General features: G+C 41.4%; 2 protein-coding genes and 2 long non-coding RNA genes across 5 annotated transcripts; 2 read left to right on the forward strand and 2 right to left on the reverse strand.

The window, feature by feature from the left end:
• Positions 1-2,197: 2,197 nt before the first annotated feature.
• On the reverse strand, positions 2,198-14,688 carry PGRMC2 (progesterone receptor membrane component 2). Its single transcript, XM_061360441.1, has 3 exons — positions 14,315-14,688; positions 4,106-4,261; positions 2,198-3,408 (listed from the first exon to the last, which is right to left on the reverse strand). The coding sequence occupies exons 1-3, from the start codon at positions 14,670-14,672 to the stop codon at positions 3,311-3,313; spliced, it is 612 nt and encodes a 203-aa protein (XP_061216425.1). The 5' UTR covers positions 14,673-14,688; the 3' UTR covers positions 2,198-3,310.
• Positions 14,689-14,969: 281 nt separating this feature from the next.
• Positions 14,970-38,079, forward strand: LOC133214125 (uncharacterized). Of its 2 annotated transcripts, none has more exons than XR_009726003.1 (3): positions 14,970-15,159; positions 21,590-21,809; positions 37,903-38,079. It is a non-coding gene; the product is annotated as an uncharacterized LOC133214125 (long non-coding RNA). The 2 variants fall into 2 exon arrangements; XR_009726002.1 differs by lacking the exon at positions 37,903-38,079 and adding an exon at positions 22,525-22,975.
• LOC133214131 (uncharacterized) lies at positions 23,035-34,675 on the reverse strand. Its single transcript, XR_009726009.1, has 3 exons — positions 34,086-34,675; positions 23,633-23,758; positions 23,035-23,120 (listed from the first exon to the last, which is right to left on the reverse strand). It is a non-coding gene; the product is annotated as an uncharacterized LOC133214131 (long non-coding RNA).
• Positions 38,080-49,358: 11,279 nt separating the features above from the next.
• Positions 49,359-60,110, forward strand: LOC133216038 (deoxycytidine kinase-like). Its single transcript, XM_061360449.1, has 7 exons — positions 49,359-49,446; positions 50,719-50,837; positions 52,689-52,882; positions 53,444-53,591; positions 54,665-54,780; positions 55,257-55,356; positions 58,842-60,110. The coding sequence occupies exons 1-7, from the start codon at positions 49,377-49,379 to the stop codon at positions 58,866-58,868; spliced, it is 774 nt and encodes a 257-aa protein (XP_061216433.1). The 5' UTR covers positions 49,359-49,376; the 3' UTR covers positions 58,869-60,110.
• The last annotated feature ends 838 nt before the right edge of the window (positions 60,111-60,948 follow it).

The raw sequence follows: 60,948 nt of genomic DNA on the forward strand, positions 1-60,948 counted from the left end.
ATGGCAGGGGCAGGGTTTTCCCCACAGTCTATGTTGCAGTGTTAACATGGGAGAGAACCAAGGCCTTCATCACAGAAGTGCTCTGAGCATAATACATGAACTTCAGCAACACAAGCAGCCCTGAGTGGCTAAACCAGTGAGTTACATGTGACAAAAACCTATACAGGCTGTCCTAAAAACCAAAACCAACCCAAAGCAGAGCTATGATACCCATTCTGTTCAAAGTACAAGGTCTTGGTTAGTATTTTGTACTATTCTACCCAACAATGCCTCTATTTCCTGGGGGAAATAAAATCCCATAAACTTTTATTGTAAAGTTACCGGAGAGACTCAAAGCAAGCATAAATGACTTTAACTATTCCTTATCCTTCACAATGAAATTAAAACTGATTTTGCAGGAAAAAGTTAGAAAATCACTTAGAACTAAGATAGTTGGAGCAAAGACAGACCAGAAAAAGAGTGCCAAACTGCTGCTGCAAGTTGTGTCCAACTCTGAAGGATACAAACTTTTAACTTTAGCCAAGGAGAAGTAGACCTAACTCAATAAAAAGACAGAAACAAGCTTCTAAAATGTGGTAACTCTCTAGTTCTTTGTGGAAATTTAAGATATTCCCGTCACGTTAACACCATGGTACAACTTTTTTAAAATCAAGGTTTAAAAATAGATTTCCTGTCACATTAAAGGATTTTTGGGAAGCGGTGTACAAATCAGAAGTGTCAAAACGAGTGCCTATTCAAACCAGTTCAATGCTAAGTCTAGCCTAGGAAAACAAGTTGGATATTAAACTGGAAGTGTGTTCCGTTTCCAATGATAAGAAATAGTCCCTTCAACTCCCTTACGTTGCTACAACACAATTTAACACATGGTCAGTATCAAGCTGTCAGTTTAGTTAATAGTGGATTTTGACCGGGTGACTGACACAAATGTTGCAAGGATGAACGCCTCCATACCACCGTTACATTAATTGTACTGACGGATCTGACGGTACTCAAAATTATTCTGTGTGTCAATTCTTTTATAAAAATGACATCTTATCATGTGCTTTAAAGCAATTTTTTTTCTAGGTTGCCAGCTTTAAATCACTACTGACATTGGATGTAGGGTGAATGAGGTTAATTTAGATCCGCTAAACATCAACATACAGGACCAAGTCTATGCAACATACTGCTGTCATAGGATATTTTGTATTCTTCTCTGGTACTATTAAGTTACTTCAGAACAGAACACCTGCTTACCTGTTCTGCTGTTCAACCAAGCCTAAACCATAGAAAATAGTAGTGTTGCAATAATACAAAACTTCATGTATCTGCACTACAATTAAGCATCACTACATTTCTTTCAGCGAGAAAGGAACAGGCTGCACGTGGGTCAGGAAGTCACAGCATTGGGTAAATGCCTCTTCTAACTCCACAGATATTCACATCTTGGTGCTGTGAGGAAGTGCAACAGCTGGCACAAAAGCTAAAAGTGAATGTAGTACTTCATGCTGTGAATGAAGTGGAGGGTAATACCTTTTATAGCAAGATTTAGCTAAAAAAGCACCCTCGTGAAGCACCCAGATAAAGAACTGGGATGTAAGTACTCCTAGCTCCTGGCTGGAGGAGTTTTGTTTATTTGTTTCATTTACATCAATGTATGTTTATTTTCAAATAGTAATAAATAAAAAAAAGAAGTGTTGCTTGGAATTTCAGAGTTTACAGCTCAGTAGAATGGGTCTGTAGGTTACCCGTTACTGCAGACCTGTCAGAGGTGAGCGCTGCAAGCAGAGGTACAGATGCAAGACATAAACCTGCAAGTCATGAACTTAATAGTGTCCCTGTTCCAAACTCAGCAGAACAGATGGTGAAACTTCTGCAACAGGTTGAGTGAGACCCGTGTACAGATCTCCAGTGTCCTCCTATCAGTGCCACATAACATACTCCTTTTGCTGTAGATCACATGATTTCCTAAAATCGTTCTCCTTTAGTGACTTAGTTTTTCCCCACCAAAAATGCATTGGTATAGGCTTATTAACTACAGCTTACCCCAGTTAAGTCAAGATTCTTCAAAAGCTGCTACTTGAAAGGGAAAAAATAACACCCTGAGGACAAGGAACAGCATGAACAGGGGTTCCATGCTTCATGTTCAAGACGTTTTTCCCCCTCCTTTGTGTTCCAGCTCTACTCAGGAGCTTCTATACACAGCCTGACAGCATGGTTGGTATTGTACATGCTTTATTAAAATGGTACTCGTATTTACAATATCTGCAGAAACAATCCCTCCCCAGTCTTACATTCAGACAGACACACACACATCCACACGCGCACATGCCCCTTACACTCTACAGGGGTGTGAAGGCTACGCTCCCAAAAGTTAGGCAGCTTCTGGAAGAGGAGGAAGGGTGACATTTTGTGTTTGTAATTACTTAAAAAGAAGCATGGGAGTATGCATTTGGCCATCACAATGCTAATTTAAGTGTATGTAGTATTAACATATGGCAGTAACACTGAGTGTTCCTCTTTTACATTCTATACACAGAATGACATCAAGGTTTTCCAGTCAACAGAACATTCTAACTTCAGTCTCGATGCTGCTTGTAGTGACTATGAAACCACAATTTTGGGGCCGTCCCTTAAAACAATTCAAGTCTATGTTAGCGAAATAAGGCACAATTAATACGCAATTTCACTTAGAGGATGGGAAAAGGTAGGGAGAGGCAGACTTCAGATAACAGTTGTTGCGGAGGACATGGTTTTACCCAGTCCTTTTGAGAAAAGGATGAATTTTACACCCCCATCCTAATCTACATGGACTTCTCTTAGAGAACTGAAGTATTCTGCCAGGGCTACAAATGCCCACATACAAAATAAAATTGGAAATTCACATTTTAACACCAGTTTCGGTAGTGTAACCTACTGATACTGATGTACACAAGCACTTTAATGCTGAAGGAGGAGACACACATGAAACAAGACTCAAATCTTCCACTGAGCATGAAGACTCAGGTCTTTTAGATAGCTTCTAGAACATACTATTTGAAGGCTTCAGCTTACTGATAAAAAGGAATAGCGTTTTTGCCTTTAAACCCCTGGCTCCTCTTCACTAACAAAGCCTAACCAGACATTACAAATAAACTGCAACAAAAAGTCTGGCAGCACAAACAATGTTTAGTATTCAAATCTTCCTTTGTGAGTATATTATTTTCCTTGTACAAAACCTGTTGAATGTTTTTCGCAGCAGATGAACTGTACCCAAAGATGCAGGACATTCTGTGATGGGGAATAAGAGGTTGCAGTTCTGAAGGCCCCTGACTTTGGTTGTTTACAAAGTTCATTCCTGTTTAGTGTGATCCTTGGTATCTTCCTCATCTGTGTACTCTGATGGTTCTTCCCCTGGTTTTAGGAGTCTACCAACGTAGTCATATTTTTCTGAAAAAGATCGATGATTCCATTATAATCAAAGGCAGCTGCATTTGCTACTCAGCCTGCACTACCACAAATTCACTTTAACCTGTTCATAAGCCGGAATCACTGAAATTGGCAAAGTATCAGCAAGCTTAGCTCCTAAAACAATCTTGCTGTCACCACTGCTCACTACCTTCTCTACTGCGAGTACTTGGTTTCAATTCTCCATAGCTAATGAGGCAAGCTGTATCACACAGGGACTCAAAATGCTGCTATTAAAACCAGCACAGGTTTCTGCAGCCTGTTTTGATTTCAATTCATGTGAAAAAATTACTTCCCCTCCCTCCAGTGGCATACTTCATGCTTTTGAGAAATTATTTCAAGACAAACGTGTTCAACCCTTAATGCCAAAGCAGTTCTTAGTCCTAATTAGAACTCCATCAGCTAAGGTACGCTGAGCTTTGATAGTGAAATTCTGAGCTGAAGAGCAAACAATTCTCTGATACAGAACTAAAAGGTTGAAAAAGCTATAGTGGGATACAGTGGAATCCTCTCCATTAGAATAAGGCCTGAAATCCCTGGTCTTTTCCCAAGAATTTTACATTACATTACAAACATTACTGTAAATGTCTCTTTAAAAGCTGCCCCAAACCCAAATCAGTCATTTTTTATTAAACGCATTTCCTTAAACTGAAGATGTGCTGCTAATTTGAGATTTTACCTTTAAATTGCATTTCCCACTCTCTCACACTTTCCATCTGTACAGCATTTAAGTCCGATAGGTCATCATATTCATCTCTGAGTGCATCTTTATCTAGACGGAAAGTTGCTAGTCCCCTGGAGGCATCTCTGCCAGCAAATATTCCATACGGACCATCTGAAAACAAAAAGACAAAATCGACACCTTCAAGACCTTGTTTATGGCGACCAATCTCAGTTCTTTATATAGTCTGCCCAAGCCACACATTAAACTTCTGCAGTGATGGGAACAGCAGTAGATCAAACACCATGGCTGCTTGACATTCAACAGCACTGCAAGTCAATCGTAAGTATCATTAACAGACAAAGTCTGCCGAGAGAAGCAGAAAGAGGAAAATAGCTTTGAAGGGATAGCTGGAAAAATCCCTTTCATTTGATGCAAGTCAGTGGAGGTGAATTCCAAAGGGACTGGAGGCTGGAATTAAAAAGAAGCACACCTCTATTAAGCAAAACATATTTACAAGTCAGGCATGAATAGAAGCACACTGTACAGACATCTTAATTAGAAATCCAGTGATTTTTATCAATAAATACAACTTGAGTGATAATTAATAATTCACTTATGGAACCACCACAACTTTCTAGCTACTTGGCAGGCAGTGTGTCTTTTGACACATTTCTGTGGAATAACCTCACATATTTTGGGCAGCAGATCATCCATGCACCTATCCTGGACTGCTCTGGAAAACTGCACAAATCGTATTCAGAATGTAAAGCAACTGCTTCCTTTGTGCTTTCTCACTGAAGCAAAGCAGCATAAATATGCTCATAAAATATTGAGCAATGACTGTTTAATCAATATTATTACAAAGGGGAAGATTTACAAACCACCAACTTTCAGGATGAGGTCTGTAACTTTCACAAAAGTCTACTTAATCTAAAGAACTTCAAGCATCTTGTTTTCTTTGATTTTCTTGACCTAATACCAAACAACTTAATTTAGCTTGATTAAGAAATCAAAACAAAACTTGACCATATTCTGCACTAAGTTACACTGCAGCAGCTAAGCAATAGGGAAATGCCTGAGGCATTCTAAAGAGTAGTCACTACTCCAATAGGCCAGAACCCTTCTCTGGCTTACCTCTCAGAAGATGACAGTGGCTGTCAGCCTGAAGAAAAGGCAGCACCCATGGGCAAGAATGAACACAAGCAAGTGGTAACACACAGTCCTTCACCCCCTCTATTGCCTCCTGTAGCACCTCAGACCTCTTCTGCACCAGGACAAATCACAGGGAATGATTCCAAGAGGCTGGTTTCCTCCCAGGCCGCTTGCTCCAGCCACCACACCTATCTGCTCTTGCCGGACATTGACTTCAGGGATGAGACAGAGGCTGAACGCAGCGGGAAGAACTCCTGAGGCATAGAACCTAAGTACCATATGGATTAACAGCAACTGTCTCCTTACCACACCAGCTATTGTCTCTCCACCCCAGAGTGCTTGGCATTCTAAGTTGCTTACAGTCGAATCCAAGAACGGAGGCATATCTCGTGTGCAAAAGACAATTCCCTTGTCTCTCTGGAAATAAACCAACCGATTTAAAAGCAAACTTTCACAAGCAGTAGATATCCAAGAAAGAATGATCAACTGGAAGCCTGCACTGTACAAATCTGGCATTAAGAGATGACAATAATAACTATCGGGATCCCTATGCTTGTCCTTTTGGATATTTAGCTCTAGGAATAGCATTCACTTCCTCTGGGATCAGGGACTACATGTACAGCACTAACAGAACCAAAGTCAAGAGAGCTTGTGAACTCTTTCCTATTTGTAGCCCGAATGAAATGTTTATTTTAAAACCAGTATTCGTGGGCTGAATCAATCCTATACCTACATGATATGGTTTAGTGTGAGGTGTCCCTGCCCATGACAGGGGGGTTGGAACTTAATGATCTTGAGGTCCTTTCCAACCCTAACTATTCTATGATTCTATGTATGATCTATGCATTTTGCATGCTCAGTCACTTCCCATAAAGAAGGGTAAGCGCTAGCAGTGGCCACCATTTGCAACATAACATAGAACCTTCCAACATTCACTCCGAAATAGCTATGAGTCAAATGAGCTGTTTTTTGATATTTTGAATGAATAAGACAGGAGCTATAAACAGCTCTCATAAAGACCACACACGAAACAGTAAATCCCAAAGAGCAATTACAAATTGCTACTTAACCTCCTTACCATCAGTATTCTGTCCCCCCAGCTTGATTCTAATTATTTCTGTTAAAAAGAATTACATTATATTTACTGGTATTAAGCCCTGAACATCCTTATATCTCAATGATGTGTTTAGTTGAAAGTGGAGTGCTTTTACAATGTATCACTTTGCATTTAAATTAAATAAATAAATTTAAAAATTCCTGTAAATATATTGTAATGCCAGATGCTATTATATCAGCATTTATTTTTCTTTTCTAAAATTGAATTTAAATGTTAACATTCCAGCGAACTTACTACAGAAGTATTCAAGAGTCACAGAGACAACATCAAGCCAGGCCCAAGCACTCACAGAATGCTAACTAGTGAAAACCAGCCTTTTAGACTTGGTAGATAGCACCTCAAATTCCAGTTCCGCAAATGTATCTTAGAAATGGGACCTATTCTTTAATCCTTTCCTAAGAGGCAAATATTGAATTATGATTCTTTGGGGGAAAAAAAAAAAAAAGTGCAAGCCTGGGTTTGCCTTAGTTGCAGGGCTGCTAAAGCAAAAGTTTGGAGGTCTTGGTACAAGCAGTCTCCTTCAAGATTTAAAGCTTCCATTCAGATACTTTGACATGGAGATTAAGTGCAGCATTTTATAGAACATACAGGTCTAGGGTTTTGCTATAAGCCCTAGTTTACCATTCACTTTATTTAAATACTGGTGCAACAGTCTTTAAAAGGTATTTTGCATATCATGTTTCATTGTGCTTGCAGAAACATCCAGGAAGGTGTCAGTACAGAGAAACCTGGTCAGAAAATACGCTTCAGGAACATGATTCTGAGGTAAAGACGTTAGTGCAATCCTAGACATACTCCCACAGAGTTCTTTCATGACCAGATGCAATTTACTCTGCAAGCCCTACCCACAGCCACCTTTCCTTTTGTCTGCTTACCTATTTAGACTGGCTTCTGTTCTAAATAATTGATTGCAGCATGACACGACATACATAGCAAAAAGATTGCAAAAAGAGATGCTGTTAGCATAGGTACGTATAGTAAGCTGATTTTTTTGAGAACCTATCGCACCCTATCCTTTTGCTGTGCCCCAAATTATCTATCTCATAGTCAAATCTTCCTTCAAAAATTCTCCTCCCACTCCTATTTGGCAACTTGCAACAACCAAAGGAAAGCTGGGGACATGTCAAACCCACTAAACCACATCTGCTGTTAGCTGGCTACATGGAGCTGTGAGCCTTATATGAAGGAAAAATATAGTTCCTTGAAGAATGTTCTTCTCCCCCATCACTGCTTGCACATATTAAAACACTTTGTTTCAGAGCCTTTGTTTATGTTGGTGCTGAGTCCAGTTATCAAGACTACATACTTGCCTACGTGTCTCCACATCTATACAACCACATTTATACACTGCCTTTTTGCCTGTAGAGAGCCTTAATTTCCTTACAACTCTACCTTGTGTAAAATACACCCTTCCCTGAGCTACAACACATGCAAAATGTTGCTACCCACCACCTACAGATCCTCAGTTTTTTCCAGAATCCAATTACAAATCTGGCTGCCCTGATGAGTTTGATATCTTGTTCCAGCCTGACACTTGTCTCTACTCACAAATGAACCGGGTAGCTTGAGAACTGGCAAAAAACAAAGTCTCTCCCACCAGCAAAAAAACCTTTCCAATTCCTGTACTTGGGATTCCTGCCTCTCCCAGCCCTGTTTTGGTTCTCGAATGAAGATTTCATCTCTCTTTGCAGGCACCCTAAAACAACAGCAAGTAAGGAAAAATGAATTTAACATTAAAGCATTAAAGTATTTAAAAATGTGAGATATGAAGCTGTCCAAGCTTGAGGTTTTCATTTGGAAATGCTGCTTCTAGTCACTTGTTCCAAAACAGGCTAAACTGGATCTTGTCAGAGTATGTGCTCCAATTTTCAACCAGTTTATCCAATAGTTCCCCCAGCAAAACCCATGCTGGTGCTCAACTTTTAAGTAAATACTCTTGGTTTACCAAAAAAGGGTATCTGACCATTTTAGTTCTGCACTAGCTCTGCAGAACATCCCAGATTACTGCTCCAACACTAGTAATGAAGGTGAACACTGTACACTGAACTCTGGATTGCTCCAACTGCCAGCACAGGGACTGCACCATAGATGTGGTACATTTTGTAACTAAAGAAGTGATTTGCAGGATAAGACTTGTATTCATTCTCAGAAGGCCCATACAAGTTCTCTGAAGAAACACAGGTTAACAAGGTTCAGTTTGCAAACAGCCTTGGTTTCTTCTAGTAGTCAGAAAACTCTTCCAAGCTATCACTAAATATGCAAAGCATACCAAGTATTCATTTCATCTGTGGGCTCCATGCAGCCACTGGAAATAAAACCTAGTTTTATCTGAAGATTAGAAATTCACAGACAACATTTCTTAAACTGCAGACAAGAATAAAGACTAATTTCTCCTTCATTGTAAGTAAAAGGAGCAAAGGGAGACAGACCATGAGATTATTGACAGCTGAACTATGCTACCACGTTGTCTACCTTCCCCACTCCAAAGCGAAACCCTCGCCGCTTAAAATTTTCCTTCTGAATCCTGATGTGTTCACTCCTTGTTACATCTTTTATGAGGGAACAAAAAAGCTACAAATTAGACAAAAACATTTTCAGACGCAGCTTGAAAGCAAAAGCTTTCTAGTAACATTTCTCACTGGGTATTCAAGGTGACATAGTTTTAACTTTACTGCTCCAGATTTACATGAAAGATGTAGGTCAATTTTAAGTTACAACTTGCACGGAAACTAAACACTTCTAGGATAGTGATCCACCAAGCCTAACACCAAATAAAGAGGGCTCTAAACCTGACTTCTTAGGCACAAGACCAGAGGGCCTTGCTCCTTTTCTCTGGGTTCCTTTTAAAAAAATGCAAGAACCAATGACCCAATTTTGGCTAAAGGGGCAGCCAATGAGCACTGCTAAGAAAGCCTCTAGTTCACTAGTCAGGAGATTCCTGGAAGACAGCTCCACTCTTGAGGAGGACCTAGATCCCACATCTCGCTTTAGTGAGAAATGCTCCGGCCACTAGTTTATTTCACAATAAGGCAAGTAATGCTGTCAAGGATTTTTGATTAAATGAAAAAGAGCTACACTGCTATGTACTGGATTTAACATCACTGCCATTAACAACAATGCCACTATCACATCCTAAAATATCTTGCCTTAAGCATACCTACTACCTCAAACCTCAAGGTGACTGGAACCCGAATGGTTTAAATACTAACTAGGGATTTACACAGACCTTATACCAAACACACAGTTGTTCAAGTTCTAAGGAATATACTCAGGTTATTAAAAAAGGAAGAAGAAAAAAAGACCCCTCAAACAAACGGAGAGCTGACAGACACACAAAGCAGAAGCAGAGGAGGAGATGCATCTCCCTGCACAAAACCACTGTGCTGGCTCCCCGTCTCCATGGACATGAACTGAGGGCTTAGAAGAGCCCCTTCATCCTGCTAGCAAAGACCACTCTCTTTAATCAGAAGTATGGGAACAATCTCTCCCCAATACCTAGTAATAGTTTTACTACTTCTGGTAGGAACTTAACTTCTTTATCCAGAAATGCCTTTTCTTTGAAAAGCTGAGTCCTGGGGTGACAGACACCTCCAGTACACTGACACCAATGAGCTGACAAACATCAAAAACACAGAGAAGACACCTTGCAGGAGGCACTTCTTTCCACCAGTCTTATCCTCTGTACTTATCTGTAAACCCTCAGTCAGTTGCGTTCTTAAGATAAGGCCACCCTTAATGGAATTCTCCAGACACAGTACATACATGATCTCCCCCTGCAATATTTCATCCAACCATTCCCTTGTAAAGGATGTACTGAAAAGCATCAGTGTGTCTTTTAAACAGAGACACAATGAAGTTTACAGCACTCAATTCCAAAGGAAGTCTAACAGCATCAGATTTTTATATAAATTATAGGAAAAAATGACAGCTGTTTGCTGCAAAATTTGATAAAGTATTTAATGACAGAAATCACAGTTCTTCACTGGATTTCCAACATTAAACAAAGGTAATTTTCCCCTCATGAAAAATGAACAATGATGGAAATCTTTGTGAAAGGAACTACTACTACCTAATCTATTTCTCTGGGCAAACTGGAAAGCAGAAGTCTTCATGACACTTTGAGCAAATGACAAGAGTGACAAGAGTGAGACGAGAAATGAGTTAACAGTGACAATGTACTGCAGTGAAGGAAAGTCAGGAAACAGGTTTGTTTAAAATCATTAAGAACCAAGCAGTGAGGTGGAACAGTTGTATACACTGGATTGTGTATAATCTTGCTTTGTCATGCTCAGAGCCATGTATTTTTCGTAACTGCACAAAGTATTTGGTAATCTGTTTACAGCATTATGTTGGCATGCCAATTTAAATACCAAATATTAAGATTTGCTAATATTACTTATCTCTTACAATGCCCTTCTACTGACCAATATACTACCAGGAATCTCGACACAAACAAACATGAAAATAAATGATTTACTATTAAATAAAACTGTAAAAACTGCCTCTCATCTGTCTCTCATTATAAGGCTATAAACCTAACACAACACACACATATTAATCATTAGACTCTATGTCATGAGATGTGATTACAGATGGGGGAATCACCCCAAAACAGCTTCTCTGAAATTCAGGTTACACAGAATTTTTAATAGTGTGCCTCTAACTATTTATATTGTTCAGACTTTATGGGTGATAAAGGAAGAGGTAATTAATTACAATTAATAACCAAGCAAAGCATTTTAGGGTACTTACTCATTTGGGCACAAACAGAGGTGGTATTTAATACAACTAAAAGTGAAGCACTGAAACAAAGGGTATACTCGCAGCACAGAGGACCACCCTGGGAAGCAGCAGTTTGGAAAAGAACTTGGCAAGTGAAGTTTTAAATTGTAAGTTCAGTGTAAGCGAAGCGATTTTTGGAGGCACAGACAGTTAAATGTGCGATATAACCTACTGCTCTTAGCTAAAGTGCATTAGACATACCAAAGACTAACAGGATACCAATAAGATAAATTGCAGAAGGGTTAAAGAAGACAACATGAGGAAAAAAAAACCAACAAAACTGGAAAACATGTTGATTTAATGTTTAAGAAACTGAAGTTTTCAATCATGGCTGTTTGAAAGGATGACTTCAACAGCCTATCAATTTCTAAGAACACCTTAACTGTATGTATGTAAAGGGTTCTTCAATGCAACAGACTAAAGTATAACAGGATCCAGTGGATGGAAACTTAAAACCAGAAGAATTGGTGGGAATTTTAATGGAATCTCAACTGCTGGACAAAAACCTGGACTAGATGCCAGTTTGTGCATTTTTAGCTTTCTGCTGCTGTAAGCACAAAAAGGAACACCTTTGTATCCAAACCACACCAAAAGGAAAAAAAAAGACCAGACCTTAATTTCAAGACACCAAGACAGCCCTGTTATTCAACGTTAACCCAGCAGTCAAGACATACTTCAGATTTGATAGTGAGCCCTCAGCCAATGAATGCTCTCTGCTGCCTTCACAGCTGAAGCACTATTTTTCATCAGTACCTTGACAAAGTACAAAAGGCTCACAGTCAAGCCTGCCATGTCAGCAAAGCCAGTGCCCTCAACTGTTCCTTCTGTTAAACAAAATTTGGTCACGGCTCTGTTGGAATGCTTTGCACTTCTCTTGCTCCACTCCAGCTGTGAGGCATAAAATTTCCAAGAGAACTGCTGTGGACATCTGAATACTCTACATGAAGTCTTTCTGAAGCTTTAGGAAGGCTTTTCCACCTATTTCTTCTCAGATCTTTTAGGGCCTGCAAATCACCTAGTTCAAAAAAACTAGCTTTTCTTCTTTACAGCCACAAAACAGTTACAAGAAATATTCCCCAATATGCATCCATTCAGGCAAACCACATCAGCACAATAAAAAAAATCAACACGTTTGGCAGAAAACACACAGCTGGTGATGCATAGGTTGAGCATCACTACCCTAATGCGCATGATACCAAGTAACAGCTACATGATAGACAAAGATGATGTCAGTTGTGTTATAAAAAGGCAATCCTTCACTACAGGGTGGGGGGGAAAGCAAGCCTTTGTCCCTTTCCATGAAAAGCTGGAAGCACTGCTTTAGGGAAATCAGCTGCTGCCAGCTGTCAAAAAAGCAGACTGATGTCCTAGAACATAAAGCTTTAGCTTCCTCACCATAAGAGACCTCCAGACGTTGATGTTATCCTCACCATAACAGATCTCCAGAAACGGTGATGATATCTACAGTGAAGAGCCTAAAATGTAATCTATGTTTGATACACAAAAGAGTTAATGTTTAGATTATGGTTCAGTATTATTTCATGGAGTAATTTATGAAGCAACCTGTCAACTTACAGGTGTCTGAACTTTCATTAGCACATGTATTACCTACATTTTATATCAGTGCACAGGTCTCAGTTAAAAAAACAGATTAAACTGAGAGGAGCAAAGGAACTAGCTCAATTAAGAGTCACGAAAGCTTCAGCACACCCAACTGCACTGCTCAGCTTTACTGGTCAAAACCCACCCAAAAGGTAGTTTTGGCATGGCAAGGTAGTTTAGATTTCACTGTTAACTTTTACAGCGTCCAGCCAGAAAAGCATTTTGATTCAATTACGGCAGTTTCAATTCCCGTGACTGGGAGCAGAGCACAAACTTTTGAGGGTAACATGAGTTACAAAATACTTGCCCATTTCAACCATACAACAGCTTGTTGCCTCCCTGTAAGAACCTAGGACTTGTACCATGCCAGCTTGGTATTTTTTTCTTTTTGTAACCTAAGATTATAAAAAAAAAATAACAATTGCTTAACTTGAACAATTTCCAGAGGGGGAGGAAGGCGTATCCTCTCTCCTTCATCCCTCAATACAAGAACACTTGCTATACCTACTATGAAAACTCCTGCGTAACTTGATGAGATCAACTTTTCCAAACGACCATTGTTTCAGTGAGAAAATTATCAACAGTCATAACCCTCATTTCCTTTGGCATCAGATGTGAACACAGTGCTCACTAGTAAGATTAGTCCCCTCATTATTAAGAATGCTGTTTATTACAAGAAAATATGCAGCAGTTTCATAATCTACAGTGTGAATATGGAAACATAACATTGTTTCTGAAGCACACTTTTCTGAACCTTTGAAGAATACGTTTCCTATTGAAAGAACTGTATTGTCTGCCTTTCCATTTAAGAGACTGGGTTGATTTCTGCACTGTTTCCAATGCTAGCAATGTATCAGTCCCTGGGCTGCCCCTGCTTGTCCTTATCCCGATTCAAATACACACTCAATATGGCATCTGCATCTAAATAAGTAAGCAGCTGTTTTATTTTCCTTTCTGAGCCATAAGAGCTAGAATGAAGGAACCACTTATCAGCTGCTCTTGGGAAATCAACTAGAAAAGACAGAGGAAAAAAACAATAATTAAAACAAAAAACATTAAAACAAAACATTGCACATCCAAACCTCGGCAACTGGAAGAAAGGATGCATGACAGATGCACGCACACGACCCAGATCCGTTGTGCATCACCCTTTTAGCGCTACCGTTAGGCCCCGGGCAGGCAGGCCGGACTGACGAGGGGCTGTGAACCCCAGTGCCCGGGGACAGGTGGCGGTCTGCACGGCAGCCTCCCCCTCGACACCGCCACAACAGCCCTACCACGCGTGCGGACAGCTCGCAGGAGCTGGCTGCCTGAGATAAACCCAGTGGGACGCTGAATGAGCCCACCGGCGCCGACCCCCCGCTCGGCCGCCCCGAAACCCACAGCCCCCCCCCGGGTGGGGGCGAGGCCCGGGTCCCGTAGTGGGGAGCAGATGCCCGCAGGCCGCAGCCGATCCCAGCCGTTCTCCCCAGCGCCGCCCGGAAAACAGCGGGCAGCCGAGGGGCTGCACGGGGCTCCCGCCCCAGAAGGCAGCTTCCATCGAGGGACCTCCCCCGGCCCCCCGGTCTCACCGGGCCCGTAGAACTTGCTGCCTTTGGTCACGTCGAAGACTTTGCCGTTGACAGCCAGGAGGATGCGGGGGTTGCGGGTCCCGTTGAACTCGCGCAACTGTTCTAGGGAGAAATCCCGCCGCTTCATCCGCGGCAGAGCGGCGGCCTGGCCCTCCCGGGCCGCGCCCCCCGGCCCGCTCCGCGTCCCCCAGCGCAGGTACAGCCGGTAGGCCGCCAGCAGCACCAGCGCCAGTAACACCAGCGCCAGCAGCATCTCAGCGCCCACCACCAGCGCCCCCGCGCTGGCCGGCGGCCCCCCCGCACCCCCACCGCCACTGCTCCCCTCAGTCCTTAGCCTCCCATCCCCATGGTCCGCCATCACTGCCAGCTCCAACGCCCGCCCGCCCACCCCGCGGCCCCGCCCCGCCCGGCTCGCGCCCGCCGCTAGCCCGCTCCCCATTGGCGAGCGGGAGAGGCGGCACCGCCCCCGGCGGGCTCGCGCCCCACCGGCCCAACGGCCCGCCGCTCGCGAGAGGTGCCGCCACTCCCCCACGCCCCCGTCCCCACAGCGCGCCTGCGCCCCCCGCGCGGCGTTGGCGGCAGCGTGAGGTGAAGACGGGGGCGGTCTCGGTCTCAGCCACAGTCCCGCTTCCCCTCAGGGAGCGCTTGAGGGGGTTTGAGGGCCGTCCATGCGCCGGATGCTTCCCACCCACCGCCGCGGAAGGGCAGGGTCGAAGGCCGGCGGCTGCTGGCCACCGTGGTGCGGCCACGTTGCTCGGCGCCCTGTCGAAGGTTGCTGAGCAAGCGACACGTCTGCGGGGAGTGAGGAGCGGAGGTGGTGGTGCTGCTGTCCGCTTGTCACTGAGGTGACGCGGCGGGCAGGCTCGGAGGGAAGTCTTCGGAGGTGTCTTAAGGAGACACCCTGCCGTTCCTTGCCGTCAGAAAGTGGGGTGGTTGATAACAGGAGGCTGATCCGCTAGAAAAATCACAGCTCCTTGTGCTGTGAAATGGAGCAGTGGCAGCACATAGGTGGCTTCAGTGTATCTTGTTAAGTATAGCCCATGCCTGGCATCAAGCTTGAGGAGAAAGACCTAAAGCTTTTATTTTCAAGGCAAGAGTAGATGATCTCAGTAGGGTGATGCTTACCCGCAGAGAAGAGAAAGAACTGGGCAGAATTTAGCACATCTGCGCCTCATGTTGTGAACGTGTTCCCAAGCATAGCTGGTTGTCCCATAAGGTGGTACTGATGAGCTGCTCCACAAATGTGTGACTGGATCTACGGAACATAACTGGAGCTCAGCCACTCTTCCCGCAGTTGGAATGCCATACAAGGAATACTTTGGACTTGAGAAATGGGTTTACTCCATACAGCAGCATGGTGCTGAAGCATCCCCACCTAGAAACATCAGGCTTAAGAGTAATTCACAAATACGCAGCTCGGATGCTAAAGTTGGAAAACTCAAAATGTTTTCACAAAGGCTGATAGGAAGTGCAAGGGAGTCAACCCAGGGGAAAATAACATTAATGATACTTAACATTTACATAAAGCTCTGTGTTTACAACACTGTGTCATCATCAGCTGTTTAATCTTCTACCCTCTGAGCCAGTTCAGTAATGACTACCTCTGTGAGGAAACAGGATGAAGTTCTTGCTAGTTAAAGACCTGCAATTAAAATACTACTACTATTCCTCTTAACCAGGCAGCCTCTATATAATATAAGTAAACACTATTAAGGAAGTCCTTTTATCTCAACAAGTCACAGCTTGATTGTGGTTAAGGAGAGTTTTTATCACAGAATCATCATCTGTTTGGGTTGTCTGTGCACAGCTGTGGTGCAGAAGTAGTAGAGTTGCACTCTTACCTCCTCATTTCCTTCCCTTAGGAGTTTAATTTAGACTTTCCACAGCATTCCCTTAACTTCCTTTTATTTTAAAGACGGCTTCAGAAAACAAAAAGAGATAGTAAGAGATGTCAAGTATTCTTACCCGTCTTCCTGCCAAGATCTTATCTCTAAATTCATATAAACTGGCAAAGTAACTATAGACATTTCTTTGAAAGCACATGGTCTCCCAATCATAGAATGGTTTGGATTGGAAAGGACCTTAAGATCATCTACATGCCTCACACCAGATCATGTCACCCAAGGCTCTGCCCTACCCTGCCTTGAACACTGCCAGGGATTGAGCATTTACCACTTCTTTGGGCAACCTGTGCCAGTGCCTCACTGCTGTCACAGTAAAGAACTTCCTTATATCTAAACTGAACTTCCACTGTTGAAGTTGAAAGCCATCACCCCTTGTCCTATCACTACAGTCCCTAATGAAGAGTCCCTCCCCAGCATCCCTATAGGCCCCCTTCAGATACTGGAAGGCTGCTGTGAGGTCTCCACGCAGCCTTCTCTTCTCCAGGCTGAACAGCCCCAACTTTCTCAGCCTGTCTTCATACAGGAGATGCTTCAGCCCCTCAGTCATCCTCATGGCCTCCTCTGGACTTGCTCCAACAGCTGCATGTCCTTATGCTGAGGACACCAGAACTGCACGCAGTACTCCATACATTAGGAATAGTATGCACATACTAAATATACCAAGTATACTTGGATTAGAACATTTGTAAACCTGGCAAGTAGAAACCACTGAAAATGCATAGGTTATAGAATGGAGAAATGGGCCGTCTTCGGTTTGCCAAGACAAAAAGTTTGTCCCTACAAAGTATAAAGGTTATGTTCTATAGCACCCCCCACCCCCCACCTCCCCATGACTGGTAAGGGGTACCGCATTACTGTGTTGCTTCCACTCTTTATGTGTGCTTCTTGGTGGTTCTTTTGGTGTGAACAAATCTACCCTGATCTATTTGACAGCCAGTTGGCATAGATCCTGGTCCACGACTGGGGAGCCCAGGTATTGTTAAATATGACTAGAGGTGTGAAAGGAAAAACAGACATTCTGGGTTACCTGGGGAAAAACCTCAGAATTTTTCAGTCTGAAATTGCAGCTAGTTCATTTGTATGGATTTGATTTGAAGAGCAAAGAAAGTAATACTACTTGCATACCAGTTTGCTGTAAAGAGCTTAGTGAGACTTGAAAAAACATATATGAAAGAATATTATCAAGTTTCTAATTACATGTTATAGCTTTTGTTGTTCTTGAGTAATTATTTAATTTTATAGGATTTTTTACCTAAAGCAGTTTGAAGAATAGCCGGAAAATTAATGACTTATTGCTATAGTCATATGCAATCTCATCTATTGATCCTTGTTTATCCTCTAGTTTGTGGTCATTAACTTCCACAGCAGTCTCTCTGCTGTATCTGCTGTGTTTTATTCTAGCAACAAGGAAAAACCCAGTAGTGTCTTTCAAAGTTATTTGCTCACTGATACTAGGTGTTCAGTATTTTTCTACATCAGTATACATTTTCTTCTTCAGGATAGAGCCTTCTTTGTTATAAAGTTTCAGACATACTGTGACTGACTTTTTCATCTTTTTCCCAAGGATTTCACAGACAGATTAGCTGCCACCTACTTTGCCCCACGTACAAAATAATTCTCCACCATCTTTTTCATTTAGAGAGGAGCAGCTAGGATGATTTTTCGATTTAGGAGGTGAATGCTTCAACTCAGAGTTATGTTCTTCACTTTTTCTTCTGAAACATTACTTATTGCAGACTCTGGAAAGAAGACTGAACTCAGCGAAAAGCATGAGAGCACAAAGTTACAAACAGAAATTGAACTCTGGCACAAACCACTCTCATGGCTGAAGTTTATTTTCTATTGATTTTGAAGCTTGAGAAACATCTCTTATGACACAAAGACAGGCAACGGTCAAGACAGATTAGGAGGTGAGCTGTGTAGGGATGTCTCAGTAAATTCGGAATAATGGAACAATCAATCAGCTGCATTGATTTTGGATATTTTTAAACCCAGCTTAATGTATGGGATGCACTGATGATTTTGTTTTAAGCTGACACAGCTTGGAAGTGCTTACTGTGGAGGTCAATGCAATGCTTCATATCTTATTTCAAAATAGTATCTGCTTACATTCCTTAACTTTATTTTGTATTTATTTGAAGTGCTACATTCAGACTTACCTAAAAATCTTTTGATATCATGTCATATGGTCTTTTAATGAGGGAATGCTGAACACATACAAGCTACTTAGAAATTTCTTTCAGAATTTTGAAAGTATTTTGAGTAGTTTTTTTATTTTGCTACCTGATATGAGTAGCCAGGTAGCAAAGTTCATATCAAGCCATTGTGTTGGTTTGGGCTGAGACAGAGTTAACAGTCTTCACAGTTGCTGTTGTGGGACTCAGTTCTTCATTGGTAAAAAGCATACTGATATTTTTTAGTCTTTGTAAATGACATGATATCTGAAGTGCCTGGTCATAGTATGACAGAAATAAATAATCTCTAACAAAACTGTGTCATTTTTTTTGTCCATTATAAAGCTGCTCTGTGTAATGGTGTGCTTCACAGAAAGGTCCCTATAGTCCAGACTGGGACCAGCAGAAACCTGTAGGCACCAGTCAAGTGCTGACCAGTTGTGTAACTGGGGATACTTTGCTAGTTTTGCTGCAACTGGAGCTTACCTTGGTGTAGGAGGTGAGAGCAGCTTTCCTTCCAAGACGGGAAGCACAGTTTCCTCTGGCTCTCACCTCTTGGTCTCAAGATATATGAGCCAGTGGCTCTGGCATATATTATTCCAAATCTGGTCAAGGAAATCACTGACATGTATACTTGAGATACATTTTCAAAGTAATGTATGCCAATGCATTTGCCAAGGCAAGTTTTTGACAAAACAACTTACTTGAGATCTTTGCAACTGTATGTGTTCAGTTGTGCTCTCAAACAGTAACTTCAGGACTGCAGTAACTGGTCTGTAGTGAAGCAGCAAAGCAAGTACCCCGGCAGACCTTTGGACAGAGACAGATGTAAGGAAGAAGGTGGATTTTCAGTATAAATAGGGCACGCTTCTGTGCTGAGTGACTCTGTTTTCATATTTGACTGTAGATGCTTCTAGAACAAATACTAAATGCTCAGGCCTATCGTTAGATTGTGTAACATCATCTTGTGGGGTATATCTTCAAAACCTGTGGACACTATGTAGGTGCTGCAGAAGAATATTCATTAGTAAGTCTCTGTAAGGGAACACAAGACAAAACCAGCAAGTTACACAGACATAAGAGTGTAGCAAGGAGACTGGGGATAAAGCCTGTCTAAAGGATTTGGGAGTAGACTATTTGCTGGTATATTGCATGAACTCAGGTATGGGGATTCTTCTCTTAGCAGTGGTAGTGTATGGCTCTATAGGTAATGAAATAGTGTCTGTAAAATGCAGAATTGAAGTCAGAAGAGAATTTGAACTCCTTAACGCAACTGCAAATAATTTAGTATTTCCATTCTTCCAAGTCAGTTCTTGACTGTGCAGGTTTGACCTTTTGCATACTGGGCAGAATTGTGTGTATTTTACTACAACACTGCAAACCAAACACTGAATTAACCAGATTATGTTTATCTTTGAAGTGATATGGTTAAATCCCATGAAGTCAATGAGAGTTTTTCCAGAGGCTTTAATTTCACAAATTTAATAATACTAGTAACCCTGTCTTGGCTTTAAAAAGAGATGGGTTGTTTTGTGTTTTTTCCCTCATAGGAAACGCTACTAACAGAGACGCTTTTAATTTAGTTTTAAAACTGATTTAGCCCAATTTTAGTTTATACTTTTTTTTCTTTCTTTCTTTGCATTCTAACTCTGTTTTAGGATTATCTTTATAAGATCCCTCTGCATTTACATGTATGTTTTGTCCTGAAGCTTTATATCCCTTACGTTAAAAATTCCTATGGTAATTTTCCTTCATGTTCACCACAACCATAATCTGCTAGGTTGTCCACAGGTTGACCTCAGTTGCTGTTCTCGCTGTAGGTGTTAGTGTTGATACACAACACTGATAGCTTTGAGTTAAGGATCACAACAGACGTAGGCCACTACTGGCATCCTCTTGTTCCACATTCTTGTATCTCTTCGTCTTGCTTACCTGCCTTTCCACCTCAGTTCCATTAAGTCATCTTATATTCTGTTCAGTGTTACATCACATTTCTTTTAATGGACTATTCTAGGCTGTTGTTCAGAGAGACAGCTAATGAACCCCAGTTTTGACAAGCCAGTGATTCGTAGTAGGTGACTATAGCAGCAGACCTGTGTTTGATAAGTAGTGGTGGGAAATAGACTGCACACCCCAGTCTGGGGTTCATGTCAGAAATGGACACTAGGCTATCCTAGGAGACTGTAGCAGTGAATTCACAGGTGCCCCTGCTGGATCAAAGTGTAGGAGCAAGTGTTTCAAGCTAATACACACTTTTCTTTAGCCATATCTGTTACAGTGTTGGTTTTCCTAGAAAAATTATCTTCTGTTAAGGACAAAAGCCATTTCAGCAGCTTATGCAGAAGTTTATTGCCTGTCTTCCATCCCAAAGTTCACATCATTATTGAGGGGGTGAAATGGTAAATACATAACCAAATGTAAATATGTAATAGTAGTGACCTAATGATTTTCAATAGGCATACATGACCATTCATACAAATAGACACCTTTTCTTTAGTGTGTGGTCAGAATCTGTAGAATTACATCATTCATAGATAGGAGGAAAACAAGATAGAGTTAAGTCATAACTTAGGCTGCTGATAATAGGCCTCTTCATTGGGCAAAATGTGTCAGGGTTCAAAGCTACCAAAAGTCAGTCTGTTCTCGTAACCCTTATTTTTTCATTGTTTGGATGGGGTTGTGTGAAAATCATGCACACACGCAGCTCCTGTTCTTTGGCAAACATTCACAATGAGGAGCAAATTGCTGAAGTCCTCTGTGGCAAAGTCCATGTTTTTCAGTTTTTACCCTTTCTGTATTTTTGAGAAAGCTGAAGAATAGTTAGATTATACTTACCAGGTAGCAGCAATTCTGTCAGCAACTCACCAGTAGCCCTTGCCACTTTTGAATAAATACTCACAGACTTACGCAGCCAGAATTTTGGTCGATTTGTTTAGTTAATGGGGTGAATTTTGTTGGGCCACTTGTGTTGTTAATGCTCACATTCACTGATGTGTGGTATTGTTGTCAGGGTCTACAAAATCTTCTTTTCATTGGCTTAAGAAATTCCACTACTGGAACACAAACCCTTCTCACTGCTTAGAAAGACACAGAAAGACAGCAGAGCCATTTGTAAACTAGGGCCTTTATCACAAAGCAACTGGGCAACATTTTTCTTTTGACTTTGATTAATGAATTCTCTTTCTCTAATTCTGCAGGTACACTGAGTATGGAGGGGCCAGATGAGGAGGCTGAGCAAAGCCATTGCTACAGATAGCAAAGCAGTGTGTCTCATTCCCGGTGACATTGCTTTGGAGAGGCAAAGGAGAAACACCAAATTCTAAGAACTGATGGAGGTAGAACACGAACAAGAGTTAAGAAACTCTGGCAACTTAATGGCATGAGAAAAAAATGAGGAAAGAAGGTGCTTGTTAGAAGGTAATGAATAGTTTCCAGCCTCTAAAGTTTATGTTCAGAGGGACGTTCTATAAAGTCTAATGACAAGGTCCCTGAGCAATAGCATGTAAGTATAGCCCATAAAAATTATGACAATGCATTTATAGGCTTTATTTTCACAGATTTCACTTTAGCTTTAGTTTGCACTTGGTATACCAAAATGTACTAGGTAGTTAAAAACCATCTTTTTGTTAGGTGACAGAAGGTTTGATAGCATTGTTCTTAAACATTCCCTTTTATATGTATTAATAAAGTTGTTTGTTTATTTAGACCCTGGTTGTCCACTTAGTCGTAAAGAAATGGCCGTTATGCTAGAGGGTTTGAAAGATGAGCGATGCACCCAGACTGTAAGATCAGATAGAACAGCATCACATGCTCACAGAAAAGTACATACCAAGGTTTATGTTTAATTTGACATGTAGTTAAAAAAAAAATCAACACTTATCCTTTGCAATCCATGCAATTAATCTGTCGCTATACAACTCTACAGATTTATAGTCACCTAACATAAAGCTTGTTAAAGTAGAAGTACCATAGGCTCTGTAAAGCCTCATGACATATGTGCATGGCATGTTCTGGAGCATTTTTGTAGCCAAACCCCCCACCTTACATATTAGCAGTAAATTGCACCCTATAATGGCCTCATCTGAATACGCACAGTCTTCCTAATTTTAGCCTTTCTGATTTCTTGTGAAAGGTATGGATGCTTTCCAGAAGTGCAAGTCAGCTCAAAACAACTTACAGCAAAAATTTACAGGATCCAGACCTTGCTGGAATCCTCATTTTTGGTTTGTCAAGTAAAGGTGTATAATGGAGCATGCTACAAAATTGCTTAAACTGTGGTATGAAAAGAAATGTTGTCTTGCCTTCCAAATGCATGCTCTACTTCAGCAGTGGCTAAGAACATAGCTGTTTTTTCTGGGTAGGCCTCATGTTTTCTGGGACTTGCTTCTAAAATAATAACAAGTAATAGAGGTTTTCCAAAGTATGCTAACAACTTGTAAGCCAACACAAGCAATGCCACTGGTTCCTAATAAAGTTCCAGTTTGTCTAGTATCTTGTCAGTGCCTGCCACTGTTTTTGTTGCAGTGTTTCTGATGTAGGCATGACCAAATTCCTCAAGACATTCAGAATTAGAGTTATATTTCTTCTGGTTAATGCAGGCATGAAAACTTTTGGTAAGACAAACTGTAGGCCCAACTTTTTGTGGGGGGAGTACTCCCTATGCTAGGCTATGAAGGCAAGCCTTACATATGAAGAGACAGTCATATCCTTTTGGGAGCAATCAAGATCCTGCAATGAGAGGAGTGTAATTATTTTGCATATAATAAATACATTAAGTATTTAATTACTTGAAGGACAACTGGAAAGAAGAAGAACGTAATTTTTTGTGTTAGAGTCATGTTTTCTTGACCATACACATCATTCTGAAAATAGTTGGAGTTTCTAATTCACATAAAAAATTTTAATTCACATAAAAAAGCAGGTTTGAACCTGTTAAGCAGGCAGGTGTTACTGTTACTGAAATACCCCACAAAAGATGAACCAGGTCTTTTATATTTTACAGGAAGCATTTTCCTGAAGGGTAATAGTAACTAGTTTTCTCATTCCAATTCATCTTTTATTCATTATATTTATAAAGATGCAAACCTTTATTCTCTATTGCCAGAAAAAGAGAAGACACCTAAAAAACCAAAATGCTGTGTAAGCAAAACACTCCAGTGCATGTGTTTTACATCCCTCACCTTGGAAGAGACAGATCTAAACCCACCAAACATATGGTAGATGATAACAACATCACTCACATCACAGGTGCAGCTACAGTCATCAGTACATCAGTCAGACCAGGTGCAGCTACACTGGGATGACAGAGCTGCTCAGTCACGTCTGCTATTGTATCATACAGGCAGGATCATGCTGGCCAAATCTGCCTGCATCACCAAAGAGAGGGAGGTTGAGTGGGAAGGGACTGAAGTCTTTTCAAGCTTGCCATCCTGTTAAATACACACTTGCCATAATACATTTCCTGGCGACTGTTTTGCCAACAACCTTAGCAACAGATGTGATAGACTAGACCACCTTGCAAATCCTTCATTTTTAAACCCTTTCAAAAGTAAGAGTATAATGCGAACAAAACAAAATAGGAGCTCTTGACCTGAGTTTTGCACTCACCTAGCCAGTGTGCGTATGACTAAATGAAAGAAGACACTGGAAAAGCAGGCTTAATATGTAGGTATCCATATTTTATCTCTTTCCACCCCATCTTCTCCTTTTCATTTTAAATAATGATGAGAACTAGGTGAACACTGAATACGAAATTCATGTTCCAAAGAAGCAGGACAATATTACAGTTTAAAAATCAAATTGTTGGAGTTGGAAGATGGAGGGGCTTTAGACAGAAACAGCCTGGAGAAAGTCAGAAAGAGAGGAAGGTTGTCTTTAACCCAGGTAAGGATTTGGGAACTTTCCTGTTAAAACCTATGTTCAACGCAGTCTTGCAGAAGTAGACTTAGAAAGGAAACTTTTCCTTCAGTGGTGACAGCAACCGTATACTTCCAGTAATTTGTGCTGAATAGGGTTTCAGCTGTGCAGGCAAAGCAAGGTGAGAGTTCCGACACAACAGAAAGCTTGGGCAGGGCTATCACCTCTTGAAAATCAGAGTAGCCCATTTTCTCTATTCCAGGGCTGTTAGTGGCTGCAAAGAGGTGCAAAATAACACAAAAATACCAACAGTGCACATGAGTGGATTTCCAGTGGTGCAGACATACTGCCAGTCCAACGTCATTTTTATGGAGGATTATTGCAGCCTCTTTTGCAGTGAGTAAGGTAATTTCTGCTTAGACCATGAAGGTACAAAATCATGCATGCCAGTGTTACAAAAGAGACATACTGTCTGGGGATTATGTTTATTCCTGTTTGGAGAACCGCTGTATTGCTGTAGACTCACTGCACGCAAGTATTGGTCAGGGAGATTTCAACAAACCTGTACTCTTTATTTGTGCCTATAATAAAGTAATAAAAATCAATTAATATGCAGAAAAAAATGAAGCAATATAAGGCTGTGATCCCGCATTAACTGATATAAAATCTGTGCATGCTGGAATTCCTGGCAGGAAAAATTTGCTCTGCATTGGCATGAGCACATGACTGTATTTTTATCAAATCAGCCAGAGCATATGTTACAGTGTTCATTCAGATATTATGCCGGCTTTCTGTCAGTTGAAGAGTATAAATTATGCCTGATCCAGCATAAAGTCACGCCTACAAACAGAAAATATCTCATCTGATAGAAACTCTCCTGGGATTAAATGATTTCTTCCAGCTATTTACAATCTCACAGAGTAATAGCCTACCACCCCAATATGCTGTAAACTCTGCATAGTCCTTAGACAAGTCTCTTTCAAGTCAGAGCATGCCTGTATCTGATTAGCTGTAAATAAACTGACAGTTTTTTCCTCAGAGGGAAAGAAGGGGAGAGTTGCAAAGTCAAATTATATTTTACACCTTAGGCAAATACAAAAATGTTTCAGAATATGATTTTTATAGAAATCTCAAGTGTACTCATCTGTAAATGTAAATACTGAGAGGGGAGACATAATTCTGGAAAGTATGGGGTTATGTTTGGGCCCATATTATGAAAGAAAAAGGATTTGATTTTGTGCTTCCTGACATGTTGCTTCTTTTTAATATGCAGCTGCTGTGTCACATTATAGATCCTTGGCATTTCATTGTGAAGAGGAATGATCATGACACTAGTTACTGGAGGTGAAGGCAACGAACAAGAACATTACAGTGTGAACCAGATCTTTTGAAATCTCATAAGTCAAAGGGCTGAATCCATCAGCAGGCATATACAGGTTTAAGTAACTTGGATATAAAATGGGCTGAGGTTATTTAAGATTTTATTGGAGTTTTGTTAATTGTCATTTAAGCTCCATTCGAATTTATAAATTTACTTTTGTCACTGCAGTGTTGTCTGTCTTTGCCCAGGGATTGTAACTGTCTGCAATTCAACATTCAGTGACAGAACTGCTTAACATTGTCCAGGCAAGCCTGGCTCCTTGCTTGTACACCTGCACTGCAGTCTTTACTACACTAGCATGATTGTTTTGGGTGCATAGTGGGCTAGCCTGTGATTTAATTCAAGAAAAGTAGGGATTATGAAAACTGGCACTGCCACTGACTGTTTTTATCTTTTCCTCCAAACTACATGGTGTATGAAATTAAATGGAACCAGGAGCTTAGAGGAGACCTGATAAAAGGGTATGGTGGTGTGGGATAAACTGAAAGAAGGATTATTCCTGACAAACTCAAGGCAAGAGCATGCCTGTACCTCCATTCCAGGGAATAAGTTAAAATAGAAAAAGTTATCCTGAAAAAAAAAGTTATCCTGAAGCAGATGGAATCATATGAATACAGAAATACTTTTGAAAAGTACAGCATGTACTGGGGCCTGTAAGTCAGCTTTTTTTTCTGGTATGACTACATCTCTATACCACTGTGACGGTATAACAATGTTAATATAAATGTTCTCCTAACAGAGTTATGCTAATAAAACTTTTACAGGTACAAGACCCCTAAAAATTGGAATAATCAATAAATAGCATACCCATCTAACGTTAAAAATTGCACACCCCACATTCAACAAGAAATCCTATAGTGCAGATCTTAGTTAAGAGTTTGTAGAGCTGTGATGCTACTAAGCTAGCACTGTAGGACAATGAAGTTCTTCTTTAGAAGCTGAAGAGCCATTCCATTTCTCTTGATACATTTTGGTGAACATTCCCAAATCATTCTCAGCACAGCTGAAACATCTTTAGCATTCTTCTACTCTTTCTTCTTCCACTACCACCTCTTGAAAGCTTATGTTTGTTCTCAGAAGGGGGCCAGATTGTACTGAGAGATTGGTATTTTTAATAAAAGTTTCCTGTGGAGGAATAACCTAGACTCTTGGCAGCATACCACTATTCAATTCATACAAAGCAGTCAGAATTTACTCTAGACACAGGCTTTGGCTCATTACCGTTGTGATATGATCTGTACTAGCAGTGCTGTTCTAACTGCAATGCTTCTATAGCCATATCTGCAAAGGGTCTTTAATGCATAGAAACTTGATCCCTCAGATGTGGATGTAGTCCTGTGTTCCTTCTCCTTCCCTCCTTGCCTCTTACCTTCCTCCTAGAATCCCTATTAGTGGCTGGTCTGTCAAAGAAATGCTCTGGCTTGTAAGCTGCACTGTAGGAAAGTTTGTAAGGAGCATTGCTCTTAACATTGCAGAATATTGGTGTAAATATGATGTTGGGTGCACGTGGTGTTTATTTTCATTCCTGCAATTTGGTATTCCTAACATGTCATGTGGATAGGTTTTGTGATGTGGATTAACTTTTGTGAATGCTGCTTACCTCTGTTTAAGTTACTGTCATCCTTACATGCTCCAAAAAGGCAGTTGCTTTCACAGTAGTATTCCAGGAAGCCACAAACTTTTTTCCCTCTTTCATTCAAAGTTCCCTCTTCAGCCCTCTATGCAACTGCCTATTTCTAACACACACTTAAAATGTGACCTGCAAGAGCCAGCTCATTTCCTGGTAGTTTCTGTAGCGCACTAGCCACTGTTCTTTGTGCTCCCATGCCAGTCATATCAGTCTCCTAAGAACGTGCCCTGTCATCAAAGCATGTATGAGTAAGAACGTTTTGATCATACAAGAAATAATTCATCATTATGCAGCAAAGTCTATAAAACCGTAAGGTGCATTTTTGAAGCAGTGAAAACCTAATTAACCTTTTTTAGATACAAATCTAGAAAAACCCCAAACCCTTAAACTGTGTTAGTAAGGCAAAATGCATAGAAATCTTTTACACAACACAATTTATAATGATATGCAATTATTATAATTGGTATGTTGTTAACTCCCAGTATGATTAAGTCTCATTGCACAGCAATGATAGTGGCACACCTGATTTAGGATTTGCCCACAGATGATACAAAAATAAATTCCCCAAAACAAAACATGAAATTTTTTGGGTGACCTTATGAAATACTTTAAGAAAGGAGAAGGTCCAGAAAGAGAGAAGAGCTTGGGGAAATAGGTAAGTGGTAAAAAAATATGCTGAGGGTTTGCTTTAATTGGGAATAATCCTGAGCATCACCCAGTTTCAACCACGATGCCTTTTGTGCTTAGAGCCTCATCAGTCATGCACATGGTGCTCCTTGGTCACAGAATAATTTATTTTGGAGGTATCTTGGAGGTCACTTGGTCCAACCTTGGTTTGGAGCAGGGCCATTTGAAAGCAGGTTGATCAGGGCCTTGTCCTGCTGAGTTCTGAATATCTTCAAGGATAGAGAGTCACTAAATCCCCTTTGTTATAATTTTTTTTCCCACAATTGCTATTCTATCTGTCCTACAGTTTGTCTATCCTACTATATGATTCATGACCAGGATCATTTTAGGAAGTAATTTTGCATTGTTAGAATCTGCTGCTCTTCTCCCTTCTTCCAGTCTTGGACTCTGATGTTAGGGGAGCACAAAGGACAGGAAATCACAAATCAGGAGACCAAGGAGTTAGTCTGGGAAGCTTCTGGTTCTTACAGCCAGAGAGGATTTTGTACAGTGCCTTGGACATCTTCTTACCATGACATCCACTGAGGAGCTGAACTGGAGAGTATCTTTTGCTATAGTTAGTCAGATGGGTCAAGGTCTGCATGTGTATTTTAGTGGTTCCCAAGTCTGTTATGTTTTACTTTAGTTTTCCTGAAGGCTGGGGATCTGCAATCGGATACTAAGAGCACTGCTGTTTATCCAGTCCCTGGTCTGCTCCCAGAACGGCAGGCAGATTCCCTCACAGACACTGGGAAAGGATTACTGGTGCCTCAACTTACTGCAGTACATAAAGTTATAGACTGTAGCCCTGGAACTGGCCAATGCACATGCAGGTACACAGTGCCAAGACAACACAGTAAAGGTATTGTTCCATGCATGCTTTTCCCAGCAGCAGCCTGTTTTAAGGCGTTCCCAGGACCCGCCTCGACTGACAGCTGCTTGTTCCTGATGCCCTTTCAGTTTTGCCAACACAGCTGTTTATGTGTATGTTTGGGAACTGAATTGTGAGACTAGCTCAGGTTAAACTACCTAACAATGGTTTGGTTTTTGTTTTTTTTTTTTTTGCATATCTTTAATACCTGTTTAATTCCCTGGGCTTGATTCACAGTGTGGGCTTGCAGACACGTTGACCAAAGTCATATGGCTGTCTAGAGAACAGGAAAGGAAGGAAAAATAGTTGGAAGTATCTTAAGTCAGTATTGCTGCCACAGGAAATGTGTCTTCAGACTTACAGCTTTGTGGTGTTGCTGACAGCTGAGCTGAGCTACTGCTGTTGCTCAGTGTCCAGTGCCTGTTCTGTACTCAACCCCAGCAATGAGTACACTCATACAAGTTTTGCTCACCAGCAGTGATAAACTAAGGTTAAATTAAAAGAACCTAGTTGCCAACTCTGCACTTTGGATACCTACTGGCTTGAGGACTAATAATCTTGCAACATCTCTGTCAATTTGCATGATCTCCACAGTTCAGTAGAAAAGAGTTTACAGAGTGGCATTGAATGAGGTGTACTTTTACTATGCACTTAATCCAGAGTAACAACGGGCAGCCAAGCAGAAAGAGCTGACTCTACTCTTCCCCTAGACTTGTGTGCATCAAGTGCCAGCACTTCTTCTCTTGTACCACATCAGATAGTCATGCAATGCAGGAAGAGTCAGTTCCCTTTGATAATCTGATAGATAACTGATAATGTTTGAGGTTTTTTGGTGGGAACAATGATCTAAATTGAAGGGACTAGGAAAAGCAGAGGTAATGAGCTAAAGTGAGGGTGTTGCCCTTGCTCTTTGGTAACCCAGTATTGCTGAATTTACAAAGCAACTCTCTTTGGGCTTGTGGAATAGGAACTGAATTACCAGTGCATTTAAAACTGACATTCTCCTTTAAATTTTTATGTTAATTTTAGTCTGCCACTGATGTCACACAAGCATACAGCAGGAATCATTTTACTGAAATCACAGCCCCTGCCATGTCCCTTGTGAAGTAATTTCTACCTGCATAAAGTACATATAAAATGTCACTAAATCAATTCAGCATTTTATACCCACTTGACAGTCTTATTGCAGTGATGTAAACTACTGCAATATGAGCCATCAGTGAATAAAATCACACTAGAATAAAAGTCTTGTGTCAGAATCCCATCCCATAGTATAAGTGGTTTGTACTGTTTTAATGCAACATCACAAAACTGAAAAATCCTTAGTAGTCCTGCCAATATTCTGGCACTTGAAAGGTCCTATTTTCCATTTCCCCATAGTCCCTTTATGTTATTCCATTAGTTTAAAAAGGCTATAAAGAGAGCACATTTAGCCACTTAGGAATATTTTCACTTCTGTGTTGCTCTTGCCTTTGGCATAGTAGGTCTGTTAGGTTGTGGCTGAGGAGAAAGGGTCGTGGCTGGCCCGTTTCTCTATTCCAGCTATTCTTGGCTGCTGGAACAGCTCCTAGGGGCCCCAGGCTGCCAACTGCACTGAAATTGCTGGTAGCCTTAAGACTATTCAAGGAGTAATTAGCTACTAAATGTGGGTAATCGTGACAGACTCTGTCTTATACTGTTTGTGTCTGAACAAACTAATTAAAGGCTGCACACACAAAAAGAAGAGAAAAATCCCTCTTCTTTTCAGTAAAAGAATTAAGGGAGAGAATTTGATCTAATACTAAAAAAAGCTGTTTCCTCTAGTAGGCTCCTAGCACATTTTGATAATTACACTTGCAAAATGAAGCCCAACTAGAGTTTGTAAATTAAATACTTTCACTGTGGTACCCACCCTTTGTCCTCTGCTCTTGATTTTAGAAAAGCCACTGTACATTTTTCACAAAAAGGTTGTTCAGGGCAAGAACATTTACAAACCGTTCTTGCCTACGAACAATCAGAAAGAGGCTCTTGCAAGAGCAGCAGATTCAGAAGAAAACACCCCATTCACTTCCTCATAGCCAGCTAGAGCAAATTATTTTAGATGACACATCCTTTGTGTTCTAAGATGCTGCAGTATCATTAAAATCCTCTCAGTTGTTCTTAGGGTGCTATAGTGCTTCCCAGCCACCTGGCCACTCTAAGCAGTCTGTTTCTTTCTCAGACCTGTAAAATGTCTCTCCGATATGGCAAACAATTTGCAGTGTCCTGACTTGTGCTTTAATTATAGCTGCTAAATTTGGGATGTTTGCTGTCTGGTTTATTCTTCTGATCCTGATGGGTTGGCTGTAAGTGTATATTTAAGATGGAGTACTCTGAAATACACAAATTAAGTCATTAAATACAGCAGAACTGCATCAGGCCTGGTAGCTATTTATGGCTGTAATCAGTTATCAAATGCAGAGTCCCAAACTGTCCATTTTTTTGACTGCTAATTTTGGTAAGAAGATAGGAGAAAAGCTGTGCTTGTTCAGAAAGAAAGTATCCCTTCTAACTTCAAAGGGGAGGAACAAGCCATGCTGTCTTGGTTTGTCCAGAGAGCAGAGAGCTGTGAACTGACCCATGTATGCAAACACCCTGCAAAGTTCAAATCTGATTGAATTTCAGACATTTTACAGCCAGGAATACAGGTGTTACCTCACGATGGCAGCTGCAATTCCTTCTTCATAGACTGCTTCAAAGAGCAGCTGATAAAGCCTTGTCTCCCTGTTCAAATATTTGCTTACTCTGTGTTGTGAAAGTAGATTAGAAATAACATATTGCAACTGATCTTCATTCTCCAAAACAAAAGGAAACAAAGCTTTATTACTGAATGCAGTCTTTAACTAGAACAGGCAGTTTATGATTGTCTTTTCAATACAAATTTGGTGATCAGCAAAGTTTGTGGCTAACTACCTGTTTTCTTCTTTATCCGCTCGATTGATTTGCACTTGGGAATTCATGTAAGTGAGGTGTTCTGTGTTGATGTGAGAGCTTCTGTGGAAATGTGAGGTCATGGTAGCTGATTGTCCTGCTCTTTGAACTGAGAATTTGTGTGACCTGACTGGCAACTCATAAAAAGACTCTTAAGTAAAGAGCAGCAGTGATACTGGTTTAGCAGGACAGTCCAATCTGAAATAGTCTTCAGGTTGCTTTAACTGGTGTTAAGGCTGAGGATGAATGTTCTGGATATGATGTATGTGGAAAGATTTCAGAAGGCCCATGATACAGGATTTCAAGTAGTCTCCTTGTTTACAGTCTTTGTAACATCAATATGTATTTTGTGCTCCTTGGTACTAGCAATTAGAAGCATCGTAAAAATGAAAGGCAATCATTGCAGCCCAAAAGAGGGGGAAAGAATCAGAAATTGCTCTGTAGCCTCATCACTCCTGTATAATTCAGGAAAGAGCCATCAAAAAATGGGAAGGGTGATACATCTGTATCTTTTCAAGAAGTCTGATAGGTGGTGCTACAGTGTGCAGCTCTGGAGTTTGCCCTGGAGGCATTCTGGCTGAGACAGTGAAAATACAGTCAGATAAGCTACAGTTTAGAAATATCTGTCATTGTTCATCATTATTCACATAACTTCATGTAGATGGAGGTAGGTATGAGTACTACCTTGCAGTAGAAAATGCAGGCTTGATAAAATAAACCCACGTGTGACACACACAGCTTCCATGTGGATGCATGTAAAAAGACCAGGCTCTTCAAGTTTTATAAGACAAAGCTGTGGTTTGTGTTGGGTTTTTTGTATTGTTTTTAATTGACACTAGCTAGCAGTTCACAAAACTCTCCCCTGCATTCAGATGCAGAGCTGTTTCCCATACCTACAACTGGTCATCTCACTATTAAAATGTGTTCATTTATTTTTACATTAAAGGATTAGTGTCATGTTCCCTGTCTTGCCCAATGATCCTGACACTCACTTTTCTCTTCAAGAAGGGAAACTTCAAGTACTGCAAGTGCCTGACCATTCCAAGAGCAGAGCATTACCCTGATGAACAGAACACACCTCAGTGACATTTGCGTTTAACTGCCTTTGGCCAAGGAAAGAATTAGGCAAAATTTCCAAGGACTAATATCATTTTGTAAATGCGAGTATTGCCACTGTGGTGTTCTCCCCTGTGAGGTCACAGCAGATCTGTCCTGACCTCCCCCTGGAAATTCTGCATGATGACACACAAGTAGATGGAACAGAGCACCTGCAGCTCTGCACTGGGATTTCCCTTTTGAGCCACTGTAGGCAAGTGCTTCCCTAAGACAGCGGTTTCAGGCGACTTCTTCATCAGCTCACTAGTTTGTCTGGATTTCATTTGAGGCATGCAGGCATCCACTGTGTCAGGAGCTTAAATGAAAATGGATCTCTGGATTCCAGACTCACTCACACCTCGTTAATATCTAAGCTAAATGCTACCTAAGAGCTCTGTACAAATTGTTACTGAGTTTGAGTGTTCTCTGAGCTGGCCACACGTAAGGTAGCTCTGTTCAGAGAACTGAGTGGCTATATGCTGGCATTGTGGTGTTTTACAGCATAGTGCACTTACAAGAGAGCAGAAACTTACAGATATGGAGGAGAGACCAGGACAGCTGCTTTCCTTGACTGTGCAAGCTTATATTGCCTTAACTCCTTGTGAAACCACAGCCAGTCTTTAGGTATTGCTGGGAGAAGCATTTTTCTATTTTTAACTGAAATAGCATTGCCACTCCAGTTTATCTGAGTAGTGCTGCTGCAGAATATTGCTATATTTAGAAATCACTGAACTTCTTAATGCAAGAACATCTTATTGTGAAAAAGATCACAGTGTACTTCTCTGTTCTGTTAGTATTCTTGAGTTTTGTAGTTTATGCTAGACCACTGTATTCCTCTTTAATTAACACTCACATAAATATAGAGCTTCCTATGTAATTGTAGCATCCATTTCAATCAATTTTTGTCTCAAGGGGATGTATAAAGATTATTCCTCTGATTTTCAGTCACCATTAGCTGTGAGCTCATCCAGAGGCTCTGAATTGTGGATAGGGAAAAGGCATGCTGGTAGATGGAATTAGTATGCCTCTTGGTACATACCCATGCATATCGGTGCATGAAATTAATACCCTGCTTTAGTATACCCACTCCTTTTGAAGGAACCTATTCCCTCATTAGGGTTGGATTTGTGGCATGCAAGCTGCACATTAGCAAGCAATGTGAGACTTAAATTTCTGAGTGAAAAGTACGCTGTGTAACACGCTCACACATCTTGTATCTCATTTTCATAAGTTTAAATAAAGAACCAATTCCGAAAAAACATACCTCATTATAAAGCAGTGAGGATCAAAGTCAGGCACTGGGATGTAGTACAAGGAGTCTTAAAGCACTAAAGACTAGCAAAATAAGGGTAGGGTTACCACTGAATCAGGACTTCCTTCATTGAGCATGCCTATGAACTTAATTGGTCAGCTCTGGATACACATTTGCTACTGGGTAGAGAAGTCTGGTGTTGCCAACTTCTGGCTTTGGAATTTGATTATACACAAAGTAAAGCAGGTATTCTCAAGGACAGGTTTATCAATTGTTTCATCTCTTGTTCAGGAATTGCAAATATTATTTTTCCTTTCAAATTCCTTCTTCCTTCATACTTAATGGATATTTGCTTCCAAGGAGCAAAGGCTGTGTGCGTGGTATCAGAAATTAAACTCAGAATTGAGTAGAAATATGTTAGAGAACACATGGAAACATATAGTGATAGTCTTTATGCCTTTAAAAAGCTAATCTGAAACCCACACTGCAAAGTCAGGAGATAAGAAATACCTATCAGCATGCACGCATTTTGGATATGCAGAAAATAATTTGGCACGAGGTTTAGACATTTCAGACGTCAGGGTTGAGCAATGTGAGCACTGTAATCTCATTACTTCTTCAGAATGGCACACACAAATGCCCTAGAAGAAATCAAAGCCAATTTTCTACGTTTTAAGAATATGCTACTAAAAGTTTTGTGTGTCAAAGGGGAATTCATATGGAATGTCATATGACACCCACACTTACAGTGTTCCAACCTGTGCTCAGGCTGTGCTGCAATATAACATACACAGCGGGATTGCACAGGGCAGGTGGGAATCCACAAGCCTCAGCACAGGCAAAGTAGGCAGTCTTGGCAACATTTTTTCTGATATTTGTCATTTGGCTGTAATAGGGCAGATTTGCTATTGCACTTTCAGGTGTACAGGAACAGGACCAGACTGGTTGCTAATTTGAATGATTTTAGTTGTGCATCCAATGCAAATACATCTATTTACCAAACAATCCGTGAGTGAAAAGGTTCAGAGCTTTGCATCAGCTTTGCCATTTGTGGATCTAGCAACTAATCGCTTGACACAGCTTTAATTAAAACATTACAGGTATAGACTTCATATTTCCTAAGTAGGGTAGATTGAAAAGTTTGACATGGTAGTAGAATACAGAGATTATCCCACAAATCCTTGGGTTTAGAACTTTATAGACAAATATTCTATTTGTAGGAATAAAAAGGTTTGTATTCAGTGGTTCACCTAGAATAATAAATTACTTAGATTTTCTGAAGGAGGTCTTGAGGAAGACCACTCCCAAACTGAGCGTGTGTCTTTAAGTAGCTTGAATTGTAACATGTAATTTAGAAGCACTCAAAAAAACGAATTCATGTGAGCCAATCTACCATTATATATCCAGTATCATATGTGTCTGAGGCTTGATAGACCAGTAAGGTAGATGATTCACTTGATTTACTTATGTAGGTGGTTAGATTAGTGGTGCTAGTAATTCCGTAGGCTCTGTCTGCACTGTTCTCTGTAATATTAGGATGCTGCCCCACCCAGTTTACTGTCCCAGCTTGGAGCTGGCAGCTCATGGTGCCACCTACCCTGGAAGGAAGTCTGTGACCTAATCTCCGTACGGTGGAAGATTCCCAATGCAGCAGCTTAGCAAAGGCTTTCTAAATCAGCAATGGAATGAGAAGACTGCTGTTTGGTTGGTCTGGCATGATTAAAACTGGACCAACACCTCGTTCCAGAACAAGGTCAGGAAATTAAAGGAGGTCAGAACAAGCCAAGAATAGCACGTTGTGCTTAGGGGCTTCTCAGGGGGAAGCATTCTTGGCTGAGGTATGATGTTTTCCGGGAGGATTTTAGCAGGGAGGCACACACCTGTGACATGACACTGTATGTAGTGGGGAGAACAGGGAGGGGAACTCATTGCCTAGTGAGAGGTACAGGAGAACCTGATTTGTCACAATTTTGCTTTTAGGCAATTATATTTATCAGGCAATCTCTAGAGCTGCTATCCCCATTCCTAGTCACTGACTCAGTCATTCAATATTCTTGTAGCCTTACTTCATTCCTGCAAGATCACTGGTTCTGTAATTGTCAGTGGGGAGTGGGGAGGGAGAGAGAGGAGCCTACAATGGCAACTGTAGGGCTCCTATGCCAGATGGTATTCCCCCATCTGAGGGCAGGACAGCATATGGCATGGAGCCCTGGCATGCTAGAAGCACACTGCACACATTTAATGCCCGCTGATGGGCACCATGATCATTGTAATTATAAGAGGTGTCATTCCATCCTATTCCATGGCCTTATGTGATCATCACAAACAATGAATTCATGGATATCAGCTCCTGAGTTAGAATGGTGTTAAAATGCGTGCATAACTTTAAATGTGGTTGCTAAGTCAGTTTGTTTTGGGCCCTATATTAGGCTTTGCACGCATTTCTAAAAAATAACAGGAATTTATATGGTAGAAAGCAACAAAATGCTGATGAGCTCCAGAGTGATTTTTCAGCAGGTGTCATTTTATCCAGAGCATTTATCCTGTGCATGGTTAAGAAGTGAATTAGGATGGGGAAGAGGTCATTCGCTGAGAAATGTCTATAATCACCTTTCATGTTTTGTTCTAGAAGAGAACTGAAAGCAACAAACAGTAGCGCTGAACCTGACCCAGCCTTTCTTCCCTGCTCACACATGTTTTTAACTGCATCTCATTCATCCTGGCTACAATAGGCACCCAGTAAGGCTACTGCATGCAATTAAACAGAGTCAGAGGATTTCACTTACTACACAGACTTTGCATATGACCTTCACAATGACAAAAGAAATGCAGGCATGCAGGGTAGCCTCAATCATAGTAAGGTTTGGATCCATTTAAAACTGTTTGGCACAGGCAGATAAAATGGTAAAACCACTTTTAGATCCTGTAACTGGGTGTATCTGCAGAGGGAGTGAAGGGGCCATTCTACTCACTGTCAATGTCCACAGATTTAGAGCAGCAGGGATAGGCTGATTTATCAACAGCTCTCCTTTCTCCTAGGCTCATACATGTATACTTTCATTTCCCAGCTTCACTTGGTTCTCCTCAAAGCAGCTCTATCTACTTGGACTTTCTTTGAGGTGAATTTACTGACTTTTCCTGCTACAACTGATATGTACTACTTCTCTTAGCTACACAACAGAACACAGGATATTGAATCACATACATATTCTATCACTGCTGTATATACACTGAAATGGTAATTGGTCTAAAAGAGTGCATTAGATAGATTGCACTGTAGTTAAAAATAATACATGCAAAATACTCAGAGGTAATTGCAACAGCCAGATGTAATATAAAAGGAAATAAAATTTTTATGCTTATGGATGATCATACTCTTACTTAAGACAGGGTTGGTTTACACTTACTATGCAGGGTTATTCAAACTTTCATATAGTTCCTATTTCCAGAAGAAGGTAAGATAGCTTAAGCAAATACTTTCCTAATTTATTCTTAAAGAATATGAGCATTTTAAAGTAGCATGTTTTAAAAATGAAGCAGAACTTTAAATAACTGTGATCTGCTTCTGTTTGCAAACTGAGCTATCAAAGCACTCCAGCTTCTTCTCACAGTACAATTTTTAGTGCTTTTACCCTAAAACGTCAAATAATCACATTTGGAACTGAACTGTATGTTCTCCTACAAACTGATTTTCTTATCACTCTGCTTGTTTCGTTTCCACAGCCTAATTTTTCCTTAACTAATATGTTGAAAAATAAGGATTAATTGAAGAGGAGAGACTAAAATCCCTTCTTGTACCATGCTTTTTAGGATCAGGCATTTCCTACAAAAAACTTCTCCTACTGCCCACAAAGGAAAGTTCTTCCCAGTCATTCACCTATTTGTGCCTCTTGTCTGCAATCAACAAATATTCACTGGCTCTGCAAGTCCATCCAGTGGCTACATATGGGAATTGCATATTTTAGAAGGTTAGTTCCAATTTTGTGCAATTTAATTTAGTAAGTAGTGTAGTTAATATTATTACTGGAAATAAACACGAACCAAAATGTGCAATTGGAATGCTCCCAGCCTTTGCTGATAAATAGGTCTGCATCTGTGAAGTACTCTTTGAATAATACCGAAAACTGATTTGTTACTGCAGCTACAAGAACAAAATAAAAGCAGATGATTATTTATTGATATTTATATTAATCACCTACTAGAGCAAGGAACAGAAACCTGCTGAGTGAAAAGCTTTATCTTATTTTCATTTTGAAACTGAAACAACTGAGGTCATTGTGAATACAAGCTCTTGTGAGAGTTGTCCTCTTAGATCTCAGCATGCTTGTGTTTGTACTAAAGCAGACCTGCTTGAAATTACATCTTCTGGTTATTAAATATGGGTTTTGTTACATGCCATCAGATACTAGAAAAAGTAATTAAAAAAATGAATGTAAAAGAGGACAAGATCTGAACAATGTGTTCCAGAAGTCCCATTAAGAATTTATATACAGACGATTTACAGAAAACCCTACTGAAGTTCAGCGTAAAATCTTGAAGTGGTAAATGCTCCATCCCTGGCAGTGTTCAAGGCCAGCTTGTACAGAGCCTTGGGTGACATGATCTAGGGTGAGGTGTCCCTGTCCATGGCAGGGGGATTGGAACTAGATGATCTTAACGTCCTTTCCAACCCAAACCCAAATTCTATGATTCTGTGATGGGTCGTCAGACCAGCCAGGCTCGCTGTTTGTTTGAGAATCTACCATTAGATGTAGCGTTTCCCCTTGTTGACAGCAGTTTGAGCCTCAGTGCCTGGAGCCTTACTTCTAACATGACTTCCATTATAGCTATCAATAATTGCTGGAGTGGTAACTGTGGAGAATATCAATGTGATACTTTTACCAGTTACAAAATATCGTGTGCTAAAAGCCTTTTAATTCTCTGTTCTTGACACATACAGGCTTCTAAAATGTTCACCATCATTATTTGCTTTTTTCTTCCCATGAAAGTAAATTAATTTTTAATTTTGCCTTTTACAGTGAATACGTTATGATACAGTGTACAATTACATGATTGCCTCTTACTTGCCTAGGGGTGCCCTGCTTCCATTAGTCCATAGGTTGGGAAGGCATAGAGAAAGACATTTATAACACCAGCTTAAATCTAGCTTTCCTTAAATTTTAAGAGAAGTTCTTAATTTTTCAATCTATATAAACAAATGTTACCCTAGAAAGTTTCAGAAGTGTGTCTGAGACACTGTTGTGGCAGGTACTCTGTACACGTTGAAATAATCATAGAATAACTCTTGGGTGCTGTGCTTGTGCAGCAGGAAAATCATGACATAATGGCCATCACAGAAATGTGGTGGGACAATTCTTGTGGTTGGAGTGCCTCAATGGATGACTACAGGCCCTTCAGAAGGGATAGGCAAGAAAAAAAACATATTTTGTTGCTAGAGATGAGCTGTGCTAGGACCATGCCATACCAGTTTTTATTTGCTTCCCTTTTTTGACACCTGGGAAGTGCATGACAGTTGCAGCTCATATTCTGCATCTTCTAGACAGTAGCTGTAACTTGCTAGCATGATGTTCATGTAAACTTTGATGTTTAAGGAGCTGCAGTATTTGACCCTCCCTTTCCTTCAGCCACCAGTTCCTTTCACAGTACCTGATATCTGCTAGTGCTTACATTTAGGATGCTGATCTCCATCTCACTACAGCAAACCTGTATATCTCTATAACAGAATTAAGCAAGGGACACAAATTTGGTAGGCTACCAGGTAATATGCTGGCTTCTCCTTGGCATGGCACTGACCTGAGAGAAGTGTACTGTTCATGTTCATTCCACAGTGTCCCGCGGATTGGTTTTATCAAACTACTCAGTCTTGCAAGTGGTAACTCTTTGTTAAACTCATTTCATTAAACTTTCTTTTTAAGTAAAGACAAAATTGTCTGTCTAACTAGCTGTAAGCTGTAAAATCTGTTGTCCAAGGTGGCAGGCACAATACTCTTAGTAGTACAAGTGATGTAGCCTGGATTGGGGGCTGGGACATTAAATCTGTGTTATATATGGTTTCTTTCAGAATAAGGTGGTGGCAGTGGGACAGTTGAATTTATGAAGCATTGTGGTTAAATAGAAGGAGTGGAACTCCACCACACTTGATCTGGATTTTTATATGATTGCTGAATATCATCCATGAATAAAAAAGGATGAGTAGGGACACCAAAGCTAGTCCCACAAGTCTTAAGTTACTTAAGACAGTTGAGTAGTCATTGCTGGAGGCTGTTGTAGGACATTGGTGGCTGCATTCTGCACCTCCCTTATAATACTTCTTGAAAAGTGATAACAGTACGTAAGTTCACAAGAAACATTCCAGGACCCTCTGAGCAGTGTGTGCTGTTAAGGCTGTCACAGGCGTTGCTCTTACAGTGTAGAGTGTTAACTGATGGTTTAAATGCTTTTACAGCTGTCGACTTCTTCAACCAGATCAATACGCTGTATGAAACCATTATGGACTTCTGCATAGAGGAGTACTGCCCTGTGATGTCTGCTGGTCCAAAGTAAGGTCTTTTTGCACTTGTTGAAAATGCAGTTTATTAGATGATTTTTCATTTGAGAACTCAATACTAGCTCAGTCAAGTGCCAGAGATAAGGTTACTTTTGTGGGTGGAGAGGATGTCCTCTCTTATAACATGTGGAGGGAATTAACACTGGAACCTTTAAGGTAGTGGGGAATGAAACGTGGTTTTTTAGGGTGTTTTTTTTGTTGTTGTTGTTGTTTTTTAGTCCTGGGAAGTAAACTATTTCCAAACATTTTTTTTTTCCTCAAATGTTAATGACGGCTTTTTAATTTAAGATCTGAAGTTTTTATTGGCAAATATTCACTTATGGCTTACCAAAATCTTTTTTTTAGGTGTTTAAGTGGGTATTGTAGAAGTAAATCGGCTACAGATTTTAGCAGTCTGGGTAATAATCCCCTGTCCTGTGCCTCAGTGAGGTTTAGGTTTCACTTCTTTGATTCTTGCTTATGCTTTTGTACAGACATTCCTAATCTCTGTTTTCTCTTGTTCTCCAGCTGCTGAAGTGTCTTCCAAAGAGGAAATTAGCTTCATTTCTAAGCGAGTGGCGAGGGAGGGCGCTGCTTCCTTCTAATAAAGAATGAAACCAAGTCCTCTCCTCCACTTCCTCCGCCTGCTACTAAAGCCAGTTAATTGCTAGTGAAGACCTGAGGATGGACCAAGGCTGCTGCTGGGAAGGCAAGATGAAGAGGACAGGAGCTTTGTGAGGTGGAAGCAGCTTGATGGACCAGGAAAGGCTTTGGCACTACATTCCTGAACTAAAAATGGATGATGTCAAATGCCCAATCAGTGTGGGCGGGCAGATCTGCTGCTGCAGCGCGGCTAGGGGTGAAGTATGAAAGGAGTGCAAGTTTTCCAGTATGCAAAAGAACTTGTGCAATACCATAGCCTGTTGTCTGCTTTGTTCTTTGGCATGCAGAGCAGACTATTTATTAGATAAGAGCATAAGAATATTTCTTTGCTTTATTGTTTGCCTGCTGAGAATCAAGGTTGCGGAGGTTAATTATTGAAGGTTTAGCTGTCTGGTTGCCAGACTATTATTTCTCTCCAAAGAGACTAATAACCATTGACAGAAATATATGATCTATTCAAATAGTTATGAAGCAGGGTAGAAAAGAGATGCTTGATGCTTGAAGATGCATTCTGCAAGGTTTTAATTAGGTGATCTTGTTCTTTAGCTGGAGTGTCTGTGGCTTGCTTTCACTTAAAACATTTTTTTCTGGGAAGTACTGCTGGAGAACCTGTCAGCATAAAACCACTAAGATTTATGGGTTTTTCTCTCTGGTTCTTACTTCTGTTTCCTCTTCCAGCTCAAGCTATGTTCATTGAAGAGGCATTGAGCTTTAGGTGCTTGTTGGTGCTTCTAGGCTGAAGGCTGTTGTCTATTCACGTCCATTGTTCCATCCTCAGCTATTTTGGATAAAAGAGTATGAGTGAGCTGAAACAACTTAAATGAGGTTGTTTGAAACAGGTCAGGCAGCTACAGCATGAGTAGCTGGGGAGAACCAAAAGCAGCAGCCACTCTGTGGCCTTAAAGTCTGATTTTTGTGTTCCATTGGGGAAGTATTTATGTCTGGTGTCTCACAAAAGAGTTGTAAGGTGCTAATGCATTCAGAGGTAACTGTTCAGAGTTGTGGCTTAGTCACAATTTTCAGGGTACAGCTGACAAACTTGTAGCAGTCTATGGAGAAGTTAAACTGGATGTCTGAAGTGAAAGGGTAACAGAGCGTAATGTTCCCTGTATTCACTGCTGGGTGCTGGTGTTTTGTCTTCAGAACCCCTTTAAGAGGGGCTGTTCAACGCTGTTGTAAGGAGTGCTGACTTACCTTTATCAGAGGGGCAGGACATCGAGTTAGTTCAGGATTGACAATAAAGATCAAGAACAGCTCTTCCTCTCCTGCTCTACAGCTCCTTGTCTAACAATTTGAATAAAGTGTTAGTTTAATTTGTTCCAAAACATGATTATTCAGAGTAATGGTCCATTCTTTTCACTTCAGTAAAGACCAACCATTTCTTACCCAAACAAACCTAGCTGGTTTTTGGAACCTTTTTGGTTCGTGCTATTCTTACAGTTGTAGGATCACCATCAGTGCAACAGGCATGATTGTAAGTTAAGAACCTGCACAGAAGTACCATGTTTATTAACCAGCATTGGGCGATGGGGATTTTCTTTATTTTCCTCCCTAGTTACAAGTATTCAGTAAGAGCCCAAACGAGGGATGTGGCTCTGCATTTTGCAAAGCTGGATGTTGGAATGGGCTGTGTGGTGGAGGTGCTGGTCCTGTGCAGGTTTATACATAGGGGTATTTTCTATTGTGAGAAGCACAGTTGGGTTTTCTGTTTACAGGTGGCAAATAACTTGTGTTTATTAGCATAAGAGAATTCCGCCAGAGTTGTTGGGGATTCTTAGCTTTTCCCCTGCACTTGCTGGAGTGAACTGTGTACCTTTTTTTCTCTATCCTTCACATGGTGTTCTGTTTGCCATTAAGAACCTCTATTGAGCTGTTAGAGGTTTCTAAACATGTATTTTCTGTAGGGAAGCTGCATATCACATCGAAGTTCATTAGCTTCTGTCACCAAAATGGTAGGTGTCTGTTCACAGGCTTGAGCTAGAAATGTGATTTTCATCCTTCATTTCCTGTAGCAGTTCAGATGATTCTAACTGAGGGAAATCTTTCTCTGTGTGTGGTTTTCGTGTTTTCTTTAGAGCTTGTTCATGGGTCCTTTTCTGACATTCCTTCCTCTAAAAAATACAGTTAACCCATAGTGTTGGGGGTGGGGAGAGAAAGAGGCTTCTTAGGGGTATGTGCTATTTGCATGAGATTTTTAGTGTGCAGTTTAGTTTGTTGTCTCAGTCTGAACTTGGCACCTCAGCTGAGTTTTGATACCTGTTCTATCAGTATCAGTATTAGGCAGTGCTGGGTGGTGAGGAATACTGACACGTTGTGGTCTGTTTAGAGTGTACTGAAATTTTGCATGTTCGAGATGCAATCTGAAATTGTTTCCAGAGCCTCTGATTTGTTGCTGTTAGAAAAATGGGAACTATTTATACCATTGTGAGCAGCATGCTTGTGATCACTTGTAAAATTGTTTATCATGACAGTGTTCTCTCAGGTACTGTTCTGACAAAACTGAATTGGTTAAACAAAACCAGGAGCTAGATTTAGCAGACAGGGTGAGGCTTTCCATAATATGAGGTGTGTGAGCTTTAAAATGGAAGACCTTCTGCAGTGTCCACACAGTAATAACTGGAGATAGCAAGGGAAGGTGGTTGCAGCCCAGTGGGTAAAGTTTCACATTAGAAATCAGTCAGATGCCTTGACCAGTTTGATCACTGGAGCTGAGCTTTCATGTGTGTGAGAATTTCATGTAATTACTTGATGTTTCAATTCAACAGGTTGTAATGGTTTTCTCCTGGAGGGCAGGAAGCTTTAGAAGAGACTAAGTAGCTATTGGCTATCCAGGACTTGGAAACCTACTCATACAGCACCTTTTGGCATACAGGGATGCAGGTTTGGCCTCAGGCTGCCATGTGCATTTTGGAAGGGCTGCAATCAAGGGTGAATGAGTTGTGCTGTAAAGGACAAAGTTTTTGAAGGCCTTCACAGACTGCAGAAGAGGATCTGGCTAAGGCAGGATCGCAGTGGGGAGACGTGGCACAGAGCAGCTGCAGGTGACTCAGGAGCACTTGGACTTTAGTTTCAAGGAAGGGCTGTGGGAGGGTGTGGGATTACAGGGAGCAGGAAGAGCAGCCTTCCAGGCTTGATGTGAATGATTCACTTGTGTTAAGAAATGTCTTGTTGTCCCAACCCAGATATGAGTACCACTGGGCAGATGGGACCAACATAAAGAAACCAATTAAGTGCTCTGTACCGAAGTACATTGATTACCTGATGACTTAGGTCCAGGATCACCTGGATGATGAAATGCTATTTCCTCCTAAAATAGGTAAGGTAAATAAGTTAAATTGAACAGTGTGTTTGGATTACACTTGTACAGGAATATTCAAGTCTTACAGCATTGAAAGGTCTCATATATGACTGTAGGGCAAGCTTAAAGATTACATTACATATATAAAGGAGCTTTTACCACTTAAGGTGAAATTGATGGGGTAGTACATGAACTCTGAACCATGTGTTAATACTCCTATTAAATAACTATCACAATTCTCAATGCAGGAAGTACTGTATAATGAATAGCTGACTGTGTTGATCAAATCTGTTGTTTTTCATTTTGAACATTAGATTTTTACCTTAGAAATAAACATATAACCAGTAATTGGTACAAACTCACAGCTTTCTGATTCAGGGAAGATGTTTGGTCCTTACACGGAACTCCTCCTAGGCCTTACCTCCTAGGTCTCCTCCATCTTTGATCTTAAGCTACTGATTTGTTTTCTTTTTAAGTGAAGATGAAAGATGTATGTTTTTAAGAGGTTTCTTTCAGAAAAGCAGAGGGAAAATAATGATCAGCCACCAGTTTGGAAACAATAACAAGAAGAAGTCTTGTTAATGAAGAATAACAAGAAGTATAGAAGAATAAGAAGAAGTTCCAAGTGTTAGAAGGCAGATGCAGGGACTGTGAGAATGAAGACCTTAGGCCCACTGTAGGAGAGGATCTGGTTCGAGACCCTCTTAAGAACCTGAACGTGCACAAGTCCATGGGACCTGATGAAATCCATCTGCGGGTCCTGAAGGAGCTGGCAAATGAAGTTGCTAAGCCACTGGCCATCATATTTAAAAATCATGGCAGTCAGGTGAAGTTCCTTATGACTGGAAAAAGGGAAATATAACCCCCATTTTCAAGAAGGGGAAAATGGATGACCCGGGGAATTACAGACCAGTCAGTCTCACCTCTGTGCCTGGCAAAATCTTGGAGCAGATTCTCCTGGAAGGCATGCTAAGGCACATGGAAAACAGCAAGGTGCTTGGTGACAGCCAGCATGGCTTCACTAAGGGGAAATCCTGCCTGACCAATTTGGTGGCCTTCTGTGATGGGGCTACAGAACTGATGGATGGGGTAGAGCAGTTGATGTCATCTACCTGGACTTGTGTAAAGTGTTTGACACTGTCCCACACGACATCCTTGTCTCTAAATTGGAGAGACATCAATTTCATAGGTGGAACACTGAGTGAATAAAGAACTGGCTGGATGGCCACACGCAAAGAGTTGTGGTCAACGGCTCAATGTCCGGCTGGAGACCAGTAACGAGTGGCGTTCCTCAGGGGCTGGTGTTGGTGCCATTCTTGTTTAACATCTTCATCGCTGACATGGACAGTGGGATTGAGTGCGCCCTCAGCAAGTTTGCTGATGACACCAAGCTGTGTGGTTCGGTTGATATGCTGGAGGGAAGGAATGCCATCCAGAGGGACCTTGACAGGCTTGTGAGGTGGGCTGATGCCAACCTCATGAAGTTTAACCATGCCAAGTGCAAGGTCCTACACCTGGGTCAGAGCAATCCCAGGCACAGCTACAGGCTGGGCAGAGAAGAGATTCAGAGCAGCCCTGCAGAGAAGGACTTGGGGGTGTTGGTCGATGAGAAAATGAACATAAGCTGGCTTCAGTGTGCGCTCACAGCCCAGAAAGGCAACCCTATCCTGGGCTGCATCAAAAGGAGCGTGACCAGCAGGTCGAAGGAGGTGATCCTGCCCCTCTACTCTGCTCTCGTGAGACCTCATTTGGAGTATTGTGTGCAGTTCTAGTGTCCTTGACATAAAAAGGACATGGAACTGTTGGAACAAGTCCAGAGGAGGGCCACGAGGATGATCAGGGGACTGGAGCAGTTCTTGTAGGAAAATAGGCTGAGAGAGTTGAGGCTGTTCAACATGGAGAAGACTGCGTGGAGACCTCATAGCAGCCTTCCAGTATCTGAAGGGGGGCTATAGGGGTGCTGGGGAGGGACTCTTCATTAGGGACTGTAGTGACAGAACAAGGGGTAATGGGTTAAAACTTAAACAAGGGAAGTTTAGATTGGATATAAGGAAGAAGTTCCTTACTGTAAGTGTGGTGAGGCACTGGAATGGGTTGTGCAAGGAAGCTGTGACTGCTCCATCCCTGGCAGTGTTCAAGGCCAGGCTGGACAGAGCCTTGGGTGACATGGTTTAGTGTGAGGTGTCCCTGCCCATGGCAGAGGGTTTGGAACTAGATGATCTTAAGGTCCTTTCCAGTGCTAACTATTCTGTGATTCAATGACTCTGAGAAAACCCTGCTTCTAGAGTCATGAAGGACTGTTCCAAAGCTCCTAACTGGCAAGTTTCCAGTGCACGATTACTCTTAGGTTTATGCTAATAGCAGACTTGGCAGGAAATGATGCAGTGGTGATGTCTGGACTCTAAAAACCTCCTACCAAATAACTTCTTTCTGAATAAGACTTCTCACCAGATCTGCACATACAAAATCCTGTATGTATGTCTTTCTCCTCATCCTTGTTGCAGGAATTCAACCTTATTAATAGAAGAGAACTCGCACATCTTCAAGAACTGATTGAAAGACTCACCTCTAAGGACAGATAAAAGGAAGAGGATTTCTTGAATTCACTTGCTTCTTAGCAAGCGTGTGGTATTTGGGTTTTGTTAATTTGGTTTTTAAAACAAACAAAACAACCCCCCATAGTTGTTACTTCAAACAGCCAAATCCATTTTCTGTGCCTTAATTAGGGGAAATCTTTTCTGTTAGTGACACAGAGTAAATAGTTGTGTTTTTTTTTAATTTTAGTTTTCATTGCTGTTATTCATTGTGGAATTTTAGCAGGTGTTGAGTGTTTATAAAGGAAAGATGCTTGGTTAGGGGATTGATTCTGCTGGTGGATGGGTTCTGTATTGTGTCAGTGGTAGCCCATTCTCATGAAGTCCCTAAAAGACTTGCTTATTGAAGAGTGGGGCTGATTGAAGAATAGGGTGGATAAAAGAATGGGGTTGATTGAAGAATAGGTCTGTAAATAAGTAACCTCAAGAACCTTGGGCTTTGTTAGCAACTATAGAGAACATGAAAATTACTAAGATAAGCTTTGCCAGAACCACCTGGTGGTTACTGATATGACAATGATCCTAAACCAAAGTGATGAAGAAATAACCACTGGGGGTCCAAAGCCCACTACCACATTTTTGTATGCATACAGGAGGCATTGTCTAAGAAGTATGATGTAATGTATGGAATCTAATGAATATGTATGTTTGAGGACAATAGAATCACAGCCTGGTTGATGCCTGGAGGAGACATGCTTGGAGGAGCTATCCCTCGTGTCTCCCGGCACCAATAAGGAATACCTGCTTGTCAGCTTGAAAACTTTGCTGGCAAGTTTGTTCCTGGAGTTTTCTCTGAATCATTACATTCTTAAGTGCCTTGGCCGACTCACTTCTGAGGTGCAAAGCACATACAGTACTGAGCATTGCTGGAAACAGAAAATATGAACTAACACCCAGGACACTTACTTGTTTTAGGAAAAATATATATATGCTTACACTAAAGAAAAAAAGCCATAACTTGCTGAAATCAACTATCTCCAGCTTTTAGTACAAATATGTGTCTTATTTTTTTAGAAATTGAGTTTTTCAAAAGTAGTTATTTCTTATAGAGAAAAGCAATGTTGAAGTTCTGGTTGCTAAAGAGGAATGACGAAGATGTGTCAACATGACAGAGAACCTGTGCTTAGCAAGTAGTTACATGTCTTGACTTTGCTTTGGGCTTTCTGTAGTTGCTTTTATTGTTTTAACAGGGAAGCATCAACTTGGATCTGCCACCTTGGTGAAGTTTCCTTGCATCTGCCAAATGAACAGGTACTTTGCACAGATACACTTAGGGAAAATAGTTAATAGACCCTAGACCATGTTGCCAAAGGCTCTGTCCAGCCTGTCCTTGAACAGTGCCAGGTACCTTTTCTCCTTCTTCCCCCTTTTCTTTCTTCCCAAAGTCTGTTACAACCCTGCCAGCCGCAGCATTCCAGGTTTCCTACCCCCATGCGATTCCGTCTGCCTTCACTCATGCCTGTAGCTGTAAGTCATCTCTTGGCAGCACCTGGTGAGTGGTTTGTGCCACTGGCTTTAAGAAGTGGTGGAATATCTCACATTTCATGTTAATTCGTATGCTTGGGGCTGGGAGTGCTTGAGGGACCGCGCCAGGAGTGTGACTCGTACACGGGTTTACACCACAGTGCGTGCTGCTCACATACTCGCAGCCTGCACCCCTTCCAGAGATAGGATGGTTTTTCCCTGTCGAATTTCGACCTTCAGGAACCAAGATAGCGCTATTCTGGGATGGTACTCTGGGAAACACACTCTCAAGTGCGAGTTCAGTGGGTGTTTGGGGGTTTTCAACTCTAAGTAAGTGCCTCGGTCCCTTTTAAACCCAACCTGCATGTGACTAGTGATATGTTTCTGCGAAGCTCTGAGCACGACCCGCTCCCTCCCCCGTACCCCCTACTCCCGCTGCCACCTCCCCTGCCAGAGGAACATCCCGTCTGGTCCCTCCCTCCTTCCTTCCTTCCCTCCTTCCTTCCTTCCTCTGGGGCGGGGCCGGCGCCCGCCCATCGATGCGCTCCGCTCCGCTCCGCTCCTGCCGCAGATCCGCAGCGCTGGGTTCGACTGCTCGCCCTGGCGCGGGTACGGCACCCTTACGCGGCGCCGCGTGACGCCTCTCGAGCCTTGTGGCGCGCCAGATTCGAGCGCGGCGGCCGTTATTTCCGTTGGCGGCCTCGCGCGCCGTTGTCCCCTTACACCGCTGCTGGGTGCCATGGCCACTCCTCCCAAGCGCGGACGGCTGGAGGGCAGGATCAAGAAGATCGCGGTCGAGGGCAACATCGGTGAGTCTTGCCCGCCGCCATCCCTCCCTCCCTCCCTCCCTCCTTCCTTCCTTCCTTCCTTCCTTACCGGGCTCTTCCTCGCCTTTACTCTGCGAAAAAGGCGTTTCATGAAGTAATGAGGTGTGAGTCAGGCCGGCGGGGTGTCTTGTGCTGACAAGCCCGACGGTAACGTTGATAACTTCGTGAACTTTGTGTTGGCAACGTAGGAAGTAACGAATTGATGCTATAAAAATGGCGGGATGGAGGCGCAGGGGGTAGGAAGGGGGAAGCTTTCTACTTCAGGTTTTAATTTATGCACCTCATTAAAAATGCTTTTGAGTCTTGGGTGAGGCTTCTTTCACAGCTTTCCAGGCTGTAGGGTGGAACAGCGGTGTCGGTGCAGGCTGTCAGGTGAAACTTGTCATGTTCAGGACTCCTAATGAGCAGAAGCCCATTGTGAAGGGCAGGAGTAAGGGACTGTTCATAATAAGACACTCTGGTCTGGCGTTTTGAGGGTCTTTGTTTTGAGTTTTCTTTGGTACTTGGTGTTTTGGGGAAGTTTTTAGTCTTTTTTGTTTTGTTTTGTTTTAGTTTTGGTTTGGTTTTATTTTGTTTGCTTGTTTTTCCTGGCAAGAAGGTGTGCCTAAAATCGAGGACCCAACTTGCAGGGCTGTCAGCTCATTTACTGATCCACACTGTGGCAATCGATAGCGCCAACTCACGGCCTCTTGTCAGCTTCAAGTGTCTCTCTTTAAAGTTTCCTGATCTTTTTATTTTTCAGTTGATGGCAGGTTAATGACTTCCGTGCTGGAGGAAGTGACTGGTAACGCACCTTGGTGTCTCTGTTTGAGAAACCATCACTTTTGCTCTGTGTTCCTTTCAACGTTGCTTGCTTTTCTTTGTGGAGTTTGTTTAGCTTCCTAAAATAACTTAGAAGGCTGTAACTCCATGCCTGGGACAAGTCCACTCTGACATAGGACTTGGTGTTCTAATTGCACATGTAACTTTCTGTAACGTAGATAATTGAGCTGGGCTGAGACATCTTGTCATTGTTTTGTTGTTGAATTGGCTGTTGGTGTGGTATAAAACAAAAAAGAAAAACCCGATGCTCACTGAATTGGTGATCTGTGGTACTGGATGGTCTTTGATGCTTGACATCCAGTCAAAAGTACGTGAGTGTGGGAAATTTCCTTACGGGACTTGAAACTGGAGTTCCATAGTGGTTAAGTAATGCCACTCTTCCTTGTGAAAATGGTTTTAACAAGCCACTCTTCCTGGATGCTTTGTCTACAGCTGCAGGGAAATCGACGTTTGTGGAGATTCTCAAACAAGCTGATGAGGAATGGGAAGTTGTACCTGAGCCTGTAGCGAGATGGTGCAATGTTCAGCCCAACTCTGAAGAGGATTGTGAGGTATGGCACAAGAAAATGAGGTTTCTTTCCAAAAACTTATTAAAAAAACCCAAAACAAAACACCAAACCCCAGTGTCCTGGGTTCAGCAGTAGCAGTCAGTTTTTCTCCTTCTTGGTAGCTGGTGCAGCGCTGTGTTTTGACTTTCAGCCTGGGAACAGTGCTGATAACACCGATGTTTTTAGTTATTGCTAAGTAATGTTTACCCTGACCAAGGACTTTGTGAGCCTCGTGATCTGCCAGGGAAGAGGGGAAGCCGGGAGGAAGCAGACACGGGACACCTGACCCAAGCTAGCCAAAGAGGTATTCCATACCACAGCACGTCATGCCCGGGGAGGTAACTGGGGGTTACCTGGAAGCATACGGGGTCTTCTGGGTCAGACTGGTTTTTGTGGGTGGTATCGTATTCTCTTCCCTTGTTATTTTCTCTTATCATTATTATTATTGGTGGTAGCAGCAGTGGTTTGTCTTATACCTTAGTTACTAAACTGTTCTTATCTCAACCTATGAGAGTTGCATTCTTTCGATTCTCCTCCCCATCCCTCCGGGAGCAGGGAAGTGGGGGGAGGAGGGAGGGGTGCAGAAGGGAGGAAAGGGGGGGAGTGAGTGAATGTGCTGTCTGGCTGGGTTTAAACCACAACACCCAGTCAAATGTTATTCTAATTTCAGAAGACAAGTACATGTGATAGACAATGTCTGTTAGAAAATGCATGTGATAGCAACGTTTTTCCTGATTCTTATCTCACTATTTGACTTCCTCTTACAGTTTGCTTGGTGAATTGTAGAATAAGTGTTATTCATTGTCAGGATGTAAATTATAAAAGCTATAAAAGTCTGTTCTGTTTTATGTGTAAAAGCAAGGGCTGGAAAAAAGAGAGGACTAAAGTTAATTCTATCAACTGTGAATGAGCAGATGAACCCTCTGCTCCATGTTCCCTGGAAGGTGTCCCTTAAAATGTCTAGGAAATAATAAGCTACTGCTAGATGGCTTATAGTGATGTTTTTTCAGTCAAGTACCTGTAATGCTGTTGGCAATCCAGCTCCTATTGAGTGGCCACAATCCTGGCTGTTTGGAGCTTTTGCGGAACTGTAGAAGAGTTTTCTTTTGGCAAAAGTACAGCGTGTTTTGGTGAAGTAAATGGAAGCCTTTAATGGAGGTGTGACATTCTGTGGTGTGGGGTATCCCACTGGCAGCTGGGGTCAGCTCTCCGAGCTCTGTTCCTCCCAGCTTCCTGCCTGCCCCAGCCCACTTGCTGGGGGGCAGAGTGGGAAAGGGAGAAAGCTCTGAGGGTGTGCAATAGCCAAAACACTGGTGGGTTACTAATGCTGTTTTGGCCGCAAACACAAACCACATCCCTCTACGGGTTGTTATGAGGAAGGTTAACTCCATCCCAGTCAGGTCCAGCAAGTGTAACATAAAATTTCAAATCCATCATAGACATCCCTGAAGTTGGACTTATTAAACTGCTGTTTTCTCCTCTTGCTAGATGAAAAACCAAAATAAACCCAGCTTTAAGATCACACTTATCAGAGTAAAAGGAACATGGATTTTTCTACCATATTGTTGATTTTTTTGTACCGATAGGATATTGTTCTTTTATTAAAGCTTGTAATTGGTGACTAAAGTGGTTTGGTACTTTGGCATTGTGAATTGCAGAGAGCTGCTTATTCTGCTGGGCACCATAGGAGGAATAACGTTTCTGACATTTATGCCTTGTATTACAAAGAGGTTGAGAAGCAAATTAAGCAGCTATAAACCTGAAATAAAGGCTGCACAGCTTCAGTGTTGTAGAGCTATTCTGTCACATTCATCATCCACCTTCTCCACTTAAGGGGTCTCTGTTGACAACCAGGAGCTGACCACATCACAGAAGAGTGGAGGAAATGTGCTTCGGATGATGTATGAGAAGCCAGAGAGGTGGTCATTCACTTTCCAGACATATGCGTGCCTGAGCAGGATCCGGGCTCAGCTTAGATCCCTTGATGGCAAGCTCAGGGAGGCAGAGAACCCTGTCGTCTTCTTTGAGCGATCTGTCTACAGTGACAGGTACGTTGGATTGGGGTCCTTTGAATGAAGATCAAAATTCTCCTAAGTAAAATTACTGGTTAGAGGGTTTGTAGTTTTGTTGTATATCATCAGTTAACAGGATTTGTAGTTTCTTATTCTTTGTGCATAGGATTTTAATGCTTTGTGCATGCATGTTTCCCTTCAAAGAAAGGAGAGGAACAGGCATCGAGAAGAGTCACAAGCTATTTCTTCCTTTGTCACTTAGCCTTGTTTTCTTTTATGGTCCTTGATTACAGGTATAGCTATTTCCTAGTGCTGTACCCTTTTTCTGGGTTCAAAAGGTTAGAGTTGATAATTAAGAAAGTTAGATTTGATATCTGAGCTGCCAGTGTTACTGCTTTTTGAGGACACCTCTCTGGCCAGCTGCAGTGGACATAGTGAGGATACCAGCTGTTTATTTCTACTCCAAGGGTACCTCAAAGAAGTTGCAGAATTACTGTGCTCAGCTTCTTTTCTACTTACAGTGCAGTACTTGGGGCAAACAAAGCGAGAACTGTCTTCAAGCTAACTTCTGTTTCCATAACTACTTTGTGTTCACAGGTACATCTTCGCAGCTAATTTATACGAGTCCGATTGCATGAATGAAACTGAGTGGGCTATTTATCAAGACTGGCACAACTGGATGAATCAGCAGTTTGGTCAGAGGCTGGCACTGGATGGCATCATTTATCTCAGAGCCACTCCTGAGGTGTGACCTTACAGAGAATGAGAGTGCATGTTCTGTGCCTTGCCTGTAAAATTTGATCTGTCTTTACGCTTCCATAGTATTTTTTAAGTATAGGGTTTAACTATAATTTTAGACCGTTTTTATGATAACAGAATAGTGCAGTCAACTCCAGTAAGGTCACAGTTGTGTGTCACCGTGTCTTTGTTTTAGCAGTTGCTTTGTCTGTCACAGGCAAAGAAACAGTTGAAAAATGCTTGTTGAAAGTGATATTCTTAAAATCTTGAGCTGCCGTCATCTTTTTCTGTAACAGTCCTAATGATTTCAGTTCAGGTTGCAGTATTCCCCTGAAGGCTACAGTGCTTAAGTTATGACTAATCAGTCTGGAAATACTTAAAGAAAAGAATGTTCTTTCAAATGTAGCCGGTGTGTTTTTTAATAAAATGTGATGATAATGTTTTTCTCATTATAAAAACAATATATGGCAAGAGCAAACCAGAAAATACCACTGGAATTGAAAACTACAGTTTTTCTAAGGGCTTTTTTTCTAGGCTTGCTATTTGGGGCTCTTTGTCTTATTCGCCTCCCCCCCCCCCCCCAGTCAAGAACCTATATTTAAATTGGAAAGTACAACAGTTTTAAACAGTATTGATTGACATCTTATTGAGGCTCGGGTTGTGTTCATGACAGGAGCAAATGATTAACTACATGGGAAAACCAGGTTCCTAAGAAGCAGAAATATACACAGAGATTTAAAAACGCGTGTCTGTGCTCTTTTCATGCAATACACAGGTACCCCTTCTTTAAATAAAGAGCTTAGTTGAGACTTTCCTTGTAGTGGAGAAATAACACAATACATTTCCTTGGGTCCCCCTTTGATTTAGTGTGTAGTATGTGGGCTTCATGAGCTGAACATGGCATGTTGTTTCTATGATAGTAAGATAGTTAGCAAGTTGAATATTCATCTTTGGCCGTGGCATATTGAACGCAGTAGGAAGGGTTGGCAAAAGAAACTTCAGCAAACTGTACTTTCTCTGTAGGTGTTCCGAAACTTTTATTTTTTTTAATAATTTTTAATTATTATATTTTGCCTTTAGAAATGCTTAAATAGGATTTACTTGCGTGGAAGAGATGAAGAGCAAGAAATTCCCATAGAATATCTGGAGAAGCTTCACCACAAACATGAAAGTTGGCTTCAGCATAGGACACTGCGGTAGGGTTTGTTTAATGGCTACTTAGAGATGGATTGATCCCTGTAAGGATATTTCATAATGTTTTTTCAACCAGTGAAAGTTGAGCTTTTCCTATGATATGTAAATTTAAACGCTGGGAATGTTTCTGTCTGTAGTTCTTTAGTAAAACTGGCTTGACAGCATGTTAATTATCACTAGGACACGCATGTGCCTTGAGTTCTCTTCGCATAGAGCTCTGAATAGCAGAGGATTCAGATGAGCTAATTCAGTACACAGTTGAATTTAACTTTAGGTGCTGGGAAGAGAATTTTTGGGAATCAGTAATGTATCCTAGGTGCCACTGTAAATTCACGCTGCTTTATATTCAGAGTTTGTAGCTGTAGATTATATGTGCAGTTGTCATTGGGTTCTTGACAAGGAAAATGCTGACAGAGACTTGAATGGTGGGTACTTGTTTTAAGCTACTAACATTTTCTGTGTTCCTATCCCAATACAGAACGGATTTTGAATATCTCCAGGAAATACCCATTTTAGTGTTAGATGTTAACGAAGACTTCAAAAGCAAAAAGGACAGATACGATCACATGACTGAAAAGGTAAGATTTCATAAGCAGAACAAACTCATGAGTGAGGTGTATTGCCAGCATGTTGAAAGAAATTCAGGATATTTCTTGTATGTGTAGCACTGTTTGAAGTCAGACTAGGCTTAGAACCCAGGGCTCTTCATGGTATTTCCTACATAAAATTTCATTAAAAAAAAAAAAAAAGGAAAAAATGAAGGGAAAGAAATGTTCCAGGCATATTTGAGAAGACTTTGATTAGTAGCTTTGTTTGTAAATGGAATTTCTGATTTAAATATCTGTTAACTGTTTGAAGGTCTTCCTTGTATTAGGTGTGCAAGTGTCTCAACTACAGGACTAGTGAGTAAAAGAACTTTGGTGCCTTGTACTGTGAAAATACGGTACCAAACCAGTACAAGGGAAAACTGAAGGATGAGTGAGCCAGTGGCAAATGATTTTAGGTTCTGTAGATCTCTCTAGCTAAACAAAGGAGAGTATGGGCTGTCCCCATCCTGCTTCACTTGCCACAACAAAGGGCAGTCCAGCTGATGCAGACAGGGATCCTTTGCTCTAAAAATACACTTCAGTTGTATACCTATTCATCTAAAATATTTAAGTCATGGAGTTATATTCAGGTACTGAACAGTCTTACAGTCTGCTGCAATATCTTTACCGTTCTTTATTAAATTGGCGCTATCATGAACATTTTTCCCTTCAGTTGTGTTCATGAAAGTGTTAGTCAAAACCCTCAAAAGCAGGGTCTGAAACTTGAGGCAGTACTTTTCAAATGTAGCTTTGTACTTCGTTTCAGACTTAATGCAGAATATTCATCAGAAGCATTTCTTAGTTTTATTTGAAGGCATGGAAAAATACTCTTTTTTTGATATAAAAGCAGTTCAAATTTAGGTTTCTGCTTGTATTAAGAAGATGTAATCCTTAGCATGAAAGATGTAATGGATATTTTAAAGCTAGGCCAAACAATCAGCATTTTAACTGTTTTGGTTTTTGGTATTTGAACCTTGGGATTCAGCTGAGGACAACTTGACTTTTATTTGAGTAGTTGCAATGAGTTACAGACCTTAGCAATGGTATGTGCACATATTTCTGCTCTTTGGAAATAACGTGTTTACCTCACAAGAAGAGCAGCTTTGTCCTTTGATCTCAGTTGATCCTCTGAGAAGCAGAACTGTTCATCTGATTAAAGCCAGTCTTCATGGTATTTGCGCTTTTAAAGCTTGATACTTGATGGAATGACTGGACATTGCAGCTGTTGAGTGAAAATGCTTCCCATCTGCACTATGAGATAAAGCCAAACCCAGGTATCTATGTAGAGACTTCAGAGGAGTTTACTCGTGCAGGGCTGTCAGGTTATCTGGGAACAGCCTAAGCCCTTTTTTGGCATTTGGCAGTCCCAGAACTGCTACAGTCTTCATGAGGCTGGGTGCTTGGGCCTTCAGTGTGTGCTTATGTCCACTGGGGACCCAAAACCTGTATTCTTCCTTATCATCTCTGCTGTGATGCTTGCATTCAGAGACCTGTCCTGAAACTATGCCTAGTGCTAAGGTTCATTGTGCACTACTGCTGTTGGTCCTTCCTGAAGTGGAGGGGAGCTTTTGCATAATACTTTCCCAGTTAGAGTGCTGGCACAGCTATGTCTTTCCTTTTCTTCAGGAAGAGATTTTGACCTAATTTTTTCTGCCTCATCTAGGGCAGGAAGGGTCACAGGTGGAGAACATGATTAAATATCTGTTTCTATTTCACATGAAGAATTTGGACAAAATGGTTACAGATGTGTTCTGTGTATGAGAGCTTCTGCCAAAGGAATAATACCATATTCTCTAGTAACATTGTTGAGTCCTTTCTAGGCAGTAGTCGAGCTTGAGGGGACAGAGGAAAATGCTCCCGTTCAGGCTATATTGCAGCTTAGTTGCTAGGATGCTCTTGAAACTGGGAGATGGAAGTTGTGTGCTCATGCCCTGTATTTCTTGGATCTTATATTTTAAAAAAGGTGGCCTGGTCCTTGCTGCCCTGAGGCTTTAAAGGGAGGAAGGATTACTCTTTTACTTTTGGGGAGGGGCACAAGGCAGAACGCAGACCTATGGCAAGAAGTGTGTTCTCAGCATGTTGTCTTCCTGCCACCCTTGGTAGTGACCTGAATTTAAGATGTTGTCTAAAGTGACCACACTTAGAAGTGTAATGGTAGCATGCTGTCTGGTTTGAATCCAGTTCCCATGCCATTGCATGGATTATTTGAGGTGCTGTGCTGTCTTGGTACTCTCTGTGGGATCAGGGATTTCTGACTGGGTTCTAGATAGCTTTCTGTGGGCCACTATTGGTTTTTAGGTAGCTGTAGCCATTTGAGCCACTCTTCAAATACTGGAAGTAGAGTTCAACAGTACCTGAACTCTATGGCTCTTTGTCCTGGGTTCAGCAGTAGCAGTCATTTTTCTCCTTAGTAGCTGGTGCAGCGCTGTGGTTTTGGCTTTCAGCCTGGGAACAGAGCTGATAACACTGATGTTTTTAGTTATTGCTCAGATGTTTAGTCTGACCAAGGACTTTCTGAGCCTCGTGCTCTGCCAGGGAGGAGGGGAAGCTGGGAGGAAGCAGAGACAGGACACCTGACCCAAACTGACCAAAGAGGTATTCCATACCACAGCACGTCATGCCCAGGATGTAACTGAGAATTACCCAGAAGGCCTTGGGCCCTGTGGGGTTGGACTAGGTATTGGTTGGTACTTCGTCGGGGTGAGGGGGCAAGTTATCGGTCGGCTGGTGCTGAGGTGTTGTATTATCTTCCCTTGTTATTTCCTTTATCATTATCACTATTGGTGATAGCAGCAGTGGTTTGTGTTATAGCTTAGTTACTAAACTGTTCTTATCTCAAGCCATGGGAGTTGCATTCTTTTTGATTCTTCTCCCCATCCCTCCGGAAGTGGGAAAGTGGGTGGGGGGAGGGAGGAAAGAAAGAGGGAGGAAAGGGGGGGAGTGAATGAGTGAGCTGTCTGGCTGGGTTTAAACCACAACAGTATAAGTTGGTTTTTTTTTTCCAGAAACTATGGTTTTGCTGGGTAATGTTTTATTATTTACATGCCATCCTCAAATTCCAAGGAACATAGTAATTAGATATGTTGGGTTGTTCATTGACATGAAATGTGAGCAGTTTTCTGGCAGTGGGTGTGACTTAGTTGTTTTCCAGATGCCAGTGTTTTGAGATGCTCATGCTCATTGAGATCTTTTTCTTTAGGTTAGACCTGCTTTTAAGTTAAATCATTTGCAATGTTGGGCCATAGTTTAGCACCACAGGAGGAATGAGCATTGTTCCACTGAGTGTGTCTCTGCACCTGAACTGAAAAGTTCTTGATGGACAAGAAATGGCATAGCTGAGCCAAAGATTGTTTTTCCCAGTTCCTGTTTCTGTAGGTTGTAGTAAAGCATAAAGCACTGGGGAGGTAAATGTAGTTGCTGTATGTTTCTGTTGATGAATACTTAGTTTGCTTGACCATGTTTATTTCTTTTTGCAGGTCAAAGAATTTTTGAGCATGTTATAATCGTCTTTGAAGCACAGGCAGAGTCAAGCTATTCCAAACATCTGCACGATCAAAGTCTGAAGTGCAGCCTCTGCTTTTATAGAAGGCCTCTGGAGAGGCAGGACTCAATCCTGTTGATTTAATTATGAGGAACAAACAAGCTTTGTGAATAGGAAATTATTAAATAAATCACTGTTTAGTGAAGGTCTGTTCAGTATTATATGGAGAAACACACACAAGTTCTGAAGATACTCTAATTCCAAGAGTTCCCAAATATCCCCAAATGAGTTCCCTGTAGCTATTTAATGTTCAAGAAGTAGTGGGTTTTTAGATCTCTTGACTGTTTTCAGTGGAATTGACTGGTAATGGATGCCTCATTGTTCTGAGGAAGTAAAAAGTAAACCCCATTTTTGCTGCTGAGGGAATTTTAATATAACCTGGAGTTTTATATTGTAAGGTATAAAAAAATGTCATCTGACAGTTTTGATAGATGAAGTTCTGCATAGAATGCATTGAAATCAACCAAATCCAAATATGGCTGAAATGCTGTAGATATTGAATGAGGTTTTGATTGTGCACTGCAAATGGGGATATTGAGAGGCTTTCCATTGTCCAGCATATTTGGTGTCTTCCCCCTCCATACCCCAAGCTCTTAATACAACAGATATACTTTTGTTATAGCTAAGTCATCTTCTCAGGAGGAGTATATTTGCTTGATGGGTACCGTAAAAGGAAGAACCTTTTGCAAAGGGCCTCCATCTGTAAATTACGTGTTTCTAACCCTTCCCTTAATTGTATTTTGGATGTCAGAGGTGGCTTCCTGCTTTTCTCCCAGCTTCTCCGTTTATTTGCTGGGCTTTCTGGGTGTTTACATGAGATCTGGCAATACTGGCAGTAGACTGTCCCTGTTGTTTCTCATCCCTGAGTAGTAAGAAGGGGTGACCTTTGTGGAGTAGCTGCTGCTCTAGTGAATCGTGTTTTATTGACTGAGCCATTTTTGTTTCAGGTGCAGAAAAGAGAAACTATACAGGGTCCACATCTCAATACGGTGTTTTATGAGCTGCTTTGTTCTGCTTAAAACATTTCTGGATGATTGCACAGTTGGGTTTTGAATGCTAAAGTTTATCGTAAAGCATTTTATTGTCTGCTGTGGTTGCCTGTGTTACCAGCAACTTTGAGATGCAGTCTCTTCCTTTGTGGTTGGTATTGTGCTGGCATGTTCTAAACCTTGGCTGAAAAATAAAGGTGGTTGGAAATACTTTTTCAGTGTTTGGTAGTATTGTCTCCCTGGTCTCATAAAAGAAATGATGTAGATTGGGATGTGTAATACTGGTACAGCAAAGGAATTTGGGAGTACGTGTTCTCAGTGTGTTCTCAGTGAATTGGGTGCCCCAAGTCCTCTAAGATTTCTGAAGCACTGTGACTGGCTTCAGTATTTTTTTGCACACGTGAAAAATGTGTTTATGCGATAGAGACACAGGATTATGTAAAATGTGTCATATGTATAACTTACTGATCAATGAAAATGGTTATGTAGTGTTTATGTTACTGTGAAATGTAGAAATAGTATGGTAGAAAGTCTTGTTTTGGACTTCCAGATTGCCTAGCAAAAGGAAAGCTTTTAACATCTTTGCTCCAGAAATGCAGTGAGGTGGAATGGATGAAGATTCAGTTTAGCTTTTCTTTGAAGTACACAGCAGAAGCCTTTAAAACAGTCTTGGCAATAGTCTGAACAGTAGCAACTTAGTTTGACTAAGAGTGCAATTATTCCTACAGTTTCAGCTGTCAAAATTGTGGATTTAATTACAGAATTGGAATGACAGTGCTTATTGACAGGAGTAAACAAGCATGAGCTCTAATAAAGACTTCTTTCTGAACCCATCACAGAGCACATAGAAATTCTGTGGCAGGTTATCTGCATCCTGTTCCAGAAAGCCTTACAAAATCTGACTGCTAGGTTGGGGTTTGAAGGGGCAAAATCATGACCAATTATTAAACTACGTTTAATTGCTGTGGCAAAAAAGCCACCAACCAAACCGAACCACAGACCCCACTCACCCCCAAGCTTCTCAGGGCTTTGAAAGTAGCTGGCTGAGCTATG

This window comes from Neopsephotus bourkii, unplaced genomic scaffold (genome assembly GCF_033783945.1).
Source record: "Neopsephotus bourkii isolate Nb327-2 ecotype Australia unplaced genomic scaffold, CSIRO-AGI_Nbou_v1 NB_107, whole genome shotgun sequence".
NCBI classification, from domain to species: domain Eukaryota; kingdom Metazoa; phylum Chordata; class Aves; order Psittaciformes; family Psittacidae; genus Neopsephotus; species Neopsephotus bourkii.

Bases quoted from the DNA above. Each gene is read 5' to 3' on its own strand.
- LOC133216038 (XM_061360449.1), top strand. From the start codon at position 49,377: ATGGCCACTCCTCCCAAGCGCGGACGGCTGGAGGGCAGGATCAAGAAG. The intron at 49,447-50,718 runs GTGAGTCTTGCC...CTTTGTCTACAG, and splicing joins CGCGGTCGAGGGCAACATCG to CTGCAGGGAAATCGACGTTT. The intron at 53,592-54,664 runs GTGTGACCTTAC...TTTTGCCTTTAG, and splicing joins ATCTCAGAGCCACTCCTGAG to AAATGCTTAAATAGGATTTA.
- PGRMC2 (XM_061360441.1), bottom strand. From the start codon at position 14,672: ATGGCGGACCATGGGGATGGGAGGCTAAGGACTGAGGGGAGCAGTGGC. The intron at 4,262-14,314 runs GTGAGACCGGGG...TTTTGTTTTCAG, and splicing joins CAGCAAGTTCTACGGGCCCG to ATGGTCCGTATGGAATATTT. The intron at 3,409-4,105 runs GTAAAATCTCAA...GATCTTTTTCAG, and splicing joins GTGGGAAATGCAATTTAAAG to AAAAATATGACTACGTTGGT.